The sequence below is a fragment of the Microtus ochrogaster genome, chromosome 4, assembly GCF_000317375.1.
Source record: "Microtus ochrogaster isolate Prairie Vole_2 chromosome 4, MicOch1.0, whole genome shotgun sequence".
Lineage (NCBI taxonomy): Eukaryota > Metazoa > Chordata > Mammalia > Rodentia > Cricetidae > Microtus > Microtus ochrogaster.
Genome location: NC_022011.1, coordinates 2,024,872 through 2,089,928, shown reverse-complemented (window position 1 = coordinate 2,089,928; position 65,057 = coordinate 2,024,872). Strand labels below are relative to the sequence as shown.

At 42.4% G+C, this 65,057-nt stretch overlaps 2 protein-coding genes across 6 annotated transcripts in view; both read left to right on the top strand.

Moving 5' to 3' along the window:
• The first annotated feature begins 10,158 nt into the window (after positions 1 to 10,158).
• Mmaa (metabolism of cobalamin associated A) lies at positions 10,159 to 37,386 on the top strand. Of its 5 annotated transcripts, none has more exons than XM_026778769.1 (7): positions 10,159 to 10,198; positions 24,688 to 24,829; positions 27,289 to 27,411; positions 31,366 to 31,536; positions 34,438 to 34,523; positions 36,106 to 36,255; positions 37,078 to 37,386. In XM_026778769.1, the coding sequence occupies exons 2-7, from the start codon at positions 24,736 to 24,738 to the stop codon at positions 37,363 to 37,365; spliced, it is 912 nt and encodes a 303-aa protein (XP_026634570.1). In that variant the 5' UTR covers positions 10,159 to 10,198; positions 24,688 to 24,735; the 3' UTR covers positions 37,366 to 37,386. The 5 variants fall into 5 exon arrangements, with proteins under 5 accessions (XP_026634570.1, XP_013208920.1, XP_013208917.1 ...); XM_013353466.2 differs by having other exon boundaries at positions 24,688 to 25,177; positions 34,507 to 34,523; XM_013353463.2 differs by having other exon boundaries at positions 24,688 to 25,177; positions 34,504 to 34,523.
• A 21,498-nt stretch (positions 37,387 to 58,884) lies between these two features.
• C4H4orf51 (chromosome 4 C4orf51 homolog) overlaps positions 58,885 to 65,057 on the top strand; it is a 16,508-nt gene continuing 10,335 nt past the window's right edge. The window contains exon 1 of the mRNA XM_005345387.3: positions 58,885 to 59,241. Within this exon, the coding sequence (XP_005345444.1) occupies positions 59,009 to 59,241 (233 nt within the window). The 5' untranslated portion in view covers positions 58,885 to 59,008. The remainder of the gene's footprint in view (positions 59,242 to 65,057) is intronic.

The window sequence follows — 65,057 nt, the reverse complement described above, 5'->3', positions numbered from 1 at the left end:
AAAAAAAAAATTAAGAATTATTTATAATCCCAAATCTTCCTTCAGATCTATTCAAACAAAACTTGTATCTTCATAAATCCTGGGAAGAGATTCAGTTAGCCCAAAGCTGGATGTTGCAATTTCTCTTTAAGAATGATTTTTAAGTATTTTGTTGGAATAATGGGATGGCAGAGATTTAGTCAGCAGAGGAAATCCTTGGGGCTCCCTCCTCGAAATCATCTCTCTCTGAACACCATGAGACACCTGGCAACCGGAACCGGAGTTTGCAAACGGTAGTTCCGTGAATTTCTGTTCTACCATCAGGCACATGAAGTCCATACTCTGTCGACTCTCTAAATTCAGCGAAAGAAGCATTCTGTTTTATCAGCTGCAGCCACCAGTGGGGAGGAATGCAAGAAAGGACAATTTCGTGGATTTTAAATATGCTACTTCTGGGACAATATCAGAGGTTAAACAGCCAGCTCCAGTGTTCACAGACTGGTCCCGGCTCAGGGCAGACCCAGGTTGGTGAACCTGGCTGGAAACTGGTACTGAAAATCCACACTCCTTTCCCATATTCATCTGCTGGCAGAGGAGGCCCCAACCTCAGTGTCAGTCTGAACCTCCGAGGCCAACAATCTGCACTGTGGCCATTACTTTGTTTATTTGAATGTTTTCATTTCACCAGCTTTGTAGTTTCAGAATACAGCCCCTGTCTTCATTAAAAGCATTTAAAAGTATTTTAAATATTTAAAAAATTTTAAAAATAGTATTTTAAATATTTAAAGTATTTAAGTATTTAAAAACAGTATTTTAAATACTGTTTTAAAATTGCATGTCCCAATTGCTGCTTGCTGGCATGTGGAAACACACAGTGTCTACCCTGTGACTTAGCATTAACTCCAGCAGAATTAAGAGACTCCCTGCACACATAGCCTACAGGGACAAGTAGCTCAGACTTGTCTGCACTGAGCTGTGAGTAGCTTAACTGCCTCCCTTTCTAATCTTCTGTCTTTGGAAGACGTGGGAGAACCCAGAACAAAGCTCAGCAGAAGTTGTATGGGCAGACAGCCTCATCTTATTGCCGGTCCTAGGACAAACTATTGGTGAATGAGCATTCTGGTGGCTGCTGCTCATTCACAGATGTCATTATGCAATAAAGTTTCCGATTTCTAGTTCTACAGTTGTTTCCATCAGGAGTTGGAAATACAGATTGGGCTGGGCGGTGGTGGCACATGCCTTCAATCCCAGCACTGGGAAGGCAGAAGCAGGCAGATCTCTGTGAGTTTGAGGCTAGCATGGTCTGAAAGAGCTAGTTCCAGGACTGGCTCCAAAGCTGCAAAGAAACCTTGTCTTGAAAAACTAAGAAAGAAGGAAAGAAAGAAAGAAAAGAAAGAAGAAAGAAAGAAAGAAAGAAAGAAAGAAGGAAAGAAAGAAAGAAAGAAGGAAAGAAAGAAAGAAAGAAAGAAAGAAAGAAAGAAAGAAAGAAAGAAAGAAAGAAAGAAAAGAAAGAAGAAAGAGTGGGTTCATTGCTGCTGGAGTGTTAGTCTCTCTAGCTCTCTCCCTGAGTACCTGACTGGACTTCAGCTGGCCTAGGCAGGCTTTGAATCTCTGATAATGCCTTACTTTCCCGAGAAGCTGGAATTACCAACCTGTGCCATCAGGCATTTGAGTTATATATGTTAGGTGAAATAAATCCCATGTGCCTGTTGTATTTTTTTTCTATTTTGTACAGGAATTCTGCACCTGTTTCTATGTGGTACTTGTTGGTGACTTGTTTTTCTAACACCTCAGTTTTCATAAGATTGTGTTATTCCCTCCTTTTTCCAAATTTATATAAGACTGACATCATAAGTCCTTTAAATAGTCAACTATCCTCCTGGCCATAATAAACAACAACCAGTAACAAACCTCCCTAAACAATGACAAATATCCATTATCTCTTGAACAACCAAAAACCAAATCCCTACCTCTTGGTAATACAGGCATCGTATTCTTAAAATTACTCCCTGCTGTCTGGGAAGGATGGTATCTTTAGGGAATCCTGAAAAGAAAAATTTGGGTTAATTGTCAAGTCCTGGGAGAGGGAGCTGTATCATTTGTTATTCAGTCTCTGCATAATGGGAAAGTGCAGGGCTCGTCCCAAGTCCTGACTAGAGCAGTCTGTGAGACTGGATCATCTCAGCTAGCCACCTCAAAATTGTTCTGAGCAGTTTGTAGCTCAAAAGCAGATCTTGAGTGGTATTTTTTATCTTAGTGGTGTTATCATAGTCCTAGAAGAATCATCACTATGGGGTCCCATCCTCTTTTTGGAGACTTCAAAGGTCACTGTTAGGCATGCTCATGGTTCACTGCAAAAAACCTGATAGAAACTCAAACTCAAATCATGTGCAGGAAGGTAGATGAAACCTGTTTCTAGAATTAGTACTCCAGGCCGGGCGGTGGTGGCGCACGCCTTTAATCCCAGCACTCGGGAGGCAGAGGCAGGCGGATCTCTGTGAGTTCGAGACCAGCCTGGTCTACAAGAGCTAGTTCCAGGACAGGCTCCAAAACCACAGAGAAACCCTGTCTCGAAAAACCAAAAAATAAAAAATAATAAAAAAATAGAATTAGTACTCCATATGAATAACAATATCATGACAAAATGTTTAGAAAATATATGTATTAATCTTATAAAATTTATACTACAAGAAAAGCTGTTAAAGAGTCAATATAAAACTGAAGAACTATGAGATGAGTGACAATAGAATAGTTCCTAAACTTTTGTTTTTCTTCTGTGCCATATCAGGTGGCTCTTCTGACATGAGACAGAGTTTGGATTTCACTTACAAGCATGCTTGGGTTTGGAGAAGGAGAGAGCCACACTCCAACTAAAGCCAGCTTTAATCTTTAGCTGGACTGGGACTACAAAAAGACCATTTGCATTATATGTCTGTAGAGAACAGCAGAAACAAAGATTTGGGAAGACATATAAAATTTTATTCTGTTGGAAATGTCATATACCAATAGGCCAATTTACCAATTTTCTTGAGACAATTTTGTGGATGATTTGTTCTTTTTCTTCTGATGTCTCATTTGTCCAGTGGTCTTCAGATTCCTTAGCTAGATACCTTTACTCTCCTGAAAACGGAGAAAAGGAACCCTTCTCCAGACTTAACTTGGAGGAGATTCTCTTTCTGCAAGTTATATCTGATCAAATGAAAAGCACTTGTTAGTTTTATAGGTTAATTTAGATTAAGTGGCCATGCTGTTTGATGAACTATCATCTCTTCTAATTAAGAGGTGTCTCTTGTTCAAATCTAATCTTTATCAATTTTGATGGTATCCATAGCTTTTCTTCTCCCCTGGAAACAAAAGCAAAACCCCCTTCTCTATGCAACATATGTCCTAGTTTCTGTTCTGAGGTCAGCACATCTTTAAAGTATACCAACTGATTTATTTCCTTAGCTTTTTCTATTATCCAGTGTCTCTCTGCAGCTGGTGTTCCTTTCTCATTAGCATTTAGAAATTTTAAAGTTAATAAAGCATTATTTAATCTATTTCTGGGGGATATTTATCATCCCTTTCTGTTTATTTAACATATCCTTTAAAATTTGATTTGATCTTTCTATAATTGCCTGGCCTATAGGATTGCACAGTATATCTATAATGTGCTTTATATTATAATAAGCAGAAGTGTTTTATTTTCTTAGAGACATATGCTGGAACATTGTCTGTTTTTATTTGTACAGGTGTACCCATGATGGCTGTAAATTCTAGCAAGTGTGTAATGACTGAATCAGCCTTTTCCAAATTTAAAGCAGTTGCCCATTGAAAATCTAAATAGGTATCAATAGTGTGGTGTACATATTTTAGTTTTCCAAATTCTAAAAAATGGAACACATTCATCTGCCAGATTTCATTCCTTTGAGTATCCTTTGGGTTACTTCCTGCAGGTAATGGTGTTTAGTTATATAATGAACAAGTAGGATATTTTCTTATGGTTTCCAGGTCTTGTTTCCATGTGATGTAAACGTCTTTTCTTAAACCTTTGCTATTGATGTATATTTTTAATAAAATTCTGAAGCCTTTAGTACATTTCTAATCAATAATTGATTTCTGCATTACCTTGTGCTAGAGGATCTGGCAGACCCATATGGGACTGGATGTGTGTTATATATATGGGATGATTCCTATTCCTGATTGTATCCTGTAACTGAGTAAATAATAAAGTCAATTCTGTAGCAAATGGTATAAATTCAGCAGTTTCAATATGTAAATATTCATAATATTGCAAATCAGGATTCCCTTTCTTCTTATAATTTGTCAACTGCATCATTATTAAAAAGGTACTATAATTCTACTGGGTCTATTACTGCTAATTGATAAAGTCTCATTTTCCTTTTAGAGTTAACTCAGAGACTTTTCCACGTAAGTTTTAAATTTTTTACTCAGTTTATATGGTTAAAAGATCTATTCTAAAACAATACCTTCCCTCAGCATTAAAATTCCTTTAGGAGAGTGTTTGAAGGATAAATATGACCAGAATGCAGTTAAGATTCAGATTTCAATTTTTCTTCAAACCTCTGGAAATCAGCTCTCCTATCCAAGTATCATCATGGTCATGAGATTCAATATTAATTGTATCTTGAATCCATTTCTCTAAAGATGCTGACCTTGCCTTTAATGGCCTAAATATTCTTTTGCATTGAGAATTAGCATTTTCAAAATCCAGAGATTTAATTACTTATCTAGTTTCTGAATTTGGTATCATTCTATTTACTGCTAATGTCAATCTTTGTAAGAAATCCATGAAGGTTTCTTTTGGGTCTTGTATGACTTTAGTAAATGATTCAATCTTCTTTCTTACTTCTTCAGTTCTGTTCCAAGCATTCAATGCTGCTGCATGGCATAAAGCCAGGGTGTGGCCATCATATAAGGATTGCCTTTCTATAGTAGCATAATTTCCTTCTAAGAGTGTTTGATCTTGGGAGATTTCCACATCTCTAGCTTTACTCCATTCATTGTTCAATACTCTTAGCCTCTTCTCTGAACCAGATATTCCACTGTAGTTGTGGATCAGGCTCTTAAACACCTTTAACCAATCTATCCAGTCTTTAGGGAAAATTCCATTACAAACTGACCATGGGTTTATCATTTGCTTCACAAAATGTGAATCATGCCACATGAGACCATTGCTTCCCTGGCTCTCCTTAAATCTAACATTGGCACAGAAGTCCATAATGTTCTTATTCTATCATTTGGCAATTCCTTTAAGGTTACTGGAGACACTAAGGTTGGTTGTTTGAAAACCTTAGACTGTTCCTCTTTATTCTTACAATGCGGTGCTGAAATTGGCTCTCTATTAAATTCCTCTGTCTGGATTTGAATATCTCTATGATGTTTTATTAATTTTTTCCAAGGCCTGCATCTTAGATTAACCAGCTTTTTAACAGTGATAAGACAAAGACGATAATGCTGGTAATGTTTACAACTGACATTTCATAGCCGCACCTGAATTAGTCACCCTCTCATTTAATCACTCCTTCTTCAAACTGCCCAGCATATCAACGTGCAGACACAAATCCCTCCAAGTGTGATGGTGTTGCCCAGTTCTAAATGTCGGAAAAACTTTCTCCTTTAAATAATTCCTCCCTTTAGAGATTTCTAATTGTCTTACCAAATCTGCTGATGATGTTGATGAAGATGTGAGGCTTATTGTTGCTGCGAACAGTAAAAACTTGATTGGGTTTCAAGGCAGCTATCTAGTTTGGCAGCAGCTAGAGGAAGAGGTTCAGTGAGTGCCCTCCGGGAGAGAAAAAGGAAAACCTAGTAAGTAAGGCAGTGACTCTGGCTGCGTGTAGCTCCAGCTTATTCTGGTAGTGGAAAAGCCACAGGGAAACGGCTTTTTGGTGAATTCGTATCCCAAAAGTTGGGTGCCAAATGTAACATGAATAATAACAACTTAGAGACAGATATTGGGGTTCAAACTGAAGATCAGAGAAGTAAAGCAGCCAGCCACTGTCTCTTACCTCTACAAAGGCATAGACAGACAAAGGAGTGGTCCTGCAATGCTCTCCACCAACCTCAGACTCCCTACTCCACTGACCTCCTTCCCTTTCTAATCCGCTCTCTGCCCAGCCATATTGTTCCTGTCTCCACCACCCTAGGGTTGGGATTAAAGGTATGTGATTTCAAGGGCTGGGATCGTCTTTTTGTGAGCTCTGTTTCTCTTTTAGACAGATCAATCTTAGGTATCCCAGGGTAGCTTTGATCTATCTGCCTCTGTCTCCTGAGTCTTGGGATTTAAGGTATCACCACTCCCTGGACTGTATGGCTGACTAGTATGGCTACTTTGCTCTCTGATCTTCAGGCAAGCTTTATTTATTAAAACACAAATAACATACCACCGTAGTTTTTAATGAATTTATTCATTATCTGGTTTTATTGCTCTAAATTACTTTGTAATATTCTGTCTTACAGTTGTAATTAGGACTTTTCCAGCATAGGAGGTCAGCAAAGTTGAGAGAGACAGCCCTGTGCATGGCAGGATGCTTAGTGCTGCCCTGGCTTCACCCAGTCCCTTAATAACAGTGCCCTGACTGTGACGACCAAATATGGCCCCAGCCATTACCAGCATGCCCTGGCACTGAGTCAGCTGAAGGGTCTTGTCTCGTGTCTGTAGACTAGTGTTTGATTCCTCCAGATATGACTAATTTGTCTCTTTATCCTTATTCTTTTGATAGTTTCACTAGAATTTTGCAGTGTACAGAAACAGGTTGCACACTAACTTGTTCCATGCCCCACAGTTATCTGGCCGTGTCTTGGATGCTTTAATTTTTTCTCCATGTTTTTCTATTAAAGGCTTTTAAAAAGCAATATATCTGTCTATAAGAATACTTCAGCTAAACTGCATAAATTCTGAGATAAAGATGATGGATTATAGTTATGGACAATGTGTTTATCCTTAACCATAGAATGGGAACATTAGTGTTGTTCCAACAGGGTGGCTTGCATAGGATAACCCATGTCAATCTCATATGAGCTTAGACAAGAAACATAATGACAATATTAGTCTCACTCACAAATACAGATGCAAAAGTCCCACACAAAATGCCATAATAAAGTTGAAAGAAAAAGAATAAATTGGGAAAGAATACTAACATAACTGCACAATAAAATTCCGTTGTATAATTTAAATATATCTCCCCTAAGCAGGTAGTGAGCAGATATAAATTCCCAGGTGGGCAGCATAAGTATTCTTTTTGCTCTTCTTACTAATGGTCAGCCTGCCACAGCCAGGATCTTAACCAGGACAGGAAAACCCGGGAGAAGTTCCCACACCTCTCTGAGCACACATCTGCTGCCACCTGCTGGGAGGCAGAAAGGAGCTCCCAGCCTCCTTAAAAGGTCACAAGGATGACCTTGGATATAAAGTTTTGTCTACTCCATAAACCTGAACATAAAAAATATGCCTTTGGGCCTGAAAGAAATGAATAATTTTAGGATAAATTAATTACGTATACGACACGAGACGTGAATATAAAATGAAGACTACATTCTTTTCCACACACAGAAAGTAGATGGCATTTTTGCACTTCTCATAAGTGGTTATAATGCAGTTCCTTAAAGTGCTGAACTTCAAAAGTATCCATCAAGTGTTCACTTAAAGATAAATACTGTTAACTAACCATTTGACTTGGGCGATGGAGAAATGAAGTGCTTAAGAACAGATAAGTATAACAAAGCCAGTTAATCTAACGATGTAGTAATGATTGCCACGGGCAAAATTAAAACCATTCTCTGTGGCTTACAGAACAGACTCAGTTTCCCTGTTGTGTTCTTTAAACATGCTAAGGGTGGAAGTAGGCTACATGCAAACACAATGCCAGTCTATAAAATGGCATGAGGATGTTTGCGTTTTGCTATCCCAAGTTCCATTTTGTACCTTGTACAGCATCTGAAACATGGCAGCTACTCAAATATAAATATGTTTGAATGAGTATTTAAAAAGCCATACTGACCAATTATAAAAATTTGCAAGCCTTGCTGGGCGGTGGTGGTGGACACCTCTAATCCCAGCACTCAAAAGGCAGAGGCAGGTGGATCTTTAAGAGTTGGAAGCCAGCCTGGTCTACAGAGTCCCAGGACAGCCAGGGCTGTAACATAGAGAAACTGTCTTGAAAAACCAAACCAAACCAAACCAAAAGAACAGGTCTTATTATACTTATTATAGCATGCCACACACAGCACTGACCATGACCATTAGACAATGCACATTACTTTGGTTGAATTCCCATGCCTTCATATATGGAGTTAAATATGATACCTGTAATAACGAGGTCATTTCTAAGCCCTTCCCACAGCTCTTAGACAGGGCACAGCATTTCTTAAGGTCAGATGATAAGAAAACTACTCTATTATAGATTTTATTTCTTATATGTGAATGTTTAATTAAATAATTGCTAGATAGGATGCTTCCCCAACTTTTAACTTTCAAAAATATTTATTTTTATGTTGTCTGTAAGCATGTATGTGCTATACATACGTGGCTGATATCCAGAGGTCAGAAGGGGGCACTGATTTTTTTTGGAACTGGAGTTACAGACAGTTGTGAACTGCCTGTGGGGTGCTGGGAATCCATTTAGCTTCTCTGCAAAAGCAGCAAATATATTCTTAGTCGCTGAGCCGCTGCTTCAGCCCCAACACTTTATTTTTAAACACTTCAAACTAATGGTGAAAGAGTGAACATGTACAGCTGCCACTTACATGACCTGTTTTTAACACAATGCCCTACTTTTCCTGTCTTCACGCACTCATTCTGATCTACATGAAAATTGTACATCTCATGACCTTAGACCTATTTGATTGTACATGGATAAAAGACAAAAATGATTCTTTTAAAAAAGATAATTTCTGAGAAATCCAAGTCAATAATGTGTCTTCGTGTTTAAAATTTTAAAATCCTTTCTGCTACCCAAATTGCTCAGTTGCCTCAGACATAATCATTTTGTTAGTTGTTACTTTTTATGATACTGAAATTTTTGAAGTCCAAATAAAACCAGTTTTGAATTTTTCTGTCTGGCTTTTAACAATGGGATTCAGGCTAAACCATTTCAGAAGAGTGTTGCATATAGGTGGAAATCTCAAAGACAGGTTCCAGTTTCCCTGCGCACTGGTGACACCAGCACTTCTGCTTCCTGAAGCAGCTATTAATATTTTCCAAAGGAGTGATATTCCCGAACAGGTGGGGAATACTCGATCTTTAAAAAGCAACATGCACGCAAACATTTTAGAGTTTGAAAAAAAAAAAATCCAAAACAGGTAAAGGCTAGGGATCAGTTTATAAGTTAGCAAACTTCCTCACAAACTTGTCCTTTGTCAAAATAGAAAAAATATTATGTAGATCATCTTGATTACAATATGAGAGAAACTTTCCCCTAAAACTCCTGGACTAGTTTACAACCGCTTCACCACTTGTTACATAGTTGTATGCTTTAACTTTTTTTTAAATTAGTTACAGCAGGGAGCCATAGGGCACACCTTTAATCCCAGCATTTGGGAGGTAGAGGCAAGTGGATCTCTGTGAGTTCAAGGCCAGCCTGGTCTACGGAGCAAGTTTAAGGACAGTTAGAGGCCCTGTCTTTAAAACAAAATGACCATTCCGCCCCAAGCAAAGGTCCTTTCCAGGGAGAGCCTGCCCACCCCAGGGGACTTCCTCGGGCATTGCTGAGTCCGTGAGTGCAGGCCCCTCCATGTGAGGTCTGTTAGGAAATATTACTACGAATGAATCAGTTTAAAAAGGAAAACTGTGGGTCCTTCAGCCACTTAAACCCCACCATTGATCAGACTTGCACTTCGGTTGGGGGAGGAACGGTTATTCCAACAGGCAACACGCTCTGCAACCTGTCCGCACCGTCCTCGGTGGCCCGTCCTAAGCTTCCCGGGACGGGAGGAGGGGGCTTGGGCACCGCGGCCGCCGACGCCAGATGGCTCCCGGGAAGGGAAGAACGGAGCTGGCAGCGCCACCAGCGCCGCCGCCCCCGTCCGCACCCGACCCAGGCGGACCACCCGTCCCGCGCATGCCTCCACCGCCACGAGACAGAACGCCCACCCGCGCGTCTGCGCCTGCGCGGGGATCACGTTGCGCCTGCGTGCGGCGTGCGGCGGAAGGGGCGGGAAGAAAGGGAGCAGGAGGCGGAAGGGGCGGTGCGGCGCGGCGCGGTGCGACCTCGGGAGGGTGAGTTTGGGACCCTGTGCGCGCTGAGGCCGGGAGTGGGGCCGGTGTGTCCTGCGCCCGGGGTCAGCCCCGCTGTCGGCGGCGCCCCCTGGAGGCTCGCGGGGGGCAGCAGAGGAGGATGTGGCTGAATCGGGGCGGGGTGTGTGCGGAGGAAGGACTCGAGGGACGGCGCGCTTTTTCCTTACATAAGAAAGGCGTCGCAGCGGCGCGGGCCGCTTCTGCAGCGCGGGTTTCTGCACTCTGCTCGGGCCGCACGGAGGAAGACGGGGCCGGCGGCTGCTCCGTGTCCACCAGCCCCGCCTGGGGAAGGGAGTAGCAGACACTCGGGAGTGGCGTGAACACTTATTTCGAGGAGATTCACACCAGGATATGAAGTAGGGCTCAGAGTACGAGTCACGAAGCAGTGCATGGACAGCGCCTGTAGCGCTCTTCTTCTGAGGACCCGTCAACTGCAATACGTGTTTCGTGTTTGAAACGTGAAATCCAGCGTAGGCCATAATAACGTGAACAGAATTTCTTACTGCCAGCTGCCCTTCTTAAGAGTTGGGGCCCAAGCATATATTTTAGAGAACAGAGACAATAAAGCTGTCTAGGCTGGTAGAAAATCAATTTCCAGGAGAAACGAAACATTTGGGGGTCATCTATAAAGTCCAAAATGTTCTTTAACAAAGTAAAAATTATATTTTGGGAAATAATATGTTTAAGAGAATGACTTTTTTAAGGGTTTGTTTCCTATTAGGAGAAAATATGAACAAGAAGTTACATAAGCATGAGTAGCGTAAATCGGTACTTAGACATTTTGAAGGAATCACAACAATCTATTTGGAATGGATAGAGCTAGGGAATTATTGAAAATTGCCCCAGGTGATTGGTGTCACGTAGTAAAAACAAATACTTGATCTTCCTGTATGTAAGAAAGGTGTACACATTGCTTTAAAATCTTCCTTGGCATGGATCGTTTACAGAGATCTGGTTTTCTCAACACAGAACCAATATCCGTATTTTTATGTGATTTCCCCCTTGATTTTAATGTAATTGGCGTTCAACTGGGTTAACATGTCCCCTCTGCGTCAGGTACAACTTACTAGTGATCTGTGCAGGTTGTCACCTAAGTTAGTGTGCAGAATAGTTGGAATTAGAGAATGGAAAAAAAAAATCCCCCAAAGCCGGGATCATCAGAAGAGGATTTAAGAAAACAGCAATTTAAGCAGAGGAGGAGAAATGTCAGAAGAGGAAAGACCTGCAGGTCAAGTCTGGGTGTTGGGAAAGCAGGTGGCGGGTTTGGAAAACAGAGTCTCCTTGGAGGAGGTTTGAAAGGAGATTGTCAGACACAGTTGTTGCCAGCAGCAGACGTCAGAACACAGTTTCTGGTTCACAAAGTCTGGAGCTGGGGCCTGAGAATTTCCTTTCTCATCAGGTACTCCTGGCCTGGCTTGGGGAATTGCAGTCCGAGGACAGATATAAAGAGAGTAAAGCGCCCACATTGTCTTTCTGTGCAGCCCAGGGGGTGGGAGGAGACGGTAGCAGAGCCGTTCTTAGGGTTGGTCAGCAAGCACCTGGTGCCAGGTTCTAAGGCAGACCTGTGGGCACAGCCGCCCATACTTGCTGTTCCTCTTGCATGTTGGTATATTTACATTTTTTACTGGAGGAACCCAAGACTGTAAGAGAGTGCTCAGTGATTAGAGCTAGTCTCCGAGCTCTTCACACTGCAGATTTGAACCAGGGCTGCAGCAGAATGAATGAAGACATTTAAAGGTGAGAGACTCCCACCACAAACTGACCTCAAAGAAATTTGGACTTGTCAGTCATTCTGGAAACAGGAAAAGGTGAAGTGTATGAGAACTTCAGAGAGACCCTCCATGCGTTCAGTGATTCTGTGTTACTTTCGCATATCAGTGACCCGCTTAAACCTTGCTTAATAGTTGCTTACTTAAGAAAGTTGGTCCACTCTGCAGAAACGCCCTAAAATCATTGAAAGAGAGGTGAAGCTTTGCCAAGGGGTAGAGATGATGATTCATGGCATCTGACAGCTTAGCTCCCAATTCAAGGCACTTGTGGGGTAACTGCATGGCCTGTGTGTATCATGCCACGTAATAGATACTGATGTATTGAGTTTGTAATGCCTTTTCTTGCCTTGGTAATTAGTGAAATTTAAGAGTATTCACTTGATCAGTTCCAAGGCAAATGTCTTGTCAGACCCTGCTGCTGAGAAAATAATGAAAAGGGAAAAAAAAAGCAAACCAGGCTTTAAACACAAGTATTCTATTTTCAGAATAAGTTAGCAGTCAGTTTAATAGAGTCATGGACTCATGCAAAATTATTGCGTGTATTCTTTGATTCTGTGAACAGTAAGCTGTGGGTACAAAGAAAACCATGGTCTTCAGAAGACTGTAGTGGCTGTTTGAATAGGAATGGTCCTTGGAGGCTCACGGAATGCTTGGCCTATAGGGAGTGGCACTATAGGAGGTGTGGCTTTGTTAGCTTAGGTATGACCTTGTTGGAGGAAATGTGCCACTGTGGGAGTGGGCTTTGAGGTCTCAGAGCTCAAGCTATTCCCAGTGTGGCACCCAGTCTCCTGCTGCCGCCTGTGGATCAAGACCTAGAACTCTCAGCTCCTTCTCTAGCACCGTGTCTGCCTGCAAACCACCATGGTTCCCACCATGATGATATTGGGCTAAACCTCTAAACTATAAGCCAGCCCCAGTTAAATGTTTTCCTTTATCAGAGTTGCTGTGGTCATGGTGTCTCTTCATAGCACTAGAAACCCTAAGACAACTGCCATCTTAAAAGTGACCACAGTGCATTGTGATGAGAGCTGTCAGGAATGTGTTTGGTGTGCGATGGCGAGAGGCAGGAGGGGCAAACTAAGAAATCAATCTGTTGGAGCTCTGTAGGGGACACACTTAATCTGATTCTTGGAAGCTGAAAGAATTTTGTGAGATTTTGAAGAGAAAGAATGTGGATGACAGCCACTCTGTATAACAGAGTGTCAGAGTGTAGCCTTCTCTGGGGTTTTTGTGCAGATCAGAATGGTTATAGCCGGGGAGTAAAAGTTGAGGAGAGGAAAGGAGGAAGTTGAGAGAATGATAAAAGAGTTCCCAAAGGAGTATAAAGATGTTTACGTAATGACTGTAAACTCTGGCGTCAGGAGTCATGCCTGACCATATGATCCGGCACAGTGCCCCATAACTTCACTATAAGTATTTCTTGTATGAATGGCATCTTGATAGAAAAAAGCCAATTTGTTTCTGTTTCTTCAGGTAAGGCAAGGGGAGCCTTTGGGTGTTGTAGGGAGAGTAATGTGAACATGAGCTGCATGGCAGTGTGGAGGGGGAATAGATCACGGTGAGAGGTGGCTGTAGCAGACTGCGCTCTTGAGCTTCACCTCTTACCAGTGTTCAGAGGACACAGTACTAGAGTATATCACATGTCAAAGGGCTAAGTGTCACTGGGCAGCATTTGTGTTCTGTGCATGTATGTGTGAGCATGTGTGTTTTAAATATATTCCTTCTTATGACATACATTCCTTATTGTATTAGAGAGATAGAGGATGGAGAAGGAATAATAAATTGTGTTTTTGAGGCAAGTAGATGTGAACTCATTGTTACTATCCATGTGAACCTCTCTGAGGGCAGGTGTGCTCAGTTGTTTACTGTGGTTCAGTTTCGTCCCTGTTGGCCCTGTGCTGGCACAGTGTATTGTGTGGAAACCTGTGGCAGAAGAGCTGAGTGCCTGGTGGAGCCAGGAATGGAAGAGAAAGGGCTGGGATTCACTATCCCTTTGAAGTTACCCCCACAGCACAGCTTCCCTGAGGCCCACTTTCCCAAGGCTCTGGTGCCCCTAAAAGCACCAAGAGCTTAGAACCAAGCCTCTCAGACATAGATTTTTAGTATATTTTTAGATCCAAGCCATAGAAGGAAGTGATGATTTAACCTATTTCAGTATTTGTGCCTACTTAGTATTTTTCAGTGTATATTAAAACACTGGCGTCCTGGCTTACTAGGTACGACAGTACTTCGAAATAAGTGACCAAATGTGGTAAATGGTACGGAATTCTGTGTTTTGGTAGTGCTTAACCTACAAATTGCAGAGTAAAACCTTACTGTCAGAAATCATGACAATTAATTGAACAGTTTGATTATGATTATTGTCACATTCTTTGACCTTTGTTCTTCAGAAAGCAGGCCAAGCTGTTTAGTTACATGAACAAGTGGGAAGCCCCTCTCTGCTTACATCATTTTGCCAGCATAGTGGACAGAGTCTGCTAGAACGTCAACAACGTTACAAGCTTCTTTCTCAGTATGCTTGTGACATGTATATTAGAGATAGAAACTTGTTGATGAGGCCAAGTTATATTTGCTTTTAAGAAATGTCCAATTAGGAAATTGGACCTTTTAAAATCAGTTTAATTAAATAATAGGTTATATAAATTGTGGGTTTACTGGGTGTGACTTTTCTGTGAAACAAAAGAATGTTTTAAAATGTTTAAAATTTAGTTTGTTCTGTACCTAACACGTTATTGGGAAGTCATGCTGCCTTTCCAATTTTGACAAAATTGATTTTTAAAAAAAAGCCAATAAACAGCTAGATGTAACCATTCCACATCCAGATGTAAAGGCTATTTTACTTCTCTTGAGGGCCTATCATCCAGATCTGTGTTATGAAATCCCAGCACTTCTTGGGAGGCCTTGGTCCACCCAACCTCATGGTGCTGCCTCCTCACCTGTGCCACAGGATCTCCTTTGTTGTAGGGTTATTGCATGGATTAGTTAGGAAAGGACACAGAAAAGAACCTCAGATGTACTACCCAGAAGTGAAGCAGAGGTGTTGGGGTCTGCTGTCCACATAGAGGCGGGGTGCAAAGAAAGGGACCCTTGGAAATAGTCCAGTAAGTGTCAATAGAATCTGGATAATCTTTTTTAGTTTATTGGTGGTGTGTAAAAATGATACCATTCTTTTCTTAGTTCTTGTGTTTTACTTAAAAGACTTTTAAGATCTGTGTGGGCCTCAAAGAACAGTCTGCAGAACAAACCATAAGCTTATCAAATAGGTGGGCTTTCTGAGAATGCCATGAAATTGTTGGAAGACATTGCATGCATGAAATAATCAGTTAATAAAACATTATCCTAAAATTGTTTCAGGAAACTACTTTTTTATGTTAAAGGAAGCTATACTTTTCTATTAGACAGTTTTTATTAATCTTTTTTAGAGAATGTGCTTGTGCTATTATAAATGGACATATTTCCATCTGATCGAGTCCTTGTAGTGGGTTTGGTTCCTTCCAATTTAATTTCTTCTTTGGAGATTTGACTAGATGCCAAGGCTGTCTTGAATGAAATCAGGGCACTTAGAAGAGCAAAGTGTGTTTTGTATGGGTTCTCTGATCACACAGTTTTCTTGTTGGTCAGACTCTTGCCCAGCCTGAGGAGTAAAGACTGGTGTGGGAGGATCTTCAGCTGCCTTGAGTCATGAGACTTGGTTAATAGAGTTCAAGACAAGGCAACAACTATCGTATCGCAGATGAGAACTAAAGGTCATGGAGCATTGACTAGCATGGCTGTCTGGGAAGGGTTAGGGGAATGTGTCTCAGGGGGTACTATTTTAACTCGAGACATTTGTCAGTCAAAGAAATTTTATGGCAGAATAGGCATAGTAGTGGCCTATGGATAGCATGTTTCAGAGTGGTTGCACTTCTAATCTCTGTATGATTCTGATAAAAATCTGTGTGTAGAAGCATAGCTAAAACACTAACTGCTCTTTCCACCTTGCATGTAATTCTTTTAGTTTCTTTTTTAGAAGATATGCTAATTTCATATCTAATTTGGAACTTGACATGCACATATATTTAATGTAACACTGAAGGTTACAATAAATAGTAAAAGGCTCATCAAGTTGATTCCTGGGTTAGGAAGAGACCTAAATGAGGAATGGAGAGGCCACAGGTTATGGCAAAGATAATTAAATCATGAGTGGTTATTAGACATTTCTCATTTAGAAATCTAAATTCTAATCTTTAAAAAAGATTTTGTGGTTGCTATAGCAACTGTATTAGTTTTCTGTTGGTGTTGTTACTGTGACAATCATCATACACTTAGTGCTTTAAGACAATACAGATTTGTTTTCTTAATTATTAATTTGTGAGGGAGGGTGCACATGCCTAGTTCAGCACGTGGAGGTCAGAGATCAACTTAGTGAAGTTGGTTCTCTCCATCTACCTTTACTTCAGGTCTGAGGCTCAAACTCAGGTGTTCAGGCTTGCACGGCAAACACCTTTACCTGTTGAGCTCTTGCGGGCCCAACAATTCGTTGTCTTAGAGTTCGGTTGGTCATCCTGGCCTGGGTCAAAGTAGGCTGAGATTAAGGTGCCATTGATATTTATTCCATCCTCGTCTCAGTGAAATCTGCCTCTTTGATTTTTCCAGTCAGCGTTTTTTGGTCGGTCCTTTTTCTCCAGCCTCAAAGCCAGCAAGTGTAGATTGAATCCTCATGCCATCAGGCTGTTCTTTTTTCCTGCCTCCTTCCTCATCTTAAAGAGCCTTGGTGATTCCATTGAGTCAACTTGGATTAAGTAGACTAATCCTTTTTATCTTTAACTTAGCTGACTAGCACCCTGAATTCTATTAGCATATTTCAATTTTCTTTGTAAAGTAAAATAATATATTCACAGACTTGACAAAATTAGAGACAGAGACACTGTTAGAGATGCCATTACTATACACTATAATAACATGCTTCTTTTTAAAAATTATAAAAATATAGTCTGCCAGACAACATAGAAGCACCATTATAATCATAATGTATATGAAGTTTTATTTTTAAAAATGCTATCTAGCTCCTTTCTCTCTATCAGTTTTAAAATAAGTTTATATCAGATGGATTTTAACAACATCTAAACATTGGTGGTACCCAAACTGTGCCTCAGCTCTGATTTCTGTACTGAACCTGAGACTGAAAGGCACCTCTCTGCTCAGTTGATATCCAAATGGGTTTTCTTAAACATTAAATCTGGGGCCGGGCAGTGGTACGGCACACTTTTAATCCCAGCACGAGGGAAGCAGAGGCAGGTGGATCTCTATGAATTTGAGGCCAGCCTGGTCTGCGAAGGGAATTCCAAAGACAGCCAGAGTGACACAGAGAAACCCTGTCTTAGGAAAAAAAATGAATGGGAGATGGCTTAATGGATAAAGCACTTGGCATGCAAGTGTGAGGACTGGTTAGGTCCTTAGCCTCCACTAAATGCCTGTAATCTCAGCTCTCAGCAGGCAGACAGAGGCCCCAAAGCAAGCTAACTAACCAGACTAGCCAAATCAGTGAACAGTTCAAATGAGAGACTCCATCTCAGTATACAAGGTGGAGAGCAATTAAGGAAAACATCTGACAGCATCCCTAGGCTCCATACACATGTGACAATGCCTGACTATACCTATACACACAAGTGTGTGTCCCCAACACACAAAAATAATAAAAATTAAGTTTATTTTTGTGGATATATCTCTCCTCTCAACTCCTGGTTAGACCTCAGACCTCCTCTCCTAGTCTTCAGCTTTCTGTGGCTCAGGAAGACCTTTTACCTAGGTCTTAACTACTCCATTTCCTATCCTACATCTTGTGTAAAACAAATGCTTCAGAATTCATATGGAATTTGAATCAGCCTCGTCTTCACTTGGTCCAAGCCTTCATCTCCCATCAGTACAGTTACAATAATTTCCTGACTTGTTTTCTGATCTCTGTTCTTGTATCTCATGCCCCACTACCTACTTTGGAATTTTACATGAAATGGCCAGAGATCCTTTTAAAAATTGTGCGATGAGTTCTTTGTGCTGGTGTCACGCCTCACTCAAAGTCAGTTATTCGTGTGTCTGTAAAGCCTTGTGTTTAACTTGTCTTTGACTGTCTCTCCTGAACTTTCCCTGGCTTATTCAGATCTAGCCGTAGTGACTGACTGACAAACAGACCGTAAATGGACTTCCCCCTGAGAACATAAGCAGCAACCTTTTCTTGTGGACATAATCCCAATGCTAAGATTAGTGCATGGCATATAGTAAATGCTCAACTGACTGAAAACTGTATGATCTGCTTGGCTTGGGGTTTCTCAGGGCTTGTTTGGTAACAAGAAGTAGACATGGTAAGGCCTGTTAATAAAAAGGGATATATTTTAAATAGTTCTAATTTGTGCTTAGACTGAATGTGACAACATCTTTTATAGAATGGTAGGACTAGATTGGATAGTACGATGTTCCATGGCTTGAGGGTGTTTTCCTCTGTTCTCCAGCCTCTCTTCATTGGAACTAAAATTCATCTTACTCAGTTTCAAAGGTAGGCAGTTATGAATATCTGTTTCTTTTTTCCCCCACAGGACATCTCTTTTGTCAGAAAGAGCCCAAAGTCCTGGATTTTAGTCCTAGGCTTATGAGTACAGACATCTTCTAGGGCATCTGTCTCCTTAGGTGGCTACATGGCATCTTCCTAAATCTGTCTTCTTTTCTCTTCTATCCCTGCTTAGAATTCCCGCCTTGCTCTATTCTGTGCTGCCTGCTTCTTTATTAGCCAACGGTAATAAAACATATTTACAGCTTACAGAGGGGAATCCCACATCAGCAGGATCTTTGTGGTAGTTTTGTTTTTAAGTAATTGCAGCATGCCAGATGTGTCAGCTTTGAAAATTCTAACAGAGACAGGAAACTCTCAAATCTGGCTTCTGTTTTCTATCCCTTAATGCCCCACCCAGGTCTGTGTCCTCCTCTTCCCTTTGTTTCCTTGCTAGGGAGCCTTGCTCAGGTTTCTTACTCTGGGCTCTGTTAGAGTCTTATCATTCTTGAACTCTCACACTGCTTCAAGATGTATATACCACCACCACCACCACCACCACCACCACCACCACCACCACCACTAATAATAAGGTTGATTGTGTTGCCTCTGTAAAAACCTCTTTTATTTTTCCATGACAACAGACAAAAGGTAATTCTTTGGCTTCAGTTTTTGTTCTGGTTCAAACCTCGTATCCCATCACTAGTTCTGTATACCCAGGCCTTTTGCTTTCATTGACTTTCCCCATCTTCTCTAATATAGCAAGGACTAGACCAAGTACCTACTCTGAATTTACACATTTAAGGCTTCAGCCTGGAAAACCTGCCTCATTCTTTAGTTTTTTCATTCTTTTAGACATAGTTGTGGCATTGACTACTTGAAGACTTGACAGAGACAGCTCCTGTAATATTGATTATTCACTTTCTGGATCAGGTTATTTGTTTGTTTTGTTTTCTTTGGATGTGATATGTCTTATTCTGCAAGCTCTTGAAGTGCTAGGGCAACATCATTGAAGATAATGAAGCATCTTTCCTATGAAGGAGCAGTAGGTATGTCTACATCCTAATCTCCAAACCTGGAAATGTGACCCTACTTGGAAAACCAATCTTTTTATTGAACTTAAGCATTAATTTTATTATAGTATTTTTTTTTAGAACGGCTGTGAGGAACTACATAGAAGGTTAAAGCTGATAGCTGTGTATCAGCTACTGTTCTCACCACTCACTAAAAGTAGCTGAAGGAAGTGATGTGAAGGAGGAAAGCCCTACTTTGGCTCTTGTTCTCAGGAAGTCAGGCCATTATGGTGAGGAAGACATGGTAGCTAGAACAGATGGCTGGGCTCCTCATGTCACCCAGGCATACAGAAAACCAAGAGCTTGGGACAGATGCAAATAGAACTATCAAAGGTTACCCCATAGGGAATCACTTGTGTCGGCCAGGTCCTGCCTCTTTAAGGTTCTACAACTTCCTTAAACTGGGGGACCAGGTCAGATTAAGGCTGGAACAGCTAACACCATTTCTGTAACCATCTGTGCTTCATTGTTATTCTGATCTCTCCTGGGCTTGGGGAGCACTCTGTGCTCAGAAAGGAATGGCTGAATAAAAACACAGTTCTTGCCCATGAATTCCCAGTCTAGTGGTGCTGATAGCAGTGCTCATAAGAACTGTGCTTAAAGGTATGCTGGTAAAGGCCTCCCAAGAGAGATTCCCTTTTAATTTTTTAAAAAGATTATTTATTAAAAAATATTTTATTAGTGTGTGTATATTACTAGCCTGTATGTCTGCTGTGTGCTGCTGTGGGATAATGCTCTTGTACACTGTAAAGACTTGTTGCTAGTATTGGTTTAATAAAGTGCTGATTGGCAGGAAGTATAGACAGGATGACTAGATTAGGAGAATTCTGAGAAGAGGAAAGGCAGAGATGCAGTTGCAAGTCAGATGCAGAGTGAACAAGATAAGAATGCTTTACTGAGAAAAAGTACCAAGCCACATGGCTAAACATGGATAAGAATTATAGATTAATAAGCCTGAGCAATAAGCCAAACTGTTTATAATTAACATAAGCCTCTGTGTGTTTATTTGGAACTGAATAGCTGTGGGACTAGGCGGGACAGAAACTTTGTCAATCACTTGCTTGCAGTGCTCTCAGAGACCAGAAAAGTATGTTAAATCCCTGAAACAGGAGTTGCAGACGCTTGTGAGCTGCCATATGGGTACTGGGAATTAAACCCAAATCCTTAGGAAAAGCAGCCAGTTCTCTTAATTGCTGAGCCATCGCTCCAGCCCCAAAAAATTTATTTAATTTTTAAGCTGGTTTTCTTTTTGTAAAATTTTTATTTTATGTGCATTGGCATTTTGCCTGAATATATTTCTGTGTGAGGGAGTTGGGTCCCCTGGAACTGGAGTTACGGACAGTTGTGAGCTGCCATGTGGGTGCTGGGGATTGAACCTGGATCCTCTGGAACAGTAGACAGTGCTCTTAACCACTGAGCCATCTCTCCAGACCCAAAATAATAATTTTTTAATTGCATGTTGTACAGATATGTGCAAGTGAGTGCAGATGCCCATGGAGGCCAGAAGAGGGTGTCAGATCCCTAGGGTGAGCTACCTGATAGGGGTGTTAGGAACTAACCCTTGAGTCCTTTGTATGAGCAGTATGTGTTCTTAATCACTGAGTCATCTTTCTAGCTCCTACAGATTTTGTTATTTTAAGTGTGGAAGGGTAGTGATGGATATATGATACTTTTTACAAGTTTAATATTTATCATGCCGGGCCGTGGTGGTGCACACCTTTAATCCTTGCACTCAGGAGGCAGAGGCAGGTGGATCTCTGTGAGTTCGAGGGCAGTTTGGTCTACAGAGTAAGTCCCAGGACCTTTAGGGCTGTTACACAGAGAAACCCTGTCTTGAAAAAAAAAAAAAACAATTTAGAAAGAAAGAAATTGTCCTTTTATCAGGGTATTTTGCTGTAAGACTGTGTCTCCTAGAAGAGTCAGAAGTTACACACCTGAAGTCTCACCAGCTTGACTGCCTAAACACAAGCTGAACAAGGACAACGACATTAGACATGCTGAAGTGGACAGGGGAAAGTCCACAAGGCAAGGCCTTAGCTCATACCGAGAACTACAGGCCACTAAGGAATGCTGAAAGTGGAATGCTATTTCAGGCTTCTCCAGGGAAGAGCCCACCAATAGATTATCAGTACCAAATGGCCAGCCCTGAAAACATACATATAAGTAACTATATAGACATAGCAGGTTATGTGTAGGAGTGTGTGTGTGTGTGTGTGTGTGTGTGTGTGTGTGTGTGTTTAGGCACACATGCATATGTGTGTGTATCTGTGCATGTGCCATGGATTTGAAAAAGCAAGGAGTGGAATTTGGGAGGGTTTGGTGTGAGGAAAGGGAGGAAGGGGAAAATGATGTAATTGTAATCTCAAAAATAAATTGTCCTTTTAGAATAAGACTAATTTTATTTAAAGAGAAGTTATAATACCTTTGTATTTGTCGTGATTCTGTAGAGTAATAGAACTTCATAGAATAATGCATAGATATATATTAAATATATAAATATAATCTATAAATATATAGATTATATCATATATACATACATGCATATGTATACACACATATATGTATGTATATATGTGTGTGTGTGATTTATTAGAATGGCTTACAAACTAGCCCAGCTAGTTCAACAATGATTGCATATGAACAGAAGGTCTGAGAATCTAGATGTCTCAGCTGGTCTTTAGGGTTCACTGGAATCCTGAAGAAGTAGGCTGTAATGCCAGTGAAGGAATGGACTTGCTAGGGAGGTGAACAAGCCAGCAAAGAGAGAGAGCTTCCGTCTTCCATATCTTTTATACAGGCTTCCAGCAGAGTGTGTGGCTCAGATTAGAGGTGGGTCTTACCACTTCAAAAGATCTGGATTAGATGTTTATCTTCCCACTTCAAAGATCTGGATTAGAAATTGGTCTTCCCACTTCAAACAATTTAAGAAAAAATCCCGGGCTGGAGAGATGGCTCAGCGGTTAAGAGCACTGATTGTTCTACCAGAGGTCCTGAGTTCAATTCCCAGCAACCACTTGGTGACTTACAACCATCTCTAATAAGATCTGGTGCCAAATTCTGGCCTGCAGGGACACATGCAGGCAGAATATTGTATACATAATAAATAAAAGAAAAAATCCCTCCCAGGTGTGCTCAGTCCTTTGGATTTTAGTTAATTCCAGATGTAGTCAAGTTGACAACCAAGAATAGCTTCCTCAAAGTAGAGAACAATGTTGTTGCCTTGGAAAATCAGAGCAGCTCTAATTTTGCCAATTAAAAACCTTAACCCATTTCATCTTTGTGTCTAGTAGAGTGTTTATTATTAACTGAAATAAATTTCATGTTTATGGGCCTTGAAGTACCGTTTAGAGAGAGTATGTTGGAGCAATAAAGTAACTTAATGTGCCACAAGGTATAGGGAAACCAACATTTGCAAACAACCATAAACTCCAAATTGGGCAGGTTATGGCTATCTACAAATTCTAGCTTACCCCGGAAGGTGGGTGTGTTACAGTGTTTACAGTTGATATAATGACAGCAAAGGCTGATGCTGAATACCTCAGGCTTCCCTCAGGAATTGAGTCATTTAATCCTTATGACTACCCTGCTCTTACCTAGTTTTACTCCAGAGGAAACTGAAGTACAGAATGGTTGTGACTTGCCCAAAGTCAGGACTGCAAAAGTGAGTGGCCCTGGCTCATAACTTATCCCATTCTGACTCAACACACTTGTTAGCTTTCTTTAATATAGTGGGTAGTTGTGTTGAGCGTTTCAGTAATGCTGGAAATGTTCTTTGCCTGGTTCTGTGCTGGCTCAGGCCTTAGCATGCGCACCCTTCAGAGGCTGGTGTGAGGCTGGGAAGAGGCACCAGATGCTTCTGACCACCTTTAAAATGCACTGATCTGGTCACTGCATGGCCTACGCGGTTTACTTCACATTAAGGCTTATTGTTGTTGATTGTGCGCTTATATTCAGGAGTCTCTTTGAGTATGTACGTGCATCTAAACTTTTGCCTCAAGTGCTGCACTCCTAATCACATTCCTTATGTAGAGAATGAATAGGAAGCCAGCAGCAGAGGGAATCATTTGAACGAATCTTTTGTGCATGCCTCGGAGTCGGGTATGTTGACCTGAAGAAATCATTAAGATGAATGCAAGGAAAAAAATGGCAGAAAATATCTAGTCTAATGAGATTTTGTAATTTTTTTACATTTATTATTATTATTATTATTATTATTATGATGATGATGATGATGTATGTGTGCACACACACTTGTGTTCATGCCATAGCACATACTTAGAGGTAGGGACTTTTGGAAGTCAGCTCTTTCTATTGTGGGTCCTGGGAATGGATCACAGGGTGCTAGGCTTATGTAGTATATTTACAGAGGCCTTGTGTTGGTTTGCTTACAGAGTAATTTTAATGTAAATACAATAAAGTAGTTTCATGTCTTGGATTATTCTGAATTATTCTGGGTTATTCTAACTATGACGAAGGAAGGAGGCCTCTCCTAAATTTTAATTTCCTAGTTAGGCTTCTGCTACAGTGATGAAATACCATGACCAAAAGCAACTTGGGGAGGAAAAGGTTTATTTGGCTCACAGGTTAGAGTCCATCATCAAGGAAAGTCAGAACTCCAGGCAGTAGCCTACAGTGCAGGAAGGAGTGCGCTTTCTGCCCTTGTCAGTTCTCCAGCCTGGATGTCTCACTGTCCTGCAGAATTCCTGGAGAACTGCTCTTCGGTCTGTGTAAACCCTGAAGAAGTTGGCTCTAATACTGGAGGAAGTATGGCTCAGCAGCAGGGTACTGAGAGTGAGGGCAAGCAGGCAAAAAGCAGTTTTCTTTTTCCATGTCTATGTGGGCTGCCACCAGGAAGTGTGGCCCAAATTTAGGGTGGGTCTTCCTGCTTCAAATAAACTGATTAAGAAAATCTCTCATAGGTACTCCCAGTAGCCTGGATTTTAGCTGATTCCAGATGTAGTCAAGCTGACAGCCAAAATTAGTTATCACATATATTATCAAGAATCCTGGTCATTCATATCTTACAATGTAGGAGAAACAGTCTCAGTTTTACTACTTCCGTGTTTTAATTGTCTGTTGGGCTCAAAAATATCTTTTTCTTCCTTCTAGGGAGTTCATAAATCACACTGAGTCAGAAAGGATCCAATTACAAGCAAAATGAGCATCCCCACGCTGCTACTGCATCCTTACCAGCATTTCCTAAACAGCCTTAGAATACCTTCCCCACGTCTCCACTGTATCCTTCACTCAGGTAGGCATCCTGCATCCGGAGCCTCGAGTGCTGTGCTGCTGAAGCCCTCAGGACACCATTGTACCAAGTGGACGCTGCTGTCTGGTGGCCCGAGGAGAGCGTTATGTGCCCAAGCAACCTTGAAGGACCACACAGAAGGACTTTCTGATAAAGAACAAAAATTTGTGGATAAACTTTATACGGGTTTAGTTGGCGGGCAAAGAGCTTGTTTAGCGGAGGCCATAACTCTGGTAGAATCGACTCACGCGAGGAAGAAGGAGCTAGCTCAGGCACTTCTTCAGAGAGTCCTCGCCCACCGCCGGGAGCAGGAGCGGCTCAACCAGGGAAAGCCCCTCACCTTTCGAGTAGGTCGGTTTTCTTTTTCTGTTGTCAGCGAATGGCTTTCTGAATTCATCTACGTAGTGCGAGGTCAGATGAAGACTTCTTTTCTTGAACATTTGAATTAAATGATATTTTTTACAAGTAGTAATCTTCATACTGGTAGAATTCCCACAGCCATTTGAAACAAGCCTGTGTCCTCAGTAAGCATTCTGTTGTAAGTAAGACTCTGGCAGTGGATTCCAGAGCAGAAGTATACACAATGGGTTGTTAGCACGGTGCTGCTCCTTCTGGCAGTCCTCAGATGGCTGGTCCAGACTGAGCTCTCTCTTCCTGCCAGACCCAGGTTAGCTTAGTCACATTTTGAAATTCTGTTTATTTGGTGTTTTGTTTTCTTCCTATACATAAGTCTCTCCTCCTCCTCCTCCTCCTCCTTCTTTTCTTTTCTTTTCTTTTCTTTTCTTTTCTTTTCTTTTCTTCCTTTCTTCTGTCTTTCTATGTCACACAGGCTGACTTTAACTGTCCTCCTGCCTCAAGCTCTTGAGTGCTGGGATTCCAGGCATGTCCTATGATTCTAGCCCCTCCCTTCACCCAGATACTTTCATAGAGCTTCTAGGGGTGTCTCTAACCCCTGCCTTCTCCATGCTGTGGTTACCATCTGTATTTAAATGTTCATTTGAGCTTTTTGGATTATTTGGCTTTGTCCTAGACTGTGAGTAAGCTGTTATATTTGTGGATAATTTAGCTATATTTTGAGTAGCAGGAGTTAAGCCAGGCCGTTTGGGTGGATGGAGGGCATCCCATGGCAGTGAAGCAGGTACTCTAAGGCAGCTCATTCTCTAAAGACATCCTGAGATGTGATGACAGTGCAGGGACTTTGTGGGTGGTGAGTAGATAAGAGAAACACTGATGTCATCCTAGACCTCACATCCTTGTGTATTGGTAATATAGGAGTCAAATGTCCTCTTGTTCCAGGAGTGGAGATGAATGCTTCAAAGCCGCTTTCACACATAGGTCTCTAACCAACCTTTGTACCTATCCCTGCATTTCACATTCCTTCCCCTACCCTCAAGGAGGGACTCTCATTTTGAGGAACTACACTGGGTCTGGATAGATACTGGATTGTAGACAGACTAGCACACCCCCAAGAAGAAAACCCAGCATGACTTACAGTAGGCCTTAGAGAGCCCTTGAAGAGAGAAAAGTCCCAGTGTTTGCTTAACAAGTCACACACACACCTTCTCTGGGCCTTCTGGGTAGTCTACCCTGATCTTAGTCCTGATAAACTCAAGTCTTCAGTCATTTTATCGTCATCATCAATAAAAGCAGCACAAATTTATTCAGCACCTGTTAAGGTGCTTAGGATGGAAATAAACCATGAGCTATAGTAAGGACCTAAGCCTGCATACACTGTATGCACTCTTGAAGATTATTGGATGCCCGTGTCTAATGTTCTGCAGGCCATGCAGTATATGTGATCCCATATTAAACATTATCTCATTTAACTCTTAAACCGTCTGCAAAGGCCCAGACTGTTGCAGCAGCTACTGTCCTGAGGAGGGTGCTGAGGCAGCATCGTACAGACCACAGAGCTGGTCACAAGCAGCACTGGGGTGAGCCCCCACGGACAGCTCAAGGGTTGACCCTTACCTGCCATGGCTCTCCATGTAGGGGCTTTCCTGCCTTTCTGAACATCAGGATTTTTTTTTTAAAGATTTTCTTTTATTGGATTTTTTTCTTGAAGGTATGAGTAAGACAAAGGAAAACTGTTTGTAGAGAAAATTACTTTCTCAATCCTAGCGGTTTCTGGAGTAATGGATTGTTTTTCCAGTGGGCGGGTGGGACAGTTGCCCACTGTTAGGAGAGGAGGGCAGGTACACAAGTTCTGCACATGGAAACAGAAGCAGTGCAGCGTGTCTCAGAAGACCTGTGGTACAGGAAAAGGGCAGGGTTTGTAAAACATGGATCTTAGAATTGTGCCTCTGTGTCTCACTGCTACTTGGGAATTAGGTAAAGAGATGGATTTAAGGCGTGTCGAAATATGTCAATGATGATTTTCATAAATTAGAGGAAGCAGAAGGTAAACTAATGTTTTATTCATCAAAACTAGTCATGGTACTGATTTCATTATCTCACTCTAGGATTATCTGGGCCCCCTGGTGCAGGAAAATCAACCTTCATAGAATATTTTGGGAAGATGCTGACCGAGAGAGGGCACAGACTGTCTGTGCTAGCCGTGGACCCATCTTCCTGCACCAGTGGTGGTGAGTACGGCTAATATTACAGTTAGGGACCTCTAATTGCCAGCTGAGTTTTACCTTAAGAGAGGAACCATTCCTGTTCTGCAGAGTGAGGTTGTGTTGACTATTCATGCCAACTCAGGAGGGATGGCTTTCTCTGTCAAAAAAGAAAAAAGGCCCCACCTCTGGAGACTTCTGATTGCTAGGCTCCACCCCTAGACTGCTCTGGTAGTAGCCAGGCCTGACCCCTTCCCAGCCTCAGGAACTTCAGTGGCTAGGCCCCAGTGGCCAGGCCCTGCCCTACAGAAAAATAGAATCCCACCAATCCTTGATTTTACCTCAAGATCCAGTCCCAGGCCACCCTGGAAAACTCCCCCGCTCTTGAAACCCTATATAAACCCTGTCTTCTGCTCAATTCTCTGCTGCAGATTCTTGCTGGAGCAAAGACCTGGGTTTTTCTCTCCTCATAAAGCTCGTGTGTGAGGTTTGTTGTGCGGTGTGACTTTGTGGTATTCCTTGGCTCCCAACTGCCAGGATGTCTTTCCCATCTCAGCTCTAACACGGGTGGAAACTCTGGGAGTTGGTTAGGTAGTACTGAATTGTACACAGGAGGTCAGCTTGTGGGTATCTCAGTGGATACTCAAGTAGGGTTAGAGGGATACACATCTCAGCCCTTTGATCATGCCTAGGGCCAGCCCCTTCTCATAGTCTGTTTTTCCAGTGGGCCTAACTTCTCAGTTTTATCTTCAAGGTGGTGTAGCATCTTTTCAGTAAAGATTGAGCTGGCGGGGGGGGGGGGGCATACAATTGTTTATAGCTTGTCACCTGTCTGTTAGTGTCCAGTGAAACAGAAGGCGCTTGAAGGGCCATGTAATGTGTTGCTGCACTCTGCAGGGCACACTGCGCTGCACTGTATTCAGCAGTTACTTGCTGATGTGAAGTCATGCAATCACTCAGCATTTAATTTGCAGCTCATCAGAAGTAAAATGAATATAAACTTAGCTCCCTAAGGCCCATTTAAAGAAAACATATAAAGTCTTTCCTATAAATACTCAGGAAACATTTTCCCCTTTCTCTCTTTGTGGTTTAAGCTGCTCAGATGACAGTTATTCACTTACTGGGTATGGGTGTACCTTCTGTAGGTGAGACACCAGCACTGCAGGGACCATGCTTCAGGGTGTTTATGTCTTAGGAGGGAGACAGGCAGCACAAGCGGTCACACTGTAGTGTGTGCTCTGAGGGATAAATCCTAGGTACTCACTGAAAGTGCTTGGTTTGTATGCTGTAGTATTCTGCAGGAAGTAATTTTTGAAAGACCTTAGGTTAGAGAAGTTGATAACAATTCTTACTATTTTTTTATTGAGAAATGTGACTCAGAGCATTCAAAGGATTTGGGTCTCAAGTTCTAAGATTAAATAAATCCATGTCAATTTGTTGTCTAGTTTATTTATTGTTTAAGGACTTTGCACAGTGAAAATATATGAACTGTGCTAGTGAAGGACTTTCATAAGTAATCCCAACATCATTCAGCTAAGAAGGCCATTTCCCCTCTACCTTCATGGTCTAGTGTATTCGTTCCAGAAAGAGAAAACAATAGCTTGAAGTAGTAATTAATAGCAGAACTGATGTTATATCCTGTGATTAAAGCACATAGCTATATGGCTGCTAACCTTCATTTTCTATGTATATGTGTGCAGGTATGTGTGGGAGGACAGCCTTGGGTGTTGCCAATCTTGTTTCCTTAGAATGTCTCACTCTCTTGGAGCCTTCCAAGTAGGCTCTGTTGACTGGTCAGTAAGCTCCGGTAATCTACCGTGTCTGCTTCTCGGTGCTGGGATAACAAGCATGTGCCACCAGGCCTGATTTTCTTACAGAGTTCTAAGGGTCAGACTCATTTCCTCATGCAAGACAAGTACTCTATTGACTAAGCTGTGGCTCTTAACCTTGCTCAAACTGAAAGTGAGGGGTCCTGTTCTTAGGGTTTTAAAACTGTGTGCTATTAAAAAAAAATACATGCAGGTAAATAGAATATTATAAATATGAATTCCTGGTCTATATAAATATAATTGGAAATAGCACTAAATTAGAGTAGAGTGTAAGCAGCATTAGTCCCTTTGTCTGCCCTTGTGCTTAGACTTATAAACCTTCCTGTGATGGCCTTGAGATCACCCCCGGGGTCTACAGCAAACAGTTTGGAAGGTTCACTGGCAGGGACAGCTCTATGGAAGAATAATTTCATAATGCTGCGTTCAGTGTGGTGGGGTCTATAGGGTAATATGATGTAGCTATGATAGATGTATGCTTCCACATGGATGATTTCAGGCGGAAAAGTACTTCAGGGAAAAGTTTATGTGGAGTAAATAAGGTAGTTGAGGTATATGGGAACCACGTGCTGTAGAGTCAGTACCTGTGAGAAGGCCCTGACATGGAGCAGTGAAGGGAAGGGGCATACCGTTAAGGAGCTTCTCAGTCTTTACTATCTTGTAAATATAAATATATAATCATATGGCAAAAAGAAATTTGTAGGCTGGAGAGATGGCTCAGTGGTTAAGAGCACGGACTGCTCTTGCAGAGGACCTGAGTTCAGTTCCCAGCACCCACCTTGGTAGCTCCCAACTACATGTGACTAGTTCTGGGGGATATGAGGCCAGCACCTCCAGCCTCCAAGGGTACCTACACTCATGCACACATACACACACATAGATGTGCATACACATACACATAATTAAAAATGATAAAAATAAATATATTTTTAATAAAAAACTAGAAAGAGGTAATAGTAGTTCCAGGGTCTTAATTCTTTCAGAATTTTCAAGTATTGATGTTTGCTCAAATATCTCAGTTCAAAAATATAACCAATCCCTTCTCTGGGTATTGAGTACCTACTACAACCATTTCGTTTAACATTCAGTGTCCAGCAGCTTTAGGATGAGGTTCATAGGCAAGGAACTTATGTCATAGCTGCAGCACATTTTTGCTACCTTGGCACTGATGACATTGGTGGCAATTGTTTGTTGGTGGTAGCAGTTCATTGTAAGTGGTGGCTGAGCCATAAATTGAGGTTTGCTTAGCAAAATCCCATCCTTTATCTAGGTGGTGCCAGTAGTATCCTGCCCCCATTTGTGATAAGTGAATGTTTCTAGATATGGCAGATTTCCTGTAGCTGTGAGACCCCAAGGTGGGTGTAGGGATCTTTTCTCTCTGTTCACTGTGCTTTCCACTCACTGTCCAGCTGCAGGTAAGGGGGGACTGGGGTTAAGGTAGCGTCCATACGCGTTTGCACAGCATTTGCATAAGGCTGAGAAAATGTCATTTGTGCACGTAAGAGGATGGGGAGTGGAGGCTGCTCTTGGTAATAAGAGAAAGAGAGGGCCACTGAAGTTTTCATGTCTTCCAGGGTGCTAGAGATCACAGAGCACCCTGTGTACTATTGAGATTTACACCAAAGGGCACATCATGAAAATGTTCTAGAAAGACTTGAAGGAAACAGGTCATCAGTGAGTTGAGATGAACAGGAAGATAAAAATAACACCCCAAAATGAAGTGGCCAGGGACAGTAGAGCCAGGCCCCTGATTTGACCACTTGTAAATCAGTGAAAGAGGACATACTAGATGCCCCTGTAGGACAGCAGCCAAGAGGCAGACACGTCAAAGTGGAGATGGCTCTTTAGAGACCACACTACTCAGCCAGAGGGGTGGCTTGGTCCTGGGAGACTGGCATTGGTCAAGGAAGGCAAGGGAGGATTGGTGCCTGGGGAGCTGGAGGGCTTATATGTGAACGTCTAGTCAGTTTGGAACGACCATGTTGGTTTTCAGGAATGATTGACTAGTTCCTCCACTGTGAGGATAGACAGTGAGGGGAAGAGAACTCAGTAACAGTGAAACATTGGGAAAAACTGTTGTAACTCAGGTCTCCTGCAGTTTGCTGATTGGTGTAATTAGTCCTTCATGATTGTAAAATGTAGCTATGTGTTTTAGGATCCCTCTTAGGTGATAAAACCCGGATGATTGAGCTATCAAGAGATATGAATGCATACATCAGGCCATCTCCTACCAGTGGAACTTTAGGAGGTGTGACAAGGACCACAAATGAAGCTATTCTGTTATGTGAAGGAGGGGGATATGACATCATTCTTATTGAAACTGTAGGTGAGTGTGATATTCTATTTCATAAAAATGATGTATCATTATAATGAATACTATTTAAAGATGAGTAACAACTGATTTCACTTAGTTCATTCAACAGATATGAAGTGGAATTAAATACAAGCTATTGCCCCACAGGTAATATGAGTATATGGGCTGTGCTCCTCACCCACAAGAGCCTTCCATATAAAAGGTGAAAGTGGCCCACATGTCCACATAGCTGATATGTAAATTGGCATGTTCTGTGTGCAGGGGCTAGTGAGTACTAGAACGGCCGGCCTTTGGAAGCAAATCACAGTACTACTTAAGCACACTTGATGTCCACAGTATTCAGCTGGGAACTTAGGATTCTGAGGCTGTTTCGTCCTTAGCACATAATTATATTCAGTGAAGACATTGAAAGGAAAGCTCCAACCCTTCACATTCTTGGAGAGAAATGATCTTTTGACACAACCCAGACCAGTGTTTGAATCAATGAAGACTTCTTAGAGGAGGGAAAGTGGGTGTTAATAGTGGGGGTAAAAGGCATTGGACAGACACAGAGAAGCATGGCTCATCCCGAGAAGTGCAGCTTGCTCAGGCCACTTACAACACTGAGGGCAAAGAGAGGAGCTCAAACAGTGACTAGGGCCAAGTTTTCTTTGTGTGCTCTGCCAAAGTGTTTTCTCTAAAGAGAATGGGAAGCCTGAACAAGGGACGTCCCATATGTGTTTGGAGGGAACCTTCAGCAGAATGAGAAATGGTTTAGGATGGACGTGGGAAACGGATCATGGTGCCAATCAAAGGAAGGAAATGCAGATTCTACTTCAAGTAAGCAGGGCTAGGAAGAGGAGACAGATCAAAAGTATTGGCAGTCAGTTGGCAGGACTTTATTGTTGAATGTAAGAGTGAAGAAGGAAGGAGGATTGGAGCAATAGAGAACAGCGTGCAGAAGTATGATTGGAAGGCAGAACAACATGAATTATCAGTACAGTACCGGGACTTGCTTACTAGGTGTCCAAGTGATTCTGTTTTAGGAAGACTGGGCAGTAAGGACAGACCTAACAGTTATTAATATGGCTCGTAGTTTAGTACTGTTATAAATTAGGTTTAGGTTAAATGAAGGAAATAGGGATAAAATGGAGACTAGCCGCCACATGGATTTGCTAGGAATCAGATCTACCTAGGTTCCAGATAGAAGAAGAAGGAATAGGAAACAGAAAGATGAACATGAAGAGGAACCACCCGCTGACCAACCTTCAAAGATCTCATCTGGAAGCCCCTTTGCTTCCAGGTGACCTTTACCTGCCTGAAAGGGGACCTTGAGATATGGGCGGTGACCTGGTACACTGCCGCTCTGGGGGAGGAAAGGAGCTGACTAGATAGAGATACACAGAGAGAGTTTACAGTGTTCAGGCCGGGGTGTGGGTCAGAACGTGGAGCATTGGTTAAGGCCGCTCAGAAATGTGCCTGTGGAGAGAAAGCCTACATAGTGAGTCACAGCCTAGTCTACATAGACCCTGTCTCAGAAATAATACATAAGTAAATGAATAAGTTAAAAACCACCAGAATAAAAGTAAATTTGGTAATGATACAAAAGTACGGTGATGGTTGAGGAAGCTGTGGGATGTCTGTTCCTGTTTTGGTTTCGTGGAGGAGTGAGGGTTCAGGAAAGTGGTTGGGATGGAGGCCTCTTCAGCAGTGCTGCCCACATCAGAACTGCAGCATGGGTGGCCCGGCTGAGATTGCCAGGGAGGAGCTGGGAAGTGCTTCCCTTGTTTCCTCTGTGGTGTAGGACACAGTGAACACAAAAGAAGGAAACTGGCTGAATACATTTAGGAGATGACTTTGTTTTTAATGTGTGTAATAAGTTTTGCCTGCTTGTATGCCTGTGCCACCACATGTGTTCCTGGTGCCCACAGAGGCCACAAGAGGGTGTTCTTTGGAACTGGAGTTGTGAGCCATTAGATGGCGATAAGAACCAAGTCAGGTCCTCTGGAAAATATCAAGTGCTTTTAACCACTGAGCTCTCTCCAGCCCTGTAGTGGGGCATGGTTTTAATGAGACCCTTCAGTGGTGTGTGGCTGCAATTGAGAGGACTCTCCAAGCTTGTTTAAAGAGGAGAGAATTGGGGGTTTGCAGAGTAGGAATAAGGACAAAAAGGCAAAAAGAGATGAAAATATTGGCAGACATGGTTTAAGATTAGAGTCACAGTGTTCAAGCCACTTACTTATGAAAGAGAAACCAAAAGAAAGCTTTAAGAGTAGGAGAGAATGGAAGTCTAGAAGTCAGTGGTTCTCAATCTTCCTAATGCTGCGACCTTGGAATACAGTTACTCATTGTGGTGACCCTCCAACTTAAAATAATTTAGTTGCAATTTTATAACTAATTTTGGAATCCAAATATCTTTGTTTTCCAAATGGTCTTAGGAGGCTCTTTGTGAAAGGGTCATTTGATCGCTAAAGGGGTCACGACCCACAGGTTGAGAACATCTATAAGGCCGTCATCTAAAACACTGGTCTAGTGAGAAAAGAAAGGGTGTGTTAGCAGATTAACCCAAATTCATAGTAATAGCATTTGGAGGGGGACCTTTGAGAAGTAGTTAAGGCGGCAAGCGTGAAGCCCTGTGATGGCATCTGTGACGTCACAAGAAGGGGCAGAGACACCTGCATCAGCATGCTTGCTGCCTTCCCATGTGATGCTCTCTGAGTAGATGCCGACTCTGCCAGCCTACATAACTCTGAGCAAAGAAACTTCTCTTTATCAACTCTTGGGTGTTTAGTTATAGCAGCAGGACTTTAAGGGTCTATATATGGTCATGAAGATGAGGATCTGAATGAAGTGGAGTGGAAATGAGCCAGTAACTTTGACGACAGAAATGTTATGGCTGAATATCTTAAATAAAGCTGTGATTTGAAATTCCAGGTGTGGGGCAGTCGGAGTTTGCTGTTGCTGATATGGTTGATATGTTTGTTTTATTGCTGCCACCAGCAGGAGGGGATGAACTACAGGTAATGATTTGGTGCCCAGCCTCCTGGGCATATCTCTGAAAGTGCAGATGCGAAGCCCAGCCTTGTTGTAAATGCAGTTGAAGGTTGTGTAGGCAAAGACATTGTCCTGTTGGCTGAGCACATGAGCCACAGGCTCAGTCTCTGTATGTGTGTGTAGTTTTTCTCAACTAATGTTAAACGGTGTGAGTTTGAGCTACTCACACAACTTAAAACTTTTCCCTATACAGCATGGAAGTGACTGGAAAATGGAGGGCTTCAGTCCAAAGAGACCACAGCATCATGGCTATTTGTAGACCTCTTGACTCAAAAGTAATTTATGTGATATCATTGTGTAGCTTGCATGCTGTCCAACAGTACAGCACTCTGCTTTGTCATCCGTCACTAGCCAGCTAGAATTGGTGCGGATTTCAGACATGGTCTTCCACAGTGTCCCCTCACTTCAGACATCAGCTGTACCAGGTCACCTGTACCACTGGCCACAAAACTAAAGGCTCCACTTCCTCCCAGGTTCTATAATTCATTAGAATAACTCTCAAACTCAGGAGAGGTCTATAGTCGTAGCTCTATGCCAAAGGCTGTTCCAGTGAAGAACACTCACACTCACTCTCTCTCTCTCTCTCTCTCTCTCTGGTGTGTGTGTGTGGTGGAAGGCACTGGGATACACCTACACATAGGTCTCTGTGTGCAAGGGGTGGGACTTTGTGTGGGTGGGAGGAGGCAGACTCACACATGGTCACGTGGAAGGTTTTAGGTGTTAGGTGATCAGCAGTCACCAGAGTGACCCCAACCTGGTAACTGTGGGGTTAATTGTCTCGTGTTGACGAAGAGTAAGGATCTGAAGAAAGATAAACAAGTAAAAGCTGATTTTATCAAGGAAAAAGTGAAACCTCCGAAGTGGGTGGGGTGGTCCCAACAGGGAGCCCCTTGCTGTTGACTGGTCTTCTGTGGGGCTTGCAATGGGAATGGATAGAGCCTGAGGCACTCCTTACTGAGATTCATCATGAGCCAAGCCAGTGAGAGGCCCCACGCTCTGGTGTCTGCTGGCTCAGCTGGGGCAGTCCTGCTCCTCTCACCTGTCTAGGCAGTGCCCAGTGTCATGGTCACCCTTGTTTACTCTCTCTACTTGCCTTACTTATTGTGTAGGACACTAGTCAGATAACTTCCCTTCCTTGTCCTCGGGCTGTATGGTTAGCTTATAATTTACTGTAGGTTCTCACCCTTACTTCCTGCAGTGACCTGGGGGCTAACTTTGTCTCAGTGAGATGACATGAGCTACATCCTGCCACTCCATCAAGTTTTGTCTTGATCGTCTCTTTACTCGAAGTCTGTATATATTTCACCAAGTTCGTCTCTAAGTTTGGAAGGGACATTACAGATGACTTCAGTAATTCCAGGAGCTGCTGCATTTAGGTAGTTTTGTCAGATAATTGTTAACCTGGCACATGGATCTTATGAAGATACAGAAAGAAGGACAGTAGAGTGCGTGACTTTGAAATCATGACATGTCCTGGTTGTCCTTTTTCATTCTAGTTGAGAGTAACTGGAAGGTTTCTGATTAATGTGGTTCTTCTGTTTTCTTTAGGGCATCAAAAGGGGTATAATTGAAATGGCAGATCTGGTAGTTATAACTAAGTCTGATGGAGACTTGGTTGTGCCAGCCCGCAGAATCCAAGCAGAGTACGTGAGTGCACTGAAGTTGCTCCGCAGGCGCTCAGGAGTCTGGAGACCAAAGGTTTGCTGTGTTCCTCTCCATTTCTCACTGAGTGGACTGTGCATGTTAGGACAGAGGATATAGGTCTCAGACTGGACATATAATCAGTCTTTTCTGGAATGTAAAGACTGCACTTTGAAAACTATGACAGAGCCAGAGTTTATAGCTGATCTTAAATGTCATCTTCCAACCACAGGATGTCAAAAGCTAGAGTGAGGTAAGAGATGAGACTGCTCATTACTCAGTGTAAACCATTGGGAGTGATAACTGCCCTTAAGATTATAGAGTACTCCATGGTTAGATTAGCTGTGCCAGAGCAAAGGCTTGTGATACAATGCTTCCGTTCCCATTATTGTCCATACGTTGAGAAAATGAAGAGCAATACTGTAGGAAGCAGAGCAGTCGCGTCCTGTTAGTAAAGGGTAAACCGTGATCATCGTGAGAGCAGCAGGCCTTTCGTACTGCTGGCTTCTCTGGGCACCTCTGGGGCGGTGCCATCTTGTCCATAGAGGTGCTGGGTACTCCGCCTTGCACTGACTGACGTGGGAATGGGGCTCTTCCTCAGCTTGCCTTCATGTCTGGCACTCAGACCTCGGGAAGCCCTTCCTACCGGTATCTCTGCTCACCCTGTGACGCTCACAGGTCCTCTGGGATTCCCCTGACCATCTATCTATCCGAGCCATCCTAGTTAAAATACATTTCTGGGCTAAAGAATTGGGCCTTAAACCGACATCTTATTTCTGCTGTGCCGCAGTGTATGCTAGCATGTTTCCGTAAACTGTAAGGAAGGACAGCTCTCAGACTTCCCAGGAACTAACAGTTCTGCTCCTGCCTTCCCAATAGGTGATTCGCATTTCTGCCAGAAGTGGAGAGGGCATCAGTGAGATGTGGGATGCAATGAGAGAATTTCAGCAGGTAATGCTGGCCAGCGGGGAGCTCACCACCAAGAGACAGAAGCAGCAGAGAGTTTGGATGTGGAATCTCATTCAGGAAAACATCTTAGAACATTTCAAGACCCAACCGGGCATCCGGGAACAGATTCCTCTAATGGAGAGAAAGGTTCTCAGCGGGGCCCTCTCCCCAGGACTAGCAGCAGACTTATTGTTGAAAGCTTTTAAAAGCAAACCCTAATAAACTTACCCTATACAATCATTTTGTAGCGTTTCCTTGAGTACTTAACAACCAAATGTCACCCGTGTCTTTATACTGTGATCCGTCTGTCACCCAGCTGACTTGTGTGAGATGTGGGGGGTGCAGTTAGACATGGCAGTAACTGTGAGCCTGCTGTGTGGACTGGTCCCACTCCCCCTTTTCTTATGCCCTGGCATGCTGGCCAGCACAGTATGTGGTGGTATGGTGTTATGCTCTTTGGACTCTTTTGAGGGGGGAGGTCTGCTATCCAGCTCCCAAATGAATCACACATGGAACCTTATTCTTAATTATAAATGTCTGGCCTTAGCTTGTTCTTTTCTTAACTTATCCCCTCTACCTTTTGGCCTCTGTGTTTTTTCCGATCTCTTCTTTAAACCTTACTCTGTTCTACACACTCCAGCTGTGTAGCTGGGTGCTGGCCCCTGATGCTCTCCTTCTCGGGCTACTTCTCTGAACCCTTTTCTTCCAGTTTTTTCCTTCTGTCCATTCTCTTTGCCTGCCAGCCCTGTCTATTCTTGCTCCTGCGTCACTATTAGACCATCAGGTATTCGAGGCAGGCAAGGTATCACAGCTTCACAGAGTTAACCAAATGCAACAAAAACAAAAGTAACACACCTCAAAATAATATTCCCAACAAAAATAGCTTTTTCTTAAGAGCCAAAAGTGGAGGAAGCTGAGGAGGAGAAAAGAGCATACATTTTGAAACTTTATATCACTTCTCTGCTCTCTGACTCACCAGAGGAAGCATAAGCCAGAATGACCACATTTCTGAACATTTGAGGCCAGAACAACTTTCACCAGACTTCTGAAAATCAGAAGGCATGATTGGCAATTAGTGTACCAGAATAGTCTAAAGATTTCTGATGTGGACATGCATACTTTAATAAAACAGCGGAAATGATGTTGGGGATTCCAGCATTTAAAGTCCACCTGGCTAGCCTTGGAAGGCTTCTTCTCCATGACAGGCAGAGAGGAAAAGCAGCTACAGGTGTGGCCCACAGTTCCAAGAGACTCAGGTAGAGTTAAGACAGTTCAGGATTACTCAGTTTGAAGATTACAAAATGTTTCTACTAGTTTTTCCTTGGTCAGTTTACTTCATTGGCCCACTGTGTGTGAGAGAGAGAGGGAGAAAACACACCCTTTTATATCTTGCATGTGGTAGCAGCAGATTGTCTTTGAGTATGTTTGAATGTGTTCTATTGCTGTACACTTTTTTTTTTGAGACAGGGTCTTACTTTGTAGCCCTGGTAGTCCTGCAACTCATTACGTAGTCCAAGCTGGCCTTTAACTCACAGAGATCCACCTGCCTCTGCCTCCCAACTGCTGAGATTAAAGATGTATACCACTATGCCTGGTTTATCTACTTTTTGTTTTCTTGAGAAAATGCCTCCGAATCCAGCAATTCAGTTAGATTGGCCAGCAAGCCCTAGGGGTCTCCTCATCTGAAGCTTTCCACCCATGGGATTATGGACATGTGGCACTGCGTCCAGTTTCTGTGGATCTGAGGATGAGATTATGGGAACATGGCACGGTGTCTAGCCTTTGTGTGAGTCCTGAGGGTCACTCTTGGGTCTTTATTCCTCCACATCAAGCACTTGGCCATCTAAGCCATCTTCCCAGCTGCTAGATGTATGTTTTTCTTGATGCTGAAGGACACAACAGGTTCAAGAGAAAAAGTACATCACAGGAACCAAGAACTTAGACTCTAGAGTTAGGCTGTATGTTTAAACTTGAACCAGACCAGCCTCTAAGCCTGCACACCAACTGACTTACAGGCTTCGGTTTCCTTTCTGGAAAAGTGGGGCTGGCATATAACCGTACAGGATTGGTGAGGACTACATTTTTCAGGAAAATCATTTAAGCATCATGATGGCATATAGGAAGTATCGCTTGCTGTTTTTACTATGCTAAAGTTGTGGGTCCCTAAAGCTGCATAAACCTTATTTATAATTAAAATTTCTCCATGGTCTTATTACTACCATCACGCTCATATGATTATTTATGGTTGTCTTTAAACCTCAACTCTGCTTAATTCTTTGAATGTCCTAAACTATTTGATAAGTAGTTATAGCTGTGTACATTTGGGTACAATTACTTTTAGTTATGAAATTTCTCCCAAATAAAGCACCCTTCTCCACACTGCATTCCGGACTCTGGAATGTTTTACACAGTGTGTCAACTTTACTCTTTTCTACAATACTGGTTCCCAACTGAAATCAAATTTCTTGAGTGTTGTTTTAACAAATACTCCTTGATGTCTGTGTATGATCTGTGGGACTGACATCCTCTGTAGGTTATGAGAAGCCCGGAGAGGTCAGCCAGAAGAATTTCCTGATGAGAAAAGACCACCATCAAAGGATGTTTAGAAACAGGCCATCTCATGATTCCACCTCATAAGCTGTTGCAGGACTCACAGGCCTGGCACTTGTACTACAGTCGGTAACAGTGGGTGCCTGCTGCTCTTAAAGGAGGTCGAAGGGGAGGGGGCTTAGCAATGTGTTTGTTCTCCATTTGAGCTCCTTTTAAATGGCATATATGCAGTTATAAAATTATGAGAAAAGCCCCATCTCCTCCTGAGGCCATTGTGTCATGGGGTGTGATAGAGAAACTGATTTCTAAAATATCTTTTACCTTTATTATTTTAATTTGCTATACTAGAGAGTAGTATTTGTAGGGTTTTTTTCCTTCAAAACTGTGCTCCATTTTGCTATGCTCAATAATTCTTTCCCCTTGCCCTCAACAGTGGTTCTACAGTGCTGGACCTCTGGCCTGGTCAAAAGCAGAGGTTTTGACTTAGCTATGTGTTGCTATAACCGTCAGCTCTTATAATGAACTGAACATATGAGTTCGAAAAGTTGTTTTTCCATGTTTTCTAGCTCCCTTGTCTGTAAAGGTACGGCGATGGTAGCCACTCTACAGCATAGGAGAGAACTGAGAAACCGCAGTGGCTGGCACCCAGTGGTAGGCAGTGACCTACATATCACACACAGGCATTCATCACCGTTGTTTTCCCTGCAGACCATTACTGCCTTTCAGATGGACCAGACTACTTGATCTCTCCGCTCCTCACTTTTCCCACTGGTAAATGGAAACGGCAATAGTGTGCTGCTTATATTCATTGTAAATTTGATGACTTTTTAATCACCTAGGAGACACATCTCCGGGCATGCTTTTAGAAGATTTCCAGAGAATTTTCACAGAAGAGCTAAATGTGAATGGTACTAAATGTGAATGGTACTGTCTCATTGGCTGAATCTGAATCTGAATGAAGAAGAAGGTGACCAGCTATTTGACCAGTCACTTGTGCTCTGGCCACAGCTGCTCCAGCAACTCTCACTGATGCGAGTCACAATAAGCCCCTTTCCCTTGAGTTACTTCTTGTCCGTCATTTTCATCATAGCAACAAGACAGTAACTGACAGTGCTATCGGCCAGAGTTGTGCATGCAGTACCTGGACTTAGTAGTGCTAAATATTGGAGAATGAATGGTAGTTATTCTTAGGATAGTTTAAGGGTTGGATGAGTATAGATTCCCTCTATCTTAAAATAATAGTTATCTTCTGGAAAAAATATTATGGGTCAAGTTGCAATAGTCAAAAATATAGCTATCCAGGCTGCAGAGATGACTCAGCGGTTAAGAACACTTGTTGCTGTTTCAGAGGACCCTAGTTCAGCTCCCAGTATCCACATGGTGGTTTACAGACATCCATCGGTTGGGATCTGATGTTTTCTTCTGACCTACTTGGGCACCAGGCTTGCACATAGTGTATATATATTTGAAGAAAAACACACATGTACATTTTTAAAACAAGCAAAAGGGAAAAATCTGGTCATAATGGCTCTTACTTTCAATCTTAGGACCTGGGAAGCAGAAGCAGGGAACGCTAAAGCAGATTAGAACATTCAAGAACCTTGGGAAAATGTCAAGCTATGCCACATAAAAGCTGTGGATTCCAAGGGATGGGGAGGAGAAGAGGAAATCCATTTCTAAAATCTGCATGGAAATTAAATTATTTCATTTTAGGACACAAGGTCTCTGTAGGCTGGCCTGGACTCAAGCCTGCAAAATTCTTGTCCTAGCTTGTGGAATGCTGCCACCATGCCTGACTTTCAAGTTGCCTCTTGTACCTCACTCACTATCTCCAGGTGCTTACATAATCCAGGGAGGTGCCAGAATGATGAGCAAGGTGAATGCTCATTAAACGTTAGTACTGTTTCTCTAGGAAGACAGAAAATGATGCACTGTGAAATTTTCTCTGTTGAACAACAACCAGGACGTGTCTCAGCTACTTGCTTTCTACTTTATTGCCTTGATTAGCTGATTACTAAGTTTGACATCATTTTAAAATACTACCCGAAGTGGACATGGAATGATAGTTACTGTCCCATGAAGCCCAAATAAGGCTTTGGTTGATTTTTTTGCTTGTCATTTTTGATGTGTTCTATAAAATATAAATGGCATTAAAACAGTTGAACTGGATGTGATAGGGTTATTTGTGAGTGTAACATGTAGATGACATGAGTTAAAGTACATTAATATTTACACCTGAACATGGGATTGTATAAAGGTGACCTTGGGACAGTTGATTTTTGTTGTGCACTTTAGCTTCCTGAAGGAATGAAGTAAGGGTGTGTATAAACCAGAAAACCATTCTACCCTTAGCAAGATCAAGTGTTTAAACTAATGTTATTTTTTACTAATAAAAAAGAAATGTGACATCAAAAGTATGGAGAAAAATTCTGGGCTGGTCAGTGATGGTGTACTTCTTTAATCCCTTCACTTGACAGGCAGATCTCTGTGAGTTCAAGGACAGCCTGGTCTACAGAACGGGTTCCAGGATTGGCTCCAAAGCTACAGAGAAACCCTGTCTCAAAAAAAAAATTCTGTAGAGAACTATCTAGAAGAATAATAAAGCCCCTCCTCAGCCTCATCCATATGTACCTATTTGTATATGGGATGGAATTGTTTCAAGGATCAACTTCCCTTGAAAATACAGTCACATAAGCAAGTGTGGTGGTTTGAATGAGAATGACCCCCATAGGCTCATATATGTGAATGCTTAGTCATCAGGAAGTAGAACTGTTTGGGAAGGATTAGGAGGTGTGGCCTTGGAGTGGGTGTGGCCTTGTTGGAGGAAGTATGTCACTGGGGTGGGCTTTGAGGTTTCAGTCTCTCTGCCTGCTGCCTGTGGATGAGGGTGTTAAGACTCTCAGCTCCTTCTCCAACATCATGCCCGCCTACTTTCTTCCCGCCAAGATGATCATGGACTGACTCTCTGAAACGATAAGCAATCTTCTCAAATTAAATGCTTACAAGAGTTAGTTGCCTTGGCCATGTCTCTTCACATCAATAGAATAGTGTCTGAGATGCAGACATAACCAAATTTTGCTCTTCAGTATTTCTATGTGCAGAAACCTCACTGCTCTCTGCAGAAAGTTTTTCTCCCAAAACCACAAATACCAGCAGCTCTCATAAACAATGCTCAGTGGCTGGCATTCCTTAATCTTCTTGAAGGATCACCTTAGTTTAAATCATGAACTCCCCCAAACAATAACACCCCCATTTACAGAGATATTAGGAAATAAACCCCAAGTCACTGTTCCTAAGAGTGATGCATGGCCCATCCCAATTTGAATAGTACTATTTCAGAAGCTGTAAGCACTTCATGAACTGTATTTTATTCTTTCTGTAAGTTCCTTCAGTGACAGGTGTCTGCATTTATAGACTTCTGCGGTACAGAGTGGATAAGGCTCTGCACGGAATTCAGATGGGAACTCCTCAGTATTCTCATTTTAAGTCCTTTCTTCTTTAACATGCTGTTCTCTGCCATTTTGCATAAGAGTTTTGAGGTATTTTTCTATTGATTTTTCTGCTTATGGTGGAAGATAATCCCTTAGATGTTAGGAACCAACCTCACATCAAACAAAAGCCCATTCTGTCAACTTACCATGTAGGAGGCACTTAGCACAGGAACGATGTCCTCTATACCACAGAGTCAAGTATGAAGGATTCAAGGAAGCACTCAGACTGGCTTACCTGACAGGTTTGGGCTCTCTATGAGGTGTGGGGATTTTATGAGTGACAGCAAACACTTGGAGTTGGGGAAAGACCAGTTCCCAAGATGTGTAGTCACAGAGAAAAGGAGGGTTCCAGGCAGACAGAAAAAATGTTACCACAGGCACTTTAGTTCCCTTTTCAACAGGTGACTTAGAAAAGGACAGTTTGGGCTGTCTTACAGACAAGACCAGTGAGCTGGGGGTTTGGTACAGTTAGGGTGCTGGCCTACCATGCATAGGTTTCGGCACTGGGAAGCAATGTGATCATGATGAAAAGGTTTAATGATGACAACATACCAACAGAACAGAGCTTTGCATCCAGATGTCACATGCCACAGCTGGCGTGGCTGTACCTTCCGAACCTCGGGAAAGCGTCTTTAGTTTTCTCTGCTCTGTACTGGTAATCCTTTACCTTCCCCTATAGTGAAGACACAGCGGACAATCAACAGATCCATAACCCCGAGTGCAGCAGCTCAACAAAGCGTGCTATCTTTTTGAGTGTTGTTTGTTATTTCTAGCAAATCGTTGACAGATTTTAAAGTTATTTCACCCCAAATTTCTTTCTACAACTGAGAGAGCTATGACTCGGAGAAGGCACTAAACTTTTCTGGCAGGGCTTTGGATTGCATGGTTGGTCTGTTAAGACAAATAAAAAAAATACAGGTTTGTTTGTAATATGGAGAAGCTCACAAAAACACAAAGAAATCAAAGTTCATTGCCTGTCTTAAGCCATGGCATGTAAAGCCCCTGAAAAGGCTGGCTCCCCTTCTTATGAGAAAAGCCATGGTTTGCATCATACATGTTTCCTGAAGATTCCTGAAGGCTTAATTGTGTTGCTATCAGGAGGTAAGGACACCTTGAACCTTTCTCTCCTTTTTTTCCTTTTTTTATTTATTATTTTTTTAAAAAAAGACAACAAACTATTTTTTTATTATACATACCAATCCCTCTCCCTTCCCTCCTCCCATCCCCTCCATATATCCTCCTGCCCAACCCCCAGCCACTCCTCAGAGAGGGTAAGGCACATTGCTTTGGAAAAGGTCCAAGGCCCTCCCTACTACATTAAGGCTGAGCAAGAGAATAGGTTCCCAAAAAGCCAGTACAAGCAGTAGGGATAAATCGTGGTGCCACTGCCAGTGGCCCCTCAGTCTGTCCCAGTCATGCAACTGTCAGTCACATCCAGAGGGACTACTTTGGTCCTGTGCTTGTTCCTTCCCAGTCCGGCTGGCGTTGGTAAGTTCCCATTAGCTCAGGTAGATTGTCTCAGTGGGTGTACCCATCATGGTCTTGACCTCTTTGCTCATATTCTCATTCCTCCCACTCTTTAACTGGACTTTGGGAGAGCACTGGTAAAATTTGCCAAAGGAGGCAGAGGCAGGAGGATCACGAGTTCGAGGCCAGCCTGGGCATGCGGAACCTTTCACCTTTGACAAGTATACTGGAAGCCTCCCTACCCCCAGCGCTCCCTGGCTAGAAAGAGAGTGACTTTGCTTAAATACACATCTCCGCTACTGTGCTCTGCTTTTCCTTTGGCCGAAGAGGTACAGAGTCAGGTGGCCATGGACAATCCTCCGCAGCCATGGGCTAAAGTAAGTTTTCCCTTCGTTGCTGCCTCGGACACACTGTTTATTTCAGTTCCTATTACCCATAAATATGTCCAGATTTCAACCCCTAATCATAAAAATCCTGAAAAGCAAGAGAAAATCAGTACGAGCAGACACAGTCTGAGCAGACAAAGCAACCATCAGAACCAGATTCAGACACGGCAAGAATCAGAGTGATCAAACGGAATTTCAAATAGTTGTGGCTATTATGTTAAAGGAGCTAGTGGAGAAAAATAAACCAGACAGCAACAGAGAAATAAGACTCCATGAAGCACTCAAGAGGAAATTATAGAGGTATATTCGTGTTTGCCTGGAGATCAGAGGGCAAAGCAGCCATACTAGTCAGCAATATAGGCCAGGGAGTGGTGGCACACACCTTTAATCCCAGGACTCAGAAGACAGATAGAGGGATCTCTGTGAGTTCAAGGCCAACCTGGGCTACACAAGATTGAATCTGTCTAAAAGAGAAACAGAGCTCACACAAAGGTGATCCTAGCACTTGGGATCCCACAGCTTTAATGCCAGCACTAGAGAGGTGGAGACAGGAGCGATATGGCTGGGTGGAGAGAGGAATGTAAAGGGGAAGGACAGGAGCTCAGTGGAGTCTGGGGATTTGTGGAGACAGGATCTCACCCTTTGGTAGAGGCCAAAGGTGGTTGACTGCTTTGCTTTTCTGATCTTCAGGTTGAACCCCAATATTTGTCTCTGGCTTTTATTATTCATGCTACAGAAAAATGCTACAAATAGGACACTAGCAAAAAGTGAAGATGCCGTTGATGTCCATCCACAGACTCTGGGGTCCAGGAGTGGTGAAGACCAGCTTCGACACAACTTGTATATTCCAGGGTAGGAGCATGAGGATTAGAATTATTAAGCAAAAGGAACAGAGATATGAGAGACAGAAACACAGAACAACATTGGGAGGGACAGTTAGTGAATACTGAATCTGCCTCGTTTATTTTCCACACGCCTCTATACTTCACTCCAAAAGGGGAGGGGGAGGCAACAGACTTCATTACCATGATATAAGGAATAGACTTGAATTCTCGACCTTTGGTCCAGATGGAGCGGATTCACCTCTACACCCAAAATACTAATTAGCCACACTCTAGGTCAGAATCTCTCATTTGTAGCCACACCTGTTGTCAACAACTTTGAGAGAACAAAAATAAACTCAAATTCTCTCTCTGACCTCCAGTCAGGGTGGAACTGGCTCACATCTGTGGGCCCCCACACAGGAGTCTGGCTACTTTGTAAGTTAAAATGAAACATAAAAAAGATGATAAGGCAGAATAGAATAGACAAAGACCATGGGAAAATAAAGGCAAGTTGTGCGCTCCTAGAAGAAAGAAAAGAATTAAAAAAAATTGAAATAATAATGCTTTGGAATGAGCCAAGATTAATGACACAAAACCACAGATCCAGGAGCAGCATAGAACACTAAACAAGATACAAATCAAACTGTACATGCAGCCACACCACATTCAAGCTGCAGAAACCCACACCTGAAAGAATGGAGTCCATGTTCCCATGAGAACCATCACTGCCTCTGCCATGGTACCTCTCCTTCTTCTTTTTTTTTCTGTACAATTTTAGACTTGGCTCAGTCATAATTTTCATATGGACCACTATAAAGGCCCAGCTAACTGCAATTTAATACTTTAGATTTCTGGGTCCAGATTTTAAATTATTAATAGAAATCTGACTGGCTTGCTCAAATTTGGGCGTCAATAGAGGTCACTGAGGAAGAGACTAAACAGAAGAGCCCACCTCGGTCTGAGTGAGGTGTGGAGGAGATGTGAAGGAGATGTGAAGGACGTATGAACGTGGTTCCCACTTACTCAGCAACAACAGTCTACAAGGCTTTTTCCCAAGGGCAGCCAGTAGACCAAGCAGTGATGTTTGCTCCCACCCTGAATCACCTGGAAGACGAAGGAGAGATTTGTTTAAGTAACATTCTTCTACTTTCTTTCAGTGACCTTTCCTTTGGATGGTGTTGTTTGAACATGAAAGTGTCCCCCAGGTACTCATATGTGTGGAGACTTGGCCCCCAGCTAATGGTATTGTCTGGAAAGGTTGTGGAACCTTTAGGAGGTGGAGTCTTGGTAGAGGAAGTCCTTCATTGGGGGCAGGCTTTGAGGTTCTTAGCTGGCTCCACTGGCTGAGCTCTCTCTGCTTTCTGCATGCGGATGCAATGTGACAGGCTAGCTTCCTGCACCTGCCTGTTTCCATGTCTTCACCACGAGGTGTTGCTGGCCTGGTGACCTGACTTCCATCCCCAGAACCTACATAAATGAGGAAGAAGAGAAGTGACTTCACAAGTTACTTTTTAATGTCTATACACACTTTTGTGGAGTGTGTACCCCACACACATACATAAACACACACACAAAATAATTTAAACAAATAAAATTTTGAAAATTGAACAAATCCTTTGTTTTTATAATCAGACTGCAGTGAGTTGTGATTTTCTATCACAGTATGTTAAACATAACAAAAATTAAGATCACGGGGACTTAAGCATGAGGTTTTGTTAGAGTGTGAAAACACCTTCTATAGTGCCCATGCCATGTTAGCCAGCAAGGGGCATGCTAAGTGTCTGATGAGGGAGCCTTGGAAAGTGGGCTTTTACCAAGATCCTCTGAACAGACTGGTCAGTTTAAAGATGTATAGATAGGCATCAGTCTAAAAGGGTCCACAGTGAAGAAAGTTTAGAACAAATGGGGTGAATTAATGTTCTTAGCTGTAGAATTTTCTAGAACTTTTGATAGTTCAATGTGCATTGTGCATCTTTGACATATGTTAATGGAAGTTATTAGTTCATTCCCAGCTGCTCAGATCCAAAATAATCACACAGAAACTATATTATTTGTAATACAGTTTGCCCAATAGCTTAAGCATTTTTCTAGTTAGCTCTTACCTCTTAAATTAACCCATCTCCATTAATCTGAGGTTGTGGCCTACCAGCAAAGTTCCATCTGGTGACTTGCATCTTTCTCCTCTGGCGGCTACATGGCATCTCCTTGACTCCATCTACTCTCTCTCCCAGCATTTGGTTTAGTTTTCCTACCTAGCTCTTTACTGCTAAGCCACTGGCCAAAACAGCTTTATTTATTACCAATCAAAACAACACATATACAGAAGGACTTCCCACATCATTTCCCCTTCTCTGTCTAAATGAAAAGGAAGGTTTTAACTTTAACATAGCAAAATTGCATATAACAAAACAGGTATTAAGCATGAATTACAGTTACAATATTTATATCTACTTTATCTTTTATCATAACTAAGGAAAATTATAACTATCTATTCTTCATCTCTATCAAAGACTCCAGAAGGATATCACCAAAGTTAACAGGAAGTGCATTGTAAGTAACTTCCAAAACTCGAGAAATGACAGAGACATCTTACTGCCTGGATAGTCACCTGAAGTTCTTCTGTCACATTGGGGCATACATCTTCAGTCTACAGGCCCATAGTATCCATGGAAATTTCCATGAAGCAGGAAATTTCAAAGACAGTTTTACCTAGATGGGCAATTTGCCAGTCACTTTCTTCTGTGTCCTGCAGAATGTCTGGCAGACTCATGAATCAGGAATCCTGAAGGATGGTCTCACCTTTAGGCAAGTTCAGCAGTCATTTTTCTGCGGGGCCTGCATGTCCAGGTCATACAGCATAACATCAAACAGTTTAGGAAAGAGCAGTCTCTTGCCCAAAGGGCTAGACAACTCCATAATGAGGCTCTTTATGCCCATCATACTCTTGAAGTAGATTGGTGCTGCCAGGAACAGATGTGTCTCATTGTTATGAAAAGTCCTAAGTTCTTAAAACATGTTAAATGTCATATTCCATAGATATTTAAAAGGTTTGAAGATTATCTAACTGAAATATATCTCTGTATATCTAGAAAACCTAATTAACATGACTACAAGCTTGACTATTATAGATGGCTATTTATTAACCTGTATTTCTTAATTATACAGTACATTTTTAAACGAGCTGCACAAACACAATACCTTAATCAAGAGCAGTAATACATATACATGGTGTAACAAAATTGATCTTAAATTTGTATCAATAGACCAAGATCCATATCAGTGCAAAGTATTCATCTCTATAGCATGTTCTCCTTTAAATATAAACAAACATTTATAAATAATCATTTAGAGAATTTGGGTGTTGTTGTCTAGACTACTTCCTGTTGACTGGGGACACTTCTAATCAGGTCTGTCATAGGGTATCCTGTGTAGTAGGTCCATCTCAACCAGCAGTCCTGAAGCTGTCATGAATGTTGGACAATCTGGGCCATTGTTTCAGGGGGGTCTTGTTTGATAAAAACCACATTAGTTTGTAAGGAATTTATAGGTTCTCATCCTCTATGAAAACAAAAGTAGAATCTCTTATCCAAAGACCCAAATTTTGAGGTCAAGATACCTTTAAAGTATATATATTGGTTCATCTTACCAGCCCATACAATAAAATGTCTCTCTGTTTTTAGCTCATTCTCTGTCAGAAAATTCCAAGAAAACACAATATACACAATCTAGACTCTCTGTGTATATTCTGTCTTCATGTGGCTTTTTAAAACTCCTTTAATCTACGACTGTCTGTACTCTGTCTCTTTAAAGACTTTGCTTTATTTTTTCTATATTCTTTTTCTTCTCTCTTTCAAACCCATGTGCATTTATCCAACACTGTGACCCATTTATGGGTCTTTCCCATCTGAATATGCCTTTATTGCATATCTGTAATTATTTTTTGACCAGAAGCCCCCTTTTGTTAATGCTAAGTGGGCATGGCTAGGACCAACTCCATGATCCTGCCTATTGGCTCTACTCAGCCCAACATGAAGGAGGCATGTTCATTGCCTCTGAGAGCCATGCATATTGCCCTATTTTCAGGCACACAGTGGGTCTATTTTGCCATTAAACAAGTTTTAGCACTCTGCTCACAAACCAAATTTAAATGCTCCATAGCTGGACCTCCCAAAAGAGTCAGAGCCATTTGTGCTAGCAAACCAGGAAGCTGCCATTTTTAAAACCATGCAATTTTTACTACACCTCTCTTAAAGGAGCCACCGGCACCTCTGCTTGCCACAAACACATCTAGAAAAGAAAATGTGGCTAAAATTTTCTTTTTTGTGTGTTTATAATTCCTTTACAAGCTCTCTCGGGTTTTATGTGGACTTATTTGATACAATTTCGTGTACCAATCTGTAGTCAGAGGCTTTTTGTTCATTCCCAGCTTCTCAGATCTGAAAAAAAAATCACACAGAAATTGTCCAACAGCTTAAGCATATTCTAGTTAGCTCTTATATCTTAAATTAACTCATCTCCATTAATCTGTGCATCACCACAAGGTCACGGCCTACTGGCAAAGTTCCAACTGGCAACTGACATCTTTCTCCTCTGGCAGCTACATGGCATCTCCTTGACTCCACCTACTCTCTCTTTCTCTCAGCATTCAGTTTAGTTTTCCCACCTAGCTCTTTTCCACTAAGTCACTGCCTGAACTAGCTTTATTCATTAACCAATAAAAGCAACACATATACAGAGGGATTTCTCATACCAGAAATAGAACTAGATTATGTAGTCTTTTATAAGCTGACTTGATTGTAAGCATCCTTTCCTGGAAAGACATTCCCTGGACCAGCTGTGTCTGGAATAGTCAGGAACTGAAAAGACTTGAGGAGACAATGAGTAGAACATTACCCCACACCTGGCAGGAGGATGGGGCAAGGAGCGTAATAAATAATAATAATAATAATAATAATAATAATAATAATAATAATAATAATGGAACAATAATATTTAGCAGTAAAGCACCTATGGGTCTGTGCCCAAACCCAGCATTCTGGAAGGCCCTTTCCCCAAAACAATGCATGCACTGCTTATTATATTATGAGATAATCACTAGTTGGATATCACCAGACTGGATATGTCCAGCAGTGTTCTCTGAAGGCAGAAACTCACTGATGTTGGAAGATGGGATCAGGACAAGCACACAGGAAAGGAAGACCAGGATGATTAAATCCCCTGTGGGTGCGGGAAATCCTACATGAAGATAAGGCTTCATATTAGCCCTAATCTATCTCTTCCCCATGAATAGCCTGAATCTGATGTATGTCTGAGTGTCTCATATCTGAATCAGCACACATATTGTCATGGTAACTGAGTCTTTCAGTCATAATAATGCAACTCTTAAATTTTGGACTAATGTCTTTGTGCCTACCAACTGTGTGCCTTGGAGGTTGTGGGAGACATAGAGTCATAAACTACAGAGTAGATGGAAATAAAGGAGGGTGAACTACAAGGGAACAGAAAAAGAAAAAAAAAGCAAACTGAGAAAGTTGGTAAGAAACAAGAAAAGGAGACCTTTTATTTCTTTTTTGATTTGCTTTACTGAACCTTATTTTTAGTTATGTTTATTGCTTAAAAACCAAAACTGATTATACATGGTACATAAACCATGGTTCTATTGTTTAAGTAAAAAGTGTATGTTTAGGAAAAAAAGAAGGCTAGATATAAGGTCAATACTTACTCGTTCAGTGAGGACACATGATTTTTATATTTTGTTCTTTTCTTCAAGGGTTGAGAGTGAAGAGCTGGTTTTATTGATAGAGTGGTTGCTGTATGAGCATGAAGACCTGAGTTTAGATCCCAGGAGCTACATCAAAAGTTGCATGTGGCAGCACATGCCTGCAATCCCAGCACGGGATTGAGACAGGAAGATGCTGAGGCTTGCTGGCCAGCAGTCCAGCCAAACTGAGCAGCCCAGGTTCAGGCAGAGATTGTTTCAGAGGTGGAGAACAATTGAAGAAGATACCTGATGTCAGTATCTGGCCTCCAGGTGGGTGCCACCGTGTGTCTGTGTGTGTGTGTGTGTATGTGTGTGCGCATGCGTGCATGTGTGTGCACGTGTGTGTGTGTGATGTGGGCATGTATGTGGAGGCCTGTGGAGCCAGGAAAGGTGTTAGGGCCTCCTGAAGTTGGAATGATAGGTTACAAGCCTTTCAAAGTGGGTACTGGGGGCTGAAAGCAGGTCCTCTGTAAGAGCAGCAGGTATTTTTAGCCACATCTCTCCAGCCCCAATAAATCTTTCTTTAAGATGGTGTGATTTCTCAGATTCTTGGTGCAAAATAAAGATGTCATATGTTTGACATATCTCTAGCAATAATGTCATTTCTAGAGTGAAAGAGACTGACAACTTTATGAAGAAGATCATCAACAGTATGCAAGTTCCTGTGCTAACCATCTGTCAATAGGGCTAGTGTCTGTGGTTAGGGTTTGAATAGACACATCTCAAAAGATACTTAGATGGCAGTTAGCATGTGAGAATATGCTTACTTACTAATTATCAAGAAAATTTCAGTCAAAACTGTAGTGAGTCTGGTGTGGTAGCTCGGGGTCTTTTTTTTTTTAATTTATTTATTCATTAAGGATTTCTGCCTCCTCCCCGCCACCGCCTCCCACTTCCCTCCCCCTCCCCCGATCAAGTCCCTCTCCCTCATCAGCTTGAAGAGCAATTAGGGTTCCCTGACCTGTGGGAAGTCCAAGGACCGCCCACCTCCATCCAGGTTTAGGAAGTTGAGCATCCAAACTGCCTAGGCTCCCCCAAAGCCAGTATGTGCAGTAGGATCAAAAACCCACTGCCATTGTTCTTGAGTTCTCAGTAGTCCTCATTGTCTGCTATGTAAGACCAGTTTTATCCCATGCTTTTTCAGACCCAGGCTAGCTGGTCTTGGTGAATTCCCGAAAGATCATCCCCATTGTCTCAGTGTGTGGGTGTACCCCTCGCGGTCCTGAGTTCCTTGCTCGTGCTCCCCCTCCTTCTGCTCCTGATTTGGACCTTGAGATTTCTGTCTGGTGCTCCAATGTGGGTCTCTGTCTCCTTTCATTGCCTGATGAAGGTTAATATAAACTTAGCAATTGAGAGGCTGAGGCAGGTTGATCTCTGTGAGTTCAAGGACAGCCTTGTCTCCGTAGTGAATTCCAGGACAGCCTGGGCTACGTAGAGAGACCTTGTCTGAAAAAACAAACAAACAAACAAACATACACACAAAACAAATAACCTGCAGTTAGGAAGCACCTTCCACCTCCTAGAATAGCTATCCTGCAAACAGAAGGTCTTCAGGTGCTTACAATGTGGATATTGGAGTCTAAGGGTTCTATTAGGGAGGGTGAAAATTTTGTGTTTGCTTCATAATACAGTGTCGTGAGGCATTTGTACACTGTGTGAAGATGCTTTGAGGTGATTGGTGGAATAAGAAGCTGAATAGCCAATAGCTAGGCAGGAGGCATAGGCGGGACTTCTAGGTAGAGAAAGGAAGAGGAGGAGTGGAGGTGGATGGTACATGACAGAGCATAGATTAATAGAACCAGGTTAGTTTAAGTTGTAACCGCTAGTTAAAAACAAGCCTCGGCTGAGGTCAAGATTTCATAATTAATAAGAAGTCTCCACGTTATTATTTGGGAGCTGGCTGGTGGGACAGAAAAAGACTCGTTACAATACAGCATAGAGATTTCTCAAAAAAGATCAATCTACCACAATAATCCAGCAATACTAATTCTGGGAATATAGCCAAAATAACTGAAAATAGGATTTCACAGAAGTATTTATTTGTACATCCCACGCTCATTCACAATTGCAACATCATTTATAACAGCCAAGAGATGGAAGCCACTTAATGTCCATTGACAGACGAATGATGCGTATGTACAGAAACTCTACCCAATCCATCAAAGAGGGGAACTCTGTCGTGTACACAGCATGGTCGGACCTTGGAGCCAGTAGCCGTGTTTTTTGTTTTGTTTTTGTTTTTGAGACAGGGTTTCTCTGTAGCTTTAGAGCCTGTTCTAGAACTAGTTCTGTAGACCAGGCTGGTTTTGAACTCACAGAGATCTGTCTGCCTCTGCCTCCTGAGTGTTGGTATTAAGGGTGTGTGCCACCACTGCCCAGTGAAAATAGTTATCTTAAATGAGACGCACTGGCCCAGAAGAAAACTGTTGCCTTTGATTTCACTTTCATGAGGGGAGACAGATATTTGAGCAGTGGTTGCCAGGGGCTAAAAGGAGAAGGGAGTTGGTTAGTGGGTAACTTAGTCTGCTTTAGCTGTTGTAATAGGTTGAAACCTTTGGCCTGGTAATTTATAATTAGCAGAAAATTATTGGCTTGCAATTTTGGAGGCCAGGGAGTCAAAGATCACAGGAGCCAGCATGGGGAAAAGGACTTCTAATGTATCTTTTTTTTTTTTTTTTTTGGTTTTTCGAGACAGGGTTTCTCTGTGGTTTTGGAGCCTGTCCTCCCGAGTGCTGGGATTAAAGGCGTGCGCCACCACCGCCCGGCCTAGTGTATCATTTTATGACAAAGAATACACAAAGGAGGGAGGAGGGAAGGGGGAGGCAAAGGGGGAGAAAAGTGTAAGAGTCAAGCTGACCCTTTTCCACGTGATAAGCCAGCGCCCTCACAGCCTGCTACCTTAAAGCATCGCACCCTCCTTGCGGATGACACAGAACAGTTTGCCTTAGAAGCTTCCAGCTTTAGGATGGTGCAGAGTTCCCACATCGCCATACTGCTCTTCAGTTTCAGTATTCAACAAATAGTGGGATTCTAAAATACTTCGTTAGAAAGTGGGCTTCGTGTTAAAGTTAAGTGGGCATGGAACTCAGGTCGCCAGGCCAGCACGGCAAGCACCTTGCCTGCTGAGCCCCATCACCAGCCCCCAAAACGGAGGCTTTAGTGAAGACTCTAGTACTGAAGTCAGACCATGCGAAGCAATGCTGACACGGGGATTCAGGGTCACTGCTACTGCTTCTGACTTTCATTACCACGTATTAACTGTGTAGAGTAATGGGCTGGTTATAACAATTTCATATGTGCATGTAACACACTTTGGCCGTCGTCACCACACCCACTACCTTCTGATCTCCCACACCAGCTCTTTCTCCTTGCCTACCCCTCCTTGTGTTGTTTCAGCTTCCCACACAGTGACTGCTCCTTCATCTACTGTTTCTTCAGCTACCAATTGGGACTCAATAGTTGCAGGCCTGTTTCTCTGGCAGTGGCCTGATCACTCAGGCCACAGTCTGGCAGGAATTCTGTTCCCACTTCACTGGCTCTGCTGCTACTTCTAAAAGTAGCTTTAACTAAATCTCTGTCATTCTATTTGTAAGTAAAACTCGAGATTCAAAGGCTGCGGTGAAAACCTGCTAGCTCAGAGAGGTTGATTAACACCTAGGTAAACAAGAAAAGCCACTGAGCTCAAAACCCCTCCCTACTCATTCTGGTGCATCTCTCTGTCTCTCCCAGATTCCCACTGAGGGTCTATGATCACTTTCTATTAACTAGTTGCTAACACAGCCTCCTGACCCAAGGTTAATTTTATTTAATTAATGTAAATGTAAATTTGGGGTTCACAGTGTGACTGAATATCCCCCAACCCTTTTAGTTTGTATTTTTCATTCCTAAATCCCACAAGTGAGAGAAGATGTGTGGACTTGTGTTTGTGAGACTGGCTCAACATGAAGATATATAAGTCCATCCATCCATTTTCCTGAAAAAAAAAGTTATGGCTCAATAAAATCCCAGTGTGTGCACACCACCTGTGCTGGTTGTATGCCTCGGCTAGTGTAAACAGGGTATGGATGCACAGGTAATAAGGTTCCTTTGGGTATAGAATTGGATCAATAATAGGTCTAATCTAGTTTTTTTGAGGAGCCGCCATACTGATTTCCATACAGCTTGTGCCAACTTACACTTCCAACAATGTGTAAGACTTCTCTCCTCTTCCTTGCCCACATTATTTACTTATCTTCTCTGCAGAAGCCAACTAAAGTAAGACAGAATTCCAATTTTGCTTAACCTGCATTTCCCTAATGTCTAAAAAATGCTGAACATAATTTATTTACTGGCTGCATATATTTCTTCATTTGAAAGGGGTCTATTCAGTTTGTTTGCACATTTATTGACTGGGTTATTTGCTCCTCTAATGTTCTAATTTTCTGAGTTTTTCGCATGCCCTGGATATTAATCCCGTCTGGCTGAGTAGCTGGCACACTTCCTCCTCTTTTATGGGCTCTTCACTCTGCTAGCTGCTTCCTTTGCTGTGCTGGGGTTCTTCGTTTAATGCAATCCCATTGCACAGTCTTACTACTGTTTCCTCAGTTACTGGAATCCTATTTAAAAAGGCCTGGACTCGGCCTGCATCTTGAATGTTTCCAGCATGTTCTTTTGGTTTCACACTTTTAGGTCCTACATGAAGGTCCCTGATCCATTTTGATTTGATTTTTGCACAAGGTGAGATTTTTACACAGATGCCTAGTCTCACTCATCGGCAGGCCGACATACAATTTCCCAGCTTCGCTTAAGAGAGGTGGTCCTTTTTCCAGTGTGTTTCCCCTTCTTGTTGAAAACCAGCTGGCTGGAGCTGCAAGAGTTTATTTCTGTTTCCACCATTTGCATGCAAACTTCAAGAAGCCCTTGTTTTTTACTGCTGAGTAGTACTCTAATATGTACATATTCCATACTTTCTTCATCCATTCTTCCATTGAAGGGCATCTAGGTTGTTTCCAGGTTCTGGCTATTACAAACAATGCTGCTATGAACATAGTAGAGCATATACTTTTGTTGTATGATAAGGCCTCTCTTGGGTATATTCCCGGTATTGCTGGGTCCAGGGGTAAGTTGATCCCAAATTTCCTGAGAAACCGACACACTGCTTTCCAAAGTGGTTGCACAAGTTTGCAATCCCACCAGCAATGGATGAGTGTACCCCTTTCTCCACAACCTCTCCAGCAAAGGCTATCATTGGTGATTTTTATTTTAGCCATTCTGACAGGTGACTTTAATTAATTTATTTATTAAAGATTGCTCTTTGGGCTGACGAGGGGGGGGACTTAATTGGGGGAGGGGGAGGGAAATGGGAGGCGGTGGAGGGGAAGAGAAAGAAATCTTTAATAAATAAATAAATTAAAAAAAAGAGTTTATTTCTGAGTCTCTTGAGCCACATCTCCAGCCCAAGTGTCACCACTCTGGGTGGTTGCAATTGTTAGAATAAAAGAATTATAGAGAGTGACTTCCAGGGCGATTTATCCGGAAAGACCCTAGTTTTTCCATATTGTTTGTAGACTGCCATGCAGTGAGAGGAAATCTGCAGCATTTTCTACAAACACTCTCTCACAATTTGTCTGTCTGCCGTCCTGTTTGAGAACAATGCATATTTCTGCAGAATTTTCCGACAAAACCACCATTTTGTTTCAATAATCCAAGGCTCAAGGGCACACACAGCTGCTCCTGACCTCATACGGGTTGACAAGAGCTGGGCAACCGTCTCTCTTCCTTGTCTTCCTTTTCTCCATCTGACTGTCTCATCTGGATTTCTCCATGAGAAACAGAGGTGGACCTGCAGTCTACCAACCTTTCTGAAACAAAGGTTCTGATGTTTCAGACTTCAACATTTTAAGAACACCCTGCAAGTCACATTTATGTAGTATTTGCCATTCCTTTCCGAGACACACACAGGCAGGGTGGTAGCCTCGGTTCGAAAGTTCTAAAGTCCTATGCCCTGAATGCCATTCCAATAGTCAAAGATGAATTGCATCCCGATCAGCAACAGCGCCAGAACACACAGGCACTAGAGATGGCTATGGTGTGAGTGCAAACTGCTCTTGGAGAGGACCTGAGTTCCAGGCCAGCACCCTTGTCAGGTGGCTCCTAGTTGCTTATGCCTCAGCTCCAGGGCTTCCAATGCCCTCTCCTGGCCTCCACAGGCAACTGCATACATGTGGCTTACATACATGTGCATACACTCAATTTGTAAAAATACAAAATCTGTATTTTTAATGCAGATTTCTGGGTTTGCCTGAGAGTCGGCTTTTCTTCTGGAATGTGCTTCTCAGCAGCAATGCAGTCACCCGAGGCAGCATCAGGATTATGGAGACCTGTACGGGTGACTTGGCCAAATGCTATGAGATGAACAGGGCTGCTCTGGGAGTGGATAAAACAAGGGACAAACAAAACTGCCATTTCATTTTGATTTGCCAAAGAGTTGGTGGATTTGGAGAAGCATGGCAAGGCAAATATTAGCCACGTAGAGAACAGTTATTCAGGATGGAATGCCAAGTCAATGAGTCGCAGAGGTCACCATCACATAGCCATTTCCTTGATTCTTAGCCCTGGTGATTCTTTACAATACTCAGAACTTGTTTTGTTTTGTTTTGTTTTTTTGGATTTTCGAGACAGGGTTTCTCTGTAGCTTTTGGTTCCTGTCCTGGAACTAGCTCTGTAGACCAGGCTGACCTTGAACTCACAGAGATCCGCCTGCCTCTGCCTCCCGAGTGCTGGGATTAAAGGCGTGCGCCACCACTGCCCGGCAGAACTTGGTTTTTAACAGTGACCCTCTGGGCTGACTATATCAGAGCCTGAGGTTGTATCTGGGGTTCCTTGTCATTTTAACAGCCTGGAATGATGTCTTATCACCCAACCATCAGGCATACCCCTTCTCTGTGACACATCAAACCCGCTGAGAACCTGTTGTTGTTGTTGTCCGTACTCTGTGAGGCTAGATCCTCGGGGGACCACTCTCTCAGCTCCAGCACCCATCTCCTAACCCACCATCCTGAAGGTTTACCACATTATTTATGACAGTATCAATAGGCAAATAATGTTGCCTAGTGCTCTCTTGCCAAAATTATGAAGCGGTACTTTTCTTAGATTAATGGCTAGAAGTTTTATAATTTACAAATTAGTGAAAATCCGTGTGTTTGGAATGGAGGTAGTATTTGTGGAATCTTGTGACCTGTTGCCGGGTAACTGTATCTAAGACCCCTAAGATTCTGTCTGTGAGCTGTCAGGTTCCCGAAGCTGGGTCAGCCGGGTCAATGGCGACCTGCTGCCGGAAGGAACTGGTGCTCCACTATGCTCCGGACTTGAAAAGCTGAAAACCACAGCAGCCCACCCACAACCATGTCCCACTACTTCTACTTGGCTCCAGAAGTTCTGGTTCCCTTTAGCCCTCTCACTTCTAAGGAGTTCGAGCTGATCAGACGCAAGGCCCGGGAACTGTGGCAGGATGAGACGCGGTGGTCCGCTTCTTCTGTGACAACCTATGCTGGCAGCTATCGCGGAAAGCAACCAGATGAAGCCGCTTGCCACCGACTGGCCCAAAGAGCAGGCCAGCAGCAGTTTGAATACAAACCGTAAGATTCCTTTGTAATGTGTGCCAGGATATATCACTACCAAGAGGCAGGTGCCATTAGAAAGGGGTATGGGGAACTGGGGAGACTTCAAAGACGCTAACCAGCCAGCTTCTCGAATATGTGTCACTTACCGGTATGGCTCCAACCCAAAATGGTATATAATACCTTATTACTGGAGATATGAATAGGATGGTTTGACTAAGCAGGTATTTTTATTTTATGGACTTGTCCAATATTACATTTATTTATTGTCTGCTTATGTGTGTGGTCCCATGGGAAGGTCTGGGGACAGCCAACAGGACCCGTTCTCTCCTTCTATCTGGTGAGCTCCTGGAATCAAACTCTGGTCTTTGCACCTGTTATCCTCGGGATCTTCTTGCTCCCCCACGCCCCACTTTTAGACAGGGTCTCCTGTGTCCCAGACTGGTCTCAAACTCACTCTGTAGCACAGGGCAACTGTAAACAGGACCCTCCCCCCCACTTCTTTAGTACAGGAAACACAGGCATGAACCACCACACCCAGCTTATGCCTGTGGTACTGGGCATCAAACCCAGGGTTTCCTTGGTGTTAAGCAAGCACCTACCATCCAAGCCACATCCTTGGGCCTAAAACATAGCTTCTAAGAATGTCTTTAGTTTCTTGTAGTTTTTCCCTTTGTGGAAAGAGAGCAAACCCACCAACACTGCACACCAGGGCTTAGGGTTGCCTGCAAGAGTTGAGGGTTTATTGGGAAGCCAGGCTCTGTGGTAGACCCATACTAAAAAATGCATACCAGTTCAATTCCACAACTACAGCTATAAACACTCAGCTCAGAGAAGGAGGCTTCATCAGCAGGTCCTGAAGAAGAGGGCTTGGTATAGGGAGAGAGCAAGTGTCCCCAGAGTGGGGAATTGAAAAACACACCAGCATTCCAGGTAAAGGGTGTGCACTTGGGCAAAGCCGCCTGGAACCGCCCACATACCAGTACGCAAGAGCAGAAAGTGTAAACCAGGACTCTAGGAAGGAAGCTCCAGGGCTAATTATGAAATCTGTCTCTTTGGGTGTTATTTAGTAAATATTCAAATTCTGGAAACTCTATGAAAATGCATTGGATTATTTGGCTCCAATTTCTGACGTAGGAATAACCCATGTATGGCTCTAATACAGTAGTTATGGGGCTGAAGAGATGGGTTAACTGTTAGAGGCCCTGGCTTGCTCCTGCAGAGAACCAGAGTTCCGTTCTCAGAGTGCATGCTGGGTAGCTCTGAAGCATCCAGCTTTAGAAGATATGACCTTTGAAGCCACCCACTGGCATGTGGCCATCTCTGTCTCTGTGTGTGAAAATAATTTTTTATTGATTTTATTGAGCTCTACATTTTTCTCTGCTCCCCTCCCTGCCTCTCCTCTCCCCTTCAACCCTCTCCCATGGTCCCCATGCACACAATATACTCAGGAGATCTTGTCTTTTACTACTTCCCATGTAGATTAGATCCATGTATGTCTCTCTTAGGGTCCTCATTATTGTCTAGGTTCTCTGGGATTGTGATTTGTAGGCTGGTTTTCTTTGCTTTATGTTGAAAAACCACTTATGAGTGAGTAGTAATATGATAATTGTCTTTCTGGGTCTGGGTTACCTCACTCAATATGATGTTTTCTAGCTCCATCCATTTGCCTGCAAATTTCAAGATGCCATTGTCTTCCCTGCTGTGTAGTACTCCATTATGTAAATGTACCACATTTTCCTTATCCATTTTTTGGTCGAGGGGCATCTAGGTTGTTTCCAGGTTTTGGCTATGACAAACAATGCTGCTATGAACATAGTTGAGCACATGTCCTTGTGGTCAAAATAAAATCTTAAACGAATGTACTAGTTACCTTGCCTTCCAGATCTTTCCGAATCATGAAAATCAAGTGAATCTCAATTTCCCCAACGCTCTTTGTAATAGCTCTCAAGCTTTCTCCCTTCCAGTCAGCTTTGGAGGTTCCTTTGCTAAGTCTGAGGCTGTTGTGGAGCCTTTTGGTAGGGATCTTTATACATTACTGAGGTTTGCTCTGAAAACACACGGATCCACACAGACCCATCCAGCAAACTTGCTGTTTAACATATTTAATGCAGACATGTGATACGTTGAAATGCACAGAACTTTGATTTTTTTTCTCATCGTGTGATTCATCCCAGCCAGGGAGCCCAGGACATTGGAAACCACAAAAGGGCACAAAAGGGCTTGTGATGTTTGTCTGGGTGCTTGGGAAATCTCAGATACTTTAATATATCCATTGTACAACCGCTCTTCTCTCAGAGGCTAAGAAGCAGCAGCGAAAGTGAGGGGTGGACTGAGCTTGATTGCACAGTACTGATTATACGCTATATTGTTTTTTGTCTAATCTTTTTCTTGACTAATTTAGTACAGAAGAGAAATATCTTCTAAATTTCCCAGCAAAAGCTGTTTGATGACAAATGTTGTAAAGCTGTAGGGAACACTGTTTATGGCTCTGTAAGGTCTTCTGTGTTCTACAGGTGTGGATTGTAGGCGGAGTTTCTCTGTGTCTCGGCAGCCGCTCCCAAATAACCACTCGGAGACTACTTATTAAATATAAATACTCGGCCAAAAACTCGGGGTTGTTACTAGCTAACTGTTGTGTTTTAAATAAGCCCATATTTCTTATCTACCCTCAGGCAGTGTGGTACCTTCTTTCAACACAGCACATTCATCTTGCTTCTCTCTGCATCTCTCATGACTCCCAAGACTCCTCCTTTTCCCTGAATTCTCTCTGCCCCAAAACTCCTATCTAGCCACTGGCCAATTAGCTTTTTATTAACAGTGAGAACAACACACCTTTACAGAAAAACTATTCCTTATCAGTGGATGCCCAGCGTGGCCACAGGACTGGGCAATGGTGCAGCAAGGGTATTGGGATTTGAAAATAGGAATGTCCATTTAAAATGCATTAAGCCAGGAAAATCTTACACACACGGAGCACAGTACTTTTTGTTCATATTATTTATCCTGTGTTTGCCTGAACCATTCCATTTGTTCTTAGCCTTAGTTGTCAACTTACCAGAGTTTACTGTCATCTGGCGGGAAAGTCAATACCTGGGTATTGAAGAAATACCTAGGTCGGATTGTGTGAGGAACTGTCTTGATTATTTATTGATGTGGGAAGGCTCAGCCCACTGTGAACATTACCATTGCTGGGCAGGTGGTCCTGGGCTGCATAGGAAAGCATGAGTCTGTGGGTGAGTCACACCGTGAGCCAGCAGGTGACATTCCTCCAAGGTTACCCTGTTTCGAGTTCTGGCCCAATTTCCCTGAATGACAGATGAACTGTGACATGGAAGGAAGTGTAAAAGGAAGTGTAAAAGGGAATAAGCCCCTTCCTCCTGGAAGCTGGTTTTGGTCAGAATGTCTTGTCATAACAGGATGCCATTAGAATACCGCACGAGAAGGAGAAACTGGGGTGGGACTCAATCATTTTATTCTAAAGTGGCTTTAATTCATAAAATGCATAGTGTACTCCAAAACTCCACATGTGCTAGGTGGGTAGGGGATGCACGGTAAGAAACTTACACTAATATGAAGGCAAGGGTCAATCCTCGTTATCCGCCAAGATTAAGATGAGGGAAACCTAGCATTTTGGAGCTGCTAAGACAGGCATAGAGCGCACTGTGATTCGCTGTTGTTTTCAGCTGTGGGGCTAAGGCCGGGCCTTGCCCCCACTAGACAGGTGCCCCATTGCTGAGCGACATCCCCAGCCTCTCGAGCGTATACTTAAAGCCTTGAAATTGTACTCATTCATTTACCAAATATTTATTTAGGTCCTACTATGTTTGAGGTCTTAAATTAGATACATTGGTTCTTATGACTCCTCAAAGAGCTTATCACCAGGTGAGGGAAAAGCCACCAGGGAAATCTGAGCCATTAGGGTGCGGAAGGACTTGTTTAAGCAAAGTGGGTAGCAGTGTCTTACAAGATGGAACACAGTCTTATTATATCACCCCTGAACCACATTCTTAGGTATTTGCTTAGGAGCATGAAAGCTTATATGTATACGTACACACAAATCCAACACAGAATCTTTATGATACTTTATGATACTTTTCTTTTCTTTTCTTTTTTTCTTTTTTTTTTTTGGTTTTTCGAGACAGGGTTTCTCTGGTTTTGGTTCCTGTCCTGGAACTAGCTCTTGTAGACCAGGCTGGCCTCGAACTCACAGAGATCCGCCTGCCTCTGCCTCCGAAGTGCTGGGATTAAAGGCGTGAGCCACCACCGCCCGGCTATGATACTTTTCTTTATGATTGACATAGACTGGAAGGAATCAATAGGTAAACAGACAAGCTATGCTACAACAATACAATGGAATATTATCCAATGGTTTAAAAAAAAAGCTATGCGGTATCAGGCTGTGGAAAGCTATGGATGAGTCTTAGATCCATATTTCTAAGTAAAGCTGTATGAAGTTACATATTGTATATTGCGAACATGCAACTCCCAAAAGCAAATGTCTACAGTCACAGATCACTGTTTCCAGAGTATGGGCAAGAGTTCAGATGAAGCACACTGCTGTCTTAGGGCTGTGAACCTGTCGAGTGTGCTGCCACACTGATGAACAGAAGACATTAAATGTTTGTCAAAATGGATAGCACCTCAAAGCATAAAGAGTAAACTTATGCAAATTAAGAAAACATTTAGGAGTCTGAGAAGGCTGAAAACAGAATAAAGAAATTGAAAAGCCTGAATGTATTATGGATATGAGAGATGAGCTCACTGGGCATGTGATTAAGGCTGATGTCAGTAACTTTGGAAGCTGGTGGGGTTGTAAAGATTAAGGAGCTGTATAAGCATGGCTTTATGACTGTGAAGTTGTTTCCCACTGGGTTTGAGGAATAATTCTGAAATTATTATATGTATAACTAGAATTGAACACTTCAGTAAGTGGGTGAGAGGTTGTGGAAGCCAAGATTTTTATTGGAACAGAAAGTAAATGATGGGCTGGAGAGATGGCTCAGTGGTTAAGAGCATTGCCTGCTCTTCCAAAGGTTCTGAGTTCAACTCCAGCAACCACATGGTGGCTCACAACCATCTGTGATAAGGTCTGGTGCCTTCTTCTGGCCTGCAGACATACACACAGACAGAATAATGTATACATAATAAATAAATATTTTTTAAAAAAGAAAGTAAATGATAAGGAGTAGGGTCTAGAAATCACCCCTGCCATAATGATCAAATTTTTGCTTAGTGTAGTATACTTAGAGATAATAATATGTAGAAATAGTTACATGTATGTTTTATAGTGTCTATAAACAGGTTGCTGTCTATTTCCTCCTTCTCTGCATAGCCCATGTCAGTATAGACCTACGCAAAGCAGCCTTGTAGCAATGTTTTGAAAGAGCAGGAATATCAAGTGCCCTGATTTTGGTTTCTGTCAAGTTTTCTCCAGAACAAAGGAATCTGACTTACTTAGAGAAATACTGATTTTCAGACTCAGCCAGGTGGTAGACACAATGAGGATGGATCACGTGGTACCAGAAATGCCAGGAAGTAAAGCAGCAATGGTGGAGACAAATGAATCTTGAGGATGGCTAAAGCTGAAAGATATTGAGGAAAAATAAACAGATATTAGTGCATTATATCCAAAGCACCACACAAACATCCATTAGTCCATACTGGAATAAACCAATGGTTGAATCATAGTGAGAGCACCGATTTCCCATGAAGAAGAATAACAGTTCTAGGCTACTATAGATAGCCCTTATACAGTTCTAGGCTACCACAGATAGCCCTTATACAGTTCTAGGCTACTACAGATAGATAGCCCTTATGCAGTTCTAGGCTAC

Coding starts and splice junctions, on each gene's coding strand:
- Mmaa (XM_005345389.2), top strand. CDS start 24,736: ATGAGCATCCCCACGCTGCTACTGCATCCTTACCAGCATTTCCTAAAC. Junction 27,412..31,365: donor ATCTTCCTGCACCAGTGGTG/GTGAGTACGGCT, acceptor TATGTGTTTTAG/GATCCCTCTTAGGTGATAAA. Junction 34,524..36,105: donor CAGGAGGGGATGAACTACAG/GTAATGATTTGG, acceptor TGTTTTCTTTAG/GGCATCAAAAGGGGTATAAT.